At 46.8% G+C, this 72,089-nt stretch overlaps 2 protein-coding genes across 2 annotated transcripts; both read right to left on the bottom strand.

The window, feature by feature from the left end:
• Window positions 1-33,563: 33,563 nt before the first annotated feature.
• On the bottom strand, window positions 33,564-34,424 carry LOC115310988 (elongation of very long chain fatty acids protein AAEL008004-like). The gene has a single exon (XM_029969491.2). The coding sequence runs from the start codon at window positions 34,422-34,424 to the stop codon at window positions 33,564-33,566; it is 861 nt and encodes a 286-aa protein (XP_029825351.2).
• A 29,098-nt stretch (window positions 34,425-63,522) lies between these two features.
• Window positions 63,523-64,386, bottom strand: LOC120851158 (elongation of very long chain fatty acids protein AAEL008004). The gene has a single exon (XM_040223752.3). The coding sequence runs from the start codon at window positions 64,384-64,386 to the stop codon at window positions 63,523-63,525; it is 864 nt and encodes a 287-aa protein (XP_040079686.1).
• Window positions 64,387-72,089: the final 7,703 nt, after the last annotated feature.

Raw genomic sequence — 72,089 nt, 5'->3', positions numbered from 1 at the left:
GACAATACTTTTCTTGCGTGTAGACGCGGCGTTTGGTCCACCACATTCCGCTGCGACCGCAGCTTCCGTGCCTTCCCGCAGCCGCCTTTCTTGATCAGACGTCGGAGTAAAAGTTTCGGACCTTGATATGGAGAGCTGTCAAGCTCTTCGTAAACAGCTTTTAGAGCGCAGCGCTTAGGCGCCCGTTTCCGACTTGAGTGGCGTCGCCGTCACTGTCGGCGTAACCGCGCATTGCATTGTGGGACGTTTACCATAATGACGTCACACGTGACGTCACGAGGGTCACACGTGACGTCACGAGGCTCACGAGTGACGTCACGAGGAGGGGAGGAGGAGGAGGGAGAGAGGAGGAGGAGGAAGGGAGATTCCAGCGTCCCGTTGCGCAGGCAAGTGATATCACCATTCACAAATCACAAGGAGGCACATATGAAAACGTGCACTCGTTATCCAAGGGGCCATCTACAAGTGGCCATCTACAAGTCTGTGCTGTATTCATCGATCTCTGTGGCACGTCAGATGAAGTTGGTAAATTCTGTGCCGCCAAGGTCGACAACGCCTTGCTCGTGGTAGCTCTGTATCTCTCGCCTACAGCACTCACCAAATATTTCGTGCGAGACAAAACATAACTTATTACCAGTCATACAGGAAAACATACCATTGGCCCCCATGGACGTACATTAGCTCGCGGTTCTGCTGTGCCATCTCGGTGGAGCACTCTCAAGAAACGCTGAGCAGTCTTGTACAGAACCGCGAGCAAGTAGGATGACGTCGAGAGTAACACGTGCTTCGTCAAAGTGTTGACTCTAACGCTGTCTCGCTCTCCCGCCTTGCTCCTGCTGTCCTGTTTCCTGGCAACGGCAGAGCTTAGACACAGTGAAGCTTCCAGATGCGAGAACTATTTTTCCTTTCGGCGGACAGATCCACATCCCTGCCCGTTTCGATCTGGATGAACATCGTACCGGCGTGCGGTCGTGTATCACTACTGCGTGGTGCACGTTAAAGACCCCAGGCTAGAGGTTGCACTGCAGTGGCTAAATTGCTCATCTACACGTAGGAGACAAGTCGCCCATTTAGGCAGACTATAAGTTCTAGGCTGTATAAACATACACACAATACAATTTATATCCGGACAAAGGGTGAGCGAAAATACCAAAATATATATATGCAGATTTTCCAGTGTTGTACCGGTCATTTTCTCCCCGGCCAGGTTTACGCTGGGGGCTTATCCTTCGGGCTAGGCCTTAAATGTTCGGCTTTTGTGGCGATGACTGTGTCGAGTCTATCGTGGGGCTCTTGAAAGAGCCAGGTGTTTTGAAATAGCATAATTCATTGACCTCATGTGCCACATGATTTATCCAAGGTGTGTCAATATTTCGTTTCATGTAACCAGTCTTGAAAAGGCCTGTCTCACGCCAAAACATCGACGAACTTTACGAATAATAGGTTATAAAACTCCAAACAACCGTCTGAAGTACGTTTTTCTGCCGTAATATATATATATATATATATATATATATATATATATATATATATATATATATATATATATATATATATATATATATATATAATTTCTTAGATTGGTTAGTACGGCACTTTGCAAAATCGAAATACATCAAGAGAGGAGGAGGAGGATAACGGGAGGAGGGGAGGAGGAAAGTGTACGGATGAGGGTCGACGAAGAGCATACCCTCCTCTCCCTACCCTCCCCTTTTCTCCTCAAGAGCTGCGCTTTAATTCGGCGTTACAGAGAGTCGTAAACGTCTGATTTTTTTACTTCTTTCTTTTATCTCCCCTAAACATTTTGAATAGTTAGATAATAAAGTAAACTATTAATTATATTGGAAAACTACCTACATTCAACCTTCCTCTGTTTAGCAGAAGGGTTTGGATTTGGGCTAGTTGGTTGAACATGTTTAGGGGTTAAAAGCGCTAAAAACGACAGACGAGTAGGAGAGACACACACCACAGAGCGCTACTTGCAACTGGTTTATTATTGGAAAAACCACACGTACCGCGAAACCAACAAGACACACATCCGATTCAGTTCCAACCGTCGCTAATCACATTTCTTACTCTTACACCATGCATGATCGTTTTTACGATCATGCAGGGTTAGCAGGTTAGCAGTCGTACTGCACTGATTCAATTTCTTATCTACAGCTAAGAGACCGGTCACCCGTTGAGGCGTAGCACTATCAGCGTTGTATAAACATACAAGCCACACAGTTTTCTTTTAAAACTGCCCTCTAAGGCGTGCTGCGATGAACGCTAGAGGTTTTCGAACTCACCGCGGCGTAGCCCCATATACTTAACACGTGCCACAAGTCGCTGCTTTGACTGCATTCATGTATGCGGAAAATCGATTTCTCTGCACATGAAGCATCGCTTCCAGCTGAGTGAATGAACCACACAGAGAGCAAGGGATAACCGCAGCACAGAAAAGAAATCATTGACTCCCTAATCTCCTACATCAGGGACTCTGGGGCTCATCACTTAATTTCGATTTATACATAGTCACTTATCCTTTCCAGTAAATCCCCACAGTCCTTTCCCTCTCGCCTCAGCGACAGCAACCCGTAGACGAGTCAATCTTTCATTAAATAAATACATGTTTTTTCTCTCTCTCCCTCTCTTTCTATCTCTCGCTCTCTCGTCTACAAACGCTAATTCAAGGCGAACATTGCAACCGCATGTGAACAGCACAAATACAAAAGCGTATACTACGATAGAAAAATGGCGTCCTTCGCGCCGTTCCACGACGTACCGTGCGGGAAAGCAAACACATGACTTGGAACCGGAGTGGAACGGTTTGTTTTATAGGTTTTGAATAATTACGCCATGAGCGTTTACTTTTTACTAAGAGATTCATCCCCTGAGACGTTCAGATTAATTTCAGGAGTATGACATTACTGAGCAAAAATTAGTATGATGGAAATATTATTTATTGCTTGGGTGATCATCGAGAACACCCTTATCTTCAAAACAATGAGTATAAAACGCGGAAGCGCAGAGGTCGGAAGTTGTAATCTGGGTAGCGTGCTGTTGTATTGATGTCCCTATGTACTGGTCATGTGTATGCGCTCATTTTATATGTTCACCTGATGCTTGTGGTCCGCCTAATGTATGTACATATCTGTATAATAAAGATGTCCGGAACGCAACGGTGGTGCGAGCAAATAGAAATATATTTGTGGCTTATGAATTGGGCAGTACCTTGGAACACCTAGCCTAGCGGCTTCCAATGGATGGATGGATGGATGGATGGATGGATGGATGAATACGGCTGAGCCCTTTGGATCGGGCGGTAGCTTACGCCACCTAGCCATTTTGTTTTACCATTTAAGCTTAGAATATTTAAATGTGAAATCTATATTCACTCCGCAGTGCAAAGAAAGTGAGGCTATGAAACCCCCTTGCCATCAGTGGATAAGAAAATACCTAGTTTTCTCTCGATTTCTGCCACCATTCACTTAATCTTTGCTTGGTAATCTCTACAGTCTTGAAATCCACTCTCCCTTCGCTGTCTCTAAAACCCAATGACTTTATTAAATCTATGTTGTCTTCGGTAGGCATAGGGTGAAGCCCTTTACAGTAGAGTATCAAGTGCTCAGCCGTCTCGTCCTCCTCTCCACAAGCAGTGCACACTGTATCAATTTCCTGGTACTTCACTCTGTATGTTCTGGTTCGCAGAGCACCCGTTCTTGCCTCAAACAGCAATGAGCTTCCCCTAGAATTGTCATAAATGCTTTCTTTGGCAATAACTCTTTTGTTTAATCTATAGCTTTCCAGAGCCGTCTTTGTCTGCATTCCCTCTAGCCACCAATCTCTTTCTGTGGCCTTAACTTTCTTCTTAACTGAGACTTGCTCTTCCGTATCTTCGCTATAGCCCAAAAACTTTCCTCTTAATTTCCTAGTGCGCTGTCTCCACTTTGTGTCTACACTCCTCATGTATAAATAGCTGAAAACCTTTCGTGCCCATTGCTCCCCGTCCATTTGCCTCAACCTATCCTCAAATTCTACCTTGCTCACCGCTTCCCTGCTCTCAAATGATGCCCATCCCATGTCTCCTTGTACTCCCTGGTTTGGCGTTTTGCAATGTGCCCCCAAAGCCAGTCTACCTACTCCGCGCTGTTTTATTTCTAGTCTCGCATGCACTTCGGATTTCATGCATAGCACTGCGTTTCCAAAAGTCAAGCCAGGCACCATGACCCCTTTCCAAATCTCTCTCACCACCTCATACCTGTTGTAATTCCAAAGTGCTCTATTTTTCATTACAGCTGCATTTCTGTTGCCCTTACCTATTATATACTTTTCATGGTCTCTGAGATATTCTGCACCATCACATATCCATACTCCTAGATACTTGTATTTACTAGCTCTCTCAACTGTAATATTCTGTATCTTCAGCCTCTCAACTTCATCCTCGTTAAAAATCATGACTGCCGATTTTTCGCTACTGAATTCTAAACCAAATTCCTCTCCTTCCCTACCACAGATGCTCATTAATTCCTGCAACTCTGTCCTGTTGTTAGCCATTAGTACAATATCATCCGCATACATCAATCCCGGTAAGGATTGCTGAATTTTTTGGCCTAGCTTACTGTAAGAAAAATTGAACCCAAGCCCACTCTTCTCTAGTCTATCCTCCAATCCTCTCAGATACAACATAAACAGCAAAGGCGATAACGGGCACCCCTGCCTAAGGCCTCGTCTTATCTCTATTTTCCCTGTCGCCTTTCCTTCCCATGTTATAATCACCTTGTTATCTTTGTAAATGTTCCTTAATAGTGCTGTTAGTCCTTCATCTAGGTTTAAGTTCTCCATTATGTCCCACAGGTTTCTTTGGTTCACATTGTCATAGGCACCCTTGATATCCAGAAATGCCAGCCAGAGCTGTCTGTTTTCTTTTTGCGCTATTTCTATACACTGTGTTAGAGAAAATAAATTGTCCTCCAACCTTCTTTGTTTTCGAAACCCGTTCTGTAATTCGCCCAGTATGCCCTCGCAATCTACCCATTCCTCCAGTCTGTTCTTTATAATCTGCATTACCAACCTGTAAATAACCGGTGTCACGGTTATAGGACGATAATTTCTAATATCAGACTTATCTCCCTTTCCCTTAAATATCATACTCATCCTACTAAGCCTCCATTCATCTGGAATATTTCCTTTTGTTATCATGGTACTCACTACCTCCCTTAGTTTTGCCTTAGATTTAGGACCCAAATTCTTCACCAGCTTGATAGGGATACCGTCTGTGCCTGTCGACGTGCCACTAGGGACTCTTCGTTCCGCCTTTTCCCATTCTCTTTGTCCAAAATCCGCGATGTCACAAACTGGACTGCTACTTCCTTCGGTTCTCCTATCTTCCACATGTAACCGTTCCCGAAATTTCTCCTCCATCACTGCTCCTATATATTGTATCGCATCATCTCCCTCTAATTGATCTCCCTGATGCGAGAGTATGAACCTCTGTCTAGCTTGCGTTGTTTCACCGAGTGAGTTCAAGTGCTCCCAAAACTTCTTGGCAGCGTTTCTATCTTTCTTACTTACATTACTCATCCATTCCTCACCCTTTCTCTGAATTTTCGCATTGATCGAACTGGATGCCTCTCGGCGACATGTTATAAAATTGTCCCATTTTCTCTTTACTTCCGTTTCGGACTCCCCACTACGCTTGGAATACCTGTGTTCTCTAGAGGCTTCCTGACGTTTTTGTATCGCTTGCTTCACTTCTTTGTCCCACCAGCTTTTTGGTCTATGTCCTTGCTTCCCCTTTCGTTTACTCTTAACTTTGTCTAGTTCTAGAGCAAAAAGCCTAGTTAGGCTGTCATAGGTCCAATCTGTATGCCGTTGCCCTGAAACTGCTGCCTCTATTCTTTCAACAACTATTTCCAACTCTTTGTCGCTGCAGAAAGTTTGCTTTGAATTATGTTGTCTAGTTTCAGCATTTACTTCTCTGGCAAAATTCAGCTTAATACGTTTGTGATCACTACCAAGACTTTTGGAACCTTCTTCATCTATTTTGATTACTTGTAACTTACCATATATTTTGTGTGACATGAGTACGTAATCTATAGTTGAATGCAGATTGCCAGTTTCCCAAGTTATGTGCCCGTCACACTTCTGACTGGTATTACATAAAACTAAGTCATGTTTTTCCACCAGTTCTAGTAATATGCTTTCAGTTGAGTCCGTATACCCATCCAGACCCTCAATATGGGCATTCATGTCTCCCATAATTATTATTTCGGAGCCTTCCCCTAGTTCACTAATGTCTCTTGATATGCAATCAATCATTTTTCTGTTTTCCTCTTTAGCACCTGTCCCTGTCCATAAGTAAACCACTCCAAGGACTGTTGATTCCCCAGCGACTTTTCCTTTCAGCCATAAATGTTCGGCGCACTCCTTTCTGATCCTTTGAAAGTTCATATTCTTCTCAATAAATGCTCCAATTCCACCTCCCTTCCTCGTTCCCTCCATTTTGTTGCATTCTTCCCACACATAGTCAGGGTTGCAAGGTGGCTGCTCCATGTCTCTGAGATGTGTTTCCACAAACCCATACACCATTAAATCCTCCTTTCTTAGTTGCTCCTCTACCTCTTCCTATTTTAACCTAATTCTACCACCCTGCATGTTAATAAATCCAATGTCTGATTGTGTTGTTTTTTTACACCTGTTCTTACGCTTTCTCCTCTTTTTAACCCAATTCCGGTGCTTGAACCTGCCATCTGGTGGAGAGCGATTTAAACTCCTTTCAGGCTTCGCGATGTTTTCTGGTTACCGCACAACGCACAACAGATTGCTTCGAGTTTCCTCTTTTGAGAGCGGCTTTTCGTTTCGCGACTGGTTTAACACTCCTCCATGATGTGCGGTGCTGACGGGGGAATTGTGACTCGAGGAATAGCAAAGGTAAGACGTAAAGTGCGTGAAGTAACATCGCAGTGCTGACAACGAGAAGACTCAGTGACTGCTTTCGAAAGGCAAGTTTTTTTTACCTTCGGGGAAGCTGGCTTCGGAAACAAATACAGTTCGCGGAAAGCTCGTGTCACGCTTTTATTTGCTACTCCTCTCTCCCCGTTCACTAGACGTAACGTCCTCGTTAAGCCTTATTGTGCTCTATTTGCTCAGTTCAGGCCGCCATAATAAGATGCAGACGACGGAGGAACTTTGCTCCCTTGCTTTCAGGGGCGAAAGTTTCCCTATTTCTGAAGGAACATAGCTTACAAGTGCGTTCTTCCCTTTAGGAAGGTCTATATAGACCCTTGTTTCTAAAGGACCGTTCACACTCTTGCGTCCGAGTAAGACCGAGAGAGACCAGACCAGTTTTTAAGCCTCTTGCGATGTCTTAGGACCAGCTCCGCTGCAGCGCATCCGGTCCTAAAACGTCGCAAGAGGCTTAAAACCGGTCTGGTCTCTCTCGGTCTTACTCGGTCGCATGCAGGGTGTAAGATAGACAGGTGGGGAAACGAGAGCCGAATGAGCGACCGCATTGTGTCTCCCCGGGGTTTCTCTTCTTCTGTGGCGCCATCTATGTGGAGCACCACGAACTCTCGCTCCGGGTGGGCGACCGATCGCGACCGGCTAAACTGACGGAGATGGTTTCTCGTGGATTTTTAATGGAGGACTTTCGTGCTCTCGGTTTATTTTGCGCACTCTCCCATAGAGTTTAACGCAAATCCGATTCCGATTTTTTTTCCTCTTGCCGCAGCGCCACCTGTCGCAAATCGGGGGTACCCGCAAGCAGACGAGTACACAATCCGGTCACGGCGCTGCAGTAGGCTTCTATGGGCCGTTTCCCCACCTGTCTATCTTACACCCTGGTCGCATGTATGTGAGCGGCGCTTAAAGGCCCGTTCACGCTCTTGTGGCCTCTTAAGACTGGGTTCCTTAAAACCTTTTACAACGAGAGGACACAATGGCGCCATCTATTGGGTAGACGTGTGAACTTGGCAGGCCGGCATATTTTCTATTTCTCTCGCACAGTATCATTTCTTTCTTGGCTCGAAAAACGTTTGTCAACGTTATAAACGACCATTTCTTATACGTATTACGCACATTTGACCTCGAAAATCACGCAAAACTTTCGCTCTTCTGAAATGCAGTTCCAGAGTCACCGCATAGATGGCGCCATCGTGCCAGTGTGTTCTCTCGCCCTAAGAAATTTTAAGAGGTTTTAACAAGTCTCGTCTCTCTCGGTCATACTCGGTAGCAAGAGTGTGAACGGGCCTTAAAGGCCCGTTCACAGTCTTGCGACCTCTTAAACCAAAGTTCCTTACAACTTCTTAAACCAGAAAGCACACTGGCGCCATCTATTGGCAAGCAGTGTAAACTCGGCGGTCCGGCATATTTTTTTTTTATTTCTCGCGCATTATCCTTTCTTTCTTGGCTCGAAAAACTTTTGTCAATGTTATAAACGAGCCTCTCTATGGGTATTACGCACATTTGACCTCGGAAATCCTACAAAACCTTCGCTCTTGTGAAATGCAGTTCCAGGGTCACCGCATAGATGGCGCCACAATGCCAGTTTGTTCCCTCATTTTAAAAACATTTAACAAGTTTTAAGAGAATTCGTCTCTCTCAGTCGCACTCGGTCGCACTCGGTCGCAAGAGTGTGAACGGGCCTTAAGAGTGCAGGGCGCGAAAGCGTAGTTCTGAAGAATCTTTTATCTCGCACAAGCACTCGCGCAGAGAAAGCGATTTCGCAAAACAGTCGCCCGCGCCCGTGCCTTTGCCGGCACTCAAAGTCAAGTTTCGAGCTGAAGCGTACGTCCGCCAGGTTGGTTGCGGCAAGGAAGCAGCGACCGGTAGGGCGGCGAGCACGTACATGCGCAAGAAGCGCGTAGAACAAAACTAACCCTTAGCTCTAAGGTGTGGGTGAGGATCGATGGTGGTGAGCAGCAGACCTCAGTTGTCACCGACAACGCTGCGAAATCGCCAAACAGCAGAGGAATCCCCTACGCAACAAAGATGGTAGCGCACAGAATGTTGCCAGACATTCGAAGAATTTCGTATATGGTCCATCTCTTGGCAACCTAACAAACAACTGCGTAATAAATTTCTGCGGCCATTTAAACTCATTTTCCGTTTTGTTATCTTGGTGTCAATGGGTTCGTACGTCTTTTGTTGCCTTCTTGGAGATGCTATCTGCACCATTGTGAACATGCCCAAGTGTGTCCTTAACCCTCTTGTTCTCCTAGTTCCCGCCCCGTGCGCGTGCCACTAATGAGCGGTTGAGGGGATTCGCTGGCCAAGTTTCCAGAAAGACACTTCCTGGAAAAAGATACACTTTTTTATACAATGTTATTTACTCCTGCATATTGTTGGGTGGCTGATTACAAAGAGCCGGCCTACTAGGTGCCAGGCGTCTACATGTCCCTGAAAAAAGTGTAACTAAATACCGTTACCCTTTACTGAAAAGAATGAATTGACTTCCACCCGAAATGGAGTGCAACTCGAGCCCTCTAGAGGCGACTGGGAGCCACTGAAAAAATTCGACTGGTCCGGGATTCAATCCCGGTTACTTTCTAAGTCTAGCGAAGCGGTCTTCCAACCAAGCTAACCCAGAGCTGGCCGTCTGTAAAGCAGACGTATGTTAACAGTTGTCACCCTGTCTTGAACGAGTTGTCCTTTGATGTTGAGTTTTGATCGGCGTGCTCCTCCTTGCGTACTTTTAGGAACACTTGCTGGCCGTCTACAGTCATAGTTTTCCCTCTCAAAACCACAGGATATTCTCATGATCATCTAACCAGAGTGGCGACTTTTCTGACAAAGCTTGTCAAATTCCCGCGAGGTTCGTGCAGGAACGTCTTGCTAGAATACATGGGGCACGTTGCTAGAACACCATGCAGCACGTTGCGAATAGGCTATCGCGGGCAAGTGCACTCTAACCGACCAGTTTTACGTTGACACGTAGTTGGTCAAAGTGCTCGGCAATACCAATTTTCTTTTGGTCCTCGTCTAGTGACTGGACATTTTCGTTCGGCCCGTTGTTGGTCATTGGCGTTTGACACTAAATCTGTTTCACACTAAGTCCGACCATAGCCAATTAAACAACGTATACAGTGTATCATCACATGCATAACCAATCATGCACAGCCAATGTGTCGTGCTCCTGCGCTTTATGTTTTTTGCATGATTGGTTCAGCCAGTAATGGCAAACACACAACAACGACGTGCGCCATGACGATGAGCCTTTGGCGCTGCCTGACTGATTCCATTAGATCGTAGCGTTCGATGCGGTCGAACTTATGGTGAATTCCGCTCGCATATTTGGAGATCCAGAAGCGCCCCGAATGCGGTCATCTTCCGCTGGGAGATCCGGCTCAAGTTGCTAATTTTCCGCTCGTAGGTTTGTGCCGACTCCCGCATCGTCGAGCTCCTCCAACTCCACCGACGTTGACCCATGGACCTAGACGGAGCTTGGCGGAAGTCGACAGAAGCGCGCTACGTCATTTCCTTTCCTTTGGTGGTGCGCGTGCGCGGCGAGGTCGCCGGACTGGCCGAACCGCGGCCGGACCTTAAGGTTGGATCTGTTTGGACGTGTCGAGTGTTTGGGAATCGTAATGGCTCGAACGCTCTTACCTCGCGCGGATCAGGGGTGCAAAGGCGGGACTGGAGCGTGGCAAACCGTGAGCGGCGACATCTGTAATCCTGATGGAGGAGCACGAGAAAAGGAAGAACAGAAAATTTGAATGAAACAGACGCAAGGTTAGGCGTGCCCACCTTGCCACGACTGATTGTTTACCTTTTTCACACTGCATGGAGCAGGCGTTCTTTTCGTGCAATATAAAGCAACAACTATCTAGGCAACGACCGCGCAAGTGACAGTTTGCTACTTGTTTGTCTTTCTTAAATTCCTACCAGCAATCTAAGCTCCACCAATTGGTTATCGATCTGTGTGACCCAACGTTCTTTTGCAGCCTAAAGGTACGTGACGGCGGCGAGCGCAGATGTATTTCTCGCTATTTGTGACGGGCATGGCTCCGTGGTACGTATAATGCGTCCGGCCCGTGTCTCGTGTTGTTTCTGCAGCTGAGCAGGAACAGTTGCGACTATACTCCGTTTCACCTTCCGTCCGAGCACAGCGGACGCTAGGAGCCATCCCAGCCAATGCAGCGTTGAGGGAGTGTCATGCGACCTTGAGCTCCCTGCGTCGCCCCGCCTTACCGGCAGGTCACGCGACTTTCTCCCGGCGCTGGATCGGCTGGGATGGCTCGTGGCGTCCACTGCGCTCGGACTGAAGGTGGAACAGAGTATAGTTGTTGGATAACTCAGTCGGCTAAGGCCGTTTGTCGGCTCGTGAAGTTCGAGCAGCGGCCATTTTGAACGTGACGGTCGTCGCTCCAAAACTGCGAGTCCATCTTCTTCTCTTCGATGTGGAGGGAGTCCCACGGAGCGGATATTCGAACCCCCCCTTCCCCCCACCCCCCCTTGCTTATGTTAAAAAGCACTCCGAATCTACAAGCGGGAATTCACCATAAAGGTACGTTTATACTCCGACGTGGACGAACCTAACGTCTGACGATGTGAAACTACGTTCGTCGTCCACTTCGCACGCCGCGCGCTGCGAAAAAAATTGTGAACCGTGTTTATAGTCCGGCCTCGTTTAACGCGCTCCACCGAACTGCTTCACATTGCGCATGCTCGTCACCATGGCGACCGCGAGGTGTGGTTACAGTACAGTGTAGTTTGGTCTCGTTGGTGGCCAATTTTCGCTTCCGTTCGCAACTTGCAGCGCTGCCCGACTGCAGCTGCGACGGTGATGATGAAAGCAGTTAAATGTGCTGGAAGCTGCGATTCGCGGTAGTTGATATCTCCACGCTCTGGTACGTTCGAAAAAGAGCGAACAACGAAGATAGCTTGCGTAGAAAAGCATCTATTTCCTGACGAAAGTCATGTCAGCCGGTCGTCGTGCTGACCAACATCAACATAAAAGAAGCAAATGGTGGCCCGGAGCGACCAGCTTCTAACATATGTTCTATGCACAAACCTCATGACTAAACTTTTGCGTCAAAAACTCACAGATATGACACTGAATCGACAAGCCGATGTCCGTCGAAGTGGTTCAAGCGCGTTCGCGGTGACGTTAGGCCTACACATTCGTTCGGCTCCGAGACAAATCCACGTCGATTCGCCGGCTCACTACATCGAGCGAAGGGTATAAACAGAATGACTATCGGCAAACTGCGCACCAACAGAAGCCCATCCAACTGACCAGCGGCTACACTACATGGCACACGCCCGAATTCGGCAGACAGACGAACACACAACACATGTCCGACCGATTCCCGACTGGGCCAACGACAGGTGCACGGCAAACACGGGAGCTGGCGTGAAGGCTTCAAGCCGACGACCGTCGCCAGCCGAAGCCGAGATTCGAGCAGGGCCTACCTCGACGAAAGGTTCAGCGAAAGCTTCGCCCGACGGTCGCCGAGGCGAGCGCTACGCTACGTTACGTTCGACTTTCGTCAGAGTATAAATGCTCCTTTCGCAGCAATGTAACGCAACGCGTTCGGTCGCGCGCGCCCGTCGACGTTACGTTGGAGATATAAACGCACTCGAAGTGTGAAAGAGTGTGTACAGACTCGTCAAACACAAAGTTGGGGCCGAAGTTTAACGGAGCGCGCCGAATCGACTCCCGCGACGATATGACGCCGCGCTTTTATCGCTTTCGCTTTCGGCAAACTTTGGACACCGACTTTCTGTCTCTCGATCGAGTCTATGGTCACCGACGCCTTAAAAAACGTAGGGCCGTGCTGAGTCCCAAAGGCCTTAATATTATCGCACATACAGTCAATCTGACTGCGGCGTGAGCCGATAAGGACGTCGGAGAACCAACACGAAGCAAGGAGCGCGAAAGTCAGAAGTCACAACCAGCGTTTCTTTAGTTGTCCCCAATTAACAGAGCCCCTGCATTCTTTTGACGAAGGCGAAAATGACTACAGCAGCGTGGCATGCAAACAAACTGTTTGAGTGTCAAAGTGCTGGATGTCATTCCAATGTCACCTCTCCCGCGTGCCGTGACGTTTTGAGGAAGTCGTCGTGTCGAAAACCTCGCGTTTCCTCATGTGACGTGCGTCGGTCTGGACATATACGCCTCCTGGTGCTTCTGCCAGCCATTGTTCTACTGGTCTGGAAATTCCTGACCTTGCGCACGTCGGATATACGTGTGCGTCGTGCCCCGTGATTTTCCTTTTCTTCTGTAATTAGCTTGTGAAGTGGAAAAGAAAATTCGGCTGAGACACTTAGGGCTGCTTATACGTGCGGGAATTCTTACACACAGCACATTCCTATTGATACGAGACCGCGCGCCACGTGTTCCTTTCGCACGTGGCGCTCCGGCGGTCACATCACGGCCCCCCTCTGCGCAGGAGCAGCGAACCTTGCCGGCTTCACGACGGGTTCCGTGACGAAGCATTCCGTAGCTGTGCTTTTTTTTCTGTTTTATTTCGGACGCGCGTCCGCTTCTGGTCCCCTTTGACCTTGAGCGCGCCCGCCGGCTTCCGCGACGAGGCATCTGCATTGCTGTGCTTTTCTTTGTTTTTTGTTGGGAATGGGGGGTGCCGTTATTCTGCTGCAGACGGTTGCGACAACGGTTACGGACAACGACGGCTTCGCTCCATAGGACAGTTGATGCTTTCGCATTGTAAAAGCGGATGTGCGCGGTGTCACGTCGTTTGGAAATGCCTCGACGAATTCCTACAGCATTACTTTGGAGAGGCCTAACGCAGCCTACGGCTCATCTGTAGATGCGTTCGCAACCTACGGTCCCTTTAGAGGCCGGTTCACGCTTGCATCTCTGCGCTGCATCAGAGCTATTTTCAGTGCTGGCAGTCGCGTTGACAGTAACTCACGGCTGATTTTTTCCAGCGCATGGGGGATTATGATGTTATTATCGTTTTTAGTGTAAAAGAGGTTACCGACGACCTCGGCCCGAATTGTTGTGTACGCTAGTCTGGTAAGCGTACATTTCTTAGAAACGACAACCGCTATGCTTGTCTGTCGGATGCTACACACAATAAGCAGTCAGGCAAAATGAATCTGCTAGGAATCGCACCGCGACGCATACCCTAGTTGCACGGTCGAAATACAGCAAAGTCAGTGCGTTGTCTGTAGCGCTAAGTTACCATTATGATGCATGTGTGAACGGACTTTAAAGTAACACTGAAATTAGAAAAAAAAAAGTTTTTTAAGGCATAAGTGGGACACGTATTATAAAAAAAAAAAAAGAAAATTTCCAAAAAAAAAAGTTCGTGCAATTTTTACGCCGTTAGACGCAATTTAGGTGCAGGTGATGGCATGCTCTAAGCCCCACCGTCAGATCAGTGACCCTGTCCGTTACTACTGGATTGGCTTGGCTGCTGGGCGGCTCGCCTGAACACGCTAACAAGTCCAGTGCCTCCCTTTCGCTACATCTGGCGCGTCAAGTCCAGCCTCTGACACCGCTTCCCATGCGGAGGGCAAGTTCGTCTGCTTCTTGCGCAGCGGGTAGCGGTGAGGTCAGAACGCCGAGCCCTGATTGGATGACCGCGACCCGTCGTCTGCTCCTCTGCAACGTCGTCTGCTCGCAACGTCGTCTGCGTCTGTCTTACCTTTCCTGCGACTTTCGGAAGTGCAGGTCTTTACGAGCGAGCTCGACGTCGCCTTTCAGAGAAGGCAGACGAAATAACTCTAGTGGTACGTTGTTTTTGTCTACCAACTAGCAGACGCGCATCAAGGAGAGAAGTCAAAGAACTCACTGGCAAGGTGTCTCGAGACGCCGAGGTTCGTTTGCTAAGAACCGAGAGTGACCGCTCATTTACACAAGAAGAGGATACGTGTTCGCAATGCGGTTGCGAACGCGGTTGTATAAAGATCCAGTACAATTGCACGCGCACTCGATGACATCGAGTGCGCTTGCAATTGCACTGGATCTTTATACAACGCGAACGCGGATCCTCTCCAGTGTGAATGAGCGGTAAGAGTGGTTAGTGTCCGCAAGTTCCCTCCCAAATACTTTTTCCCTTCTTTCGTGCTCGGCGAGACTCCTCACTCTTTAGCGGCGTCGGTGGTTTGGCGCGGTTGGCGCAGTTAACGTCGTCTGCTTTACGTCTGCTAGTCAAAGCGGTGGCTGCTTTACCTTTCCTGCGTCTGTCGGAGATTCACCGCTTTTTCACCGACGAGAACGCGGCCTTTGAAAAAGGCGAAAGGAAATACCTTGAAGTATACATCCTTTCTTTTGATGTGAAGGATTTCACTCTACTTGTGAATGTCCAGGCGTCGTTTGAGAATTGTGGCTACGCGGTAAAGATGACGCACTCCGACAAAGGTGACGTTTTAGAGAGTCACTCTGACTGCCCTCGCGGAGCCGCAAAGTGCAGCCACTTGGTGTCTATCGCACTTTATGCGGCTCTAAATGGACTGTCCAAAACGGACCTTCCACAGCAGTGGATGCAACGCTCCAAAAGCAGCATGTCGCGGCAGGTCGCTCGCTCAGGTAAGAAGTAAACACCATGTTTATCGCTATGTTAAAACGTCTAGTTGCACGAGTTTCGTGAATGCTACCTCGCGTTTAATGAGTTGTTCAAAGATACAACCCATCCCTTGTGTAATGCCCTGTAACGGGGCCTTCAAGGTATTATGAAATAAATAAATAAATAATCAGCTAAAGACAGATGACAGCCGATGTAGTTAGTGGCTGTAAATAAACAAATGCGGCTGTGCGATCGGTACTGTGAGCACATCATAGCTCAAAAGTGCTCGATCGCTGCTTGTTGTCACAACTTTCTCGCTCGACTAAAATGCTGCTGTCAGTTAGCGTATTAGGGTATGTATGTGTGGCGTAAACCCAAGTGGCAAAAGTATGAAAACCTGTGCTAATCTGTGCAAGAGAATCCGAGCAAGATCGATCGAGCTACCCGAGAGCCGTCGAACGTATCGCTGAAGTTATGTCGTAGACTCGTTGACACCAATAAGTAGTTATTGTTATAATGCAATAAAATGCAAAGGTGCAAGCAAGCTGGACAAGAATGACGAAAATAATCCCTGGAGAAGGGGAACAAGAGGGACAAAGGACAAACACAAATCTTTTTCGAAGGCCGCGTTCTCGCCGGTGAAAAAGCGGTGAATCTCCGACAGACGCAGGAAAGGTAAAGCAGCCATCGCTTTGACTAGCAGACGTAAAGCAGACGACGTTAAGTGCGCCAAGCCGCCGACGCCGTTAAAGAGTGAGGAGTCTCGCCGCACACGAAAGGAGGGAAAAAAGTATTTGGGAGGGAACTTGTGGGACACTAACCACCCTCACTCGCGGTCCTTAGCAAACAAACCTCGGCGCCTCGGGACACCTCGCCAGTGAGTCCTTTGACTTCTCTCCTTGATGCGCGTCTGCTAGTTGTTAGACAAAAAAAAAAAAAACGTAGCGCTTGAGTTATTTCGTCCGCCCTCTCTGAAAGGCGAAGCCAAGCTCGCTCGTAAACACTTGCACTTCCGAAAGTCGCAGGAAAGGTAAGACAGACGCAGACGACGTTGCGACCAGACGACGTTGCAAAGGAGCAGACGACGCTCAGATAGGGGTCGCGATCAGCCAATCAGGGCTCGGTGTTCTGACGTCACCGCTACCCCCTGCGCAGGAAGCAGACGAACTTGCCCTCCGCATACTCCGTTTCATACTTAATATACAACGCTGTCGAAAGCTACTGGCGCGAGCGCGTAGCTTCATCTAAGGTTTTGCTTGCGCGAGAACGCGTGAAAATTATGAACGAGATCAAGTCCCACGCTCGCGCCAGTGGCTTTGGCAGGGTTGTATAGTAAGTATGAAACAGAGTATAGTCGCGCGAGCAGCCGCGCGGCAGACTCCAGCATCGTCTGCCATTTAACCACCGTCTATCGTCGTGTGTAATGCCCGTAGGACGCGGGCATGAACGACGCGCCCCGGCGTTCGTTTTCGCCTTCGTTCGTCTGCTAATCCGCCCCCCCCCCCCCCCCATCTAAAAACTTTTACAACGCTCGGAAAACTCGATCATGAAAGCGGCGTTTTAGCTTTTCATCATGCACGAGCCACAGTTCAATACGAGCGCGTCTGTCGATGTGCGATAAAGACTAAGAAGAAAAAAAAGAATAAAACGTTTTGCGTTCTCTGAAGTGTTTAGTGGAACACCTCAACCGACGAGGTTTGCAACAAAACAACCATCCCAAGTACGCGCCTTCGGAAGTGCTATGGGGGCTTCTTCTTTTCGTAGAGGGACTGGCCTAACCGTATAGCGTCCCACGTCAACTATATGTTGTGCGATCTGGCTTGATTCGTTCGTTTGCGAGTGTTCATGTCGAATGAAAATGCTGGTTCCTATAAAAGCGGCCCCGCTGCTCTGTGAATTGTGCACCTGTCGGTATTGGAACTATGGTTTCGATACCAAGAAGATCATCTGCACAGGTGAAAATTCGAGAGCCTCTTGGCTGGAGGCAATCAGGCGTTCGGCTCGCATTAAGTTTGTCCGGGTATGTTTCTGTCATTTTGCTTCGAAAGGCGAGCAGCTTTTAAGCTTTGCAGTACACCTGGCCTGTCAGAACGAATATTTTTAGGCCACGTTTTAATGGTGTGTCTTGACGCTCACTTACCTTGCTTGCGGATCCTGCATAAAGAAATATAGTACTACGTAATGAGCGGACACTTCCATAGGCCCCAGTGGCCCAATTCAGCGTCAGCGAGCGCACCCAGTGGCCAGTATAGTCCCTAGTTCAGTGTTGAATGGGTGGATACACGCAGTAACCGCTGGCCAGACTAATGAATGAATTCAAGGCGAATTCTGGCGATATTTTTGTATCGGGCAGTAGAATGCGCCCTCTAGTTTAACGAGTCAGTGTTATTGTAACTAGCATGGTTTTCGTTTAAAGTTGAATTGTTTTATAAGCATACCTTAATTGCACTGCAGAAGAAAAGTTATCCAGCGCTTCATGTAATTCAAACTGACCGCACGCCGAAAAGGATATTTTCACATATGTGCTAACTCGCTTGAAGGGACGACATGGGACGACACCAGGGATTGACACACAAAAGTATTTATTTTTGTAACTTTGACAAGCAAAATAAACATCAACTCTGAAGACAAGGAGTGATGTATTTTATTCACACATTACAAAAATAAGATTACACATTCAAAATGTATGAATAACGCGTCAACAGTTGTACACTGGAAAAAAGTACTGTATTACAGTGAGACTTACAGCGACAAATGCAATATGATGGAGAGCATTTAAAAAAATTACCGTCCAAGTTCCATGAAAGGCGCTTGCACATATGACCATGTGACTAATACAGCAACAATAGAAGGACAATCTGGCCTAGAGGATTCTAAATTCAGTGACCGAATGCAAATGTATATCACCAAAGAAACTACAGTCAATACTTCTTACGTATACAGTATACCATGACCGCAACAGAAGAACGACTAGAAACCCACACGAGAAAACAAGCCGCGGAACCAACTCAACCCACACAACGAGGCAAGAGACACAGAACAAGCAGCCGTAGCATCCGCCCTCCGTCGAGTCCACGACTTCGAAGCCAACCGTCGCGCCGCAGCCATAGCCACAGCCGTTGAAGTCGTTTTTAAAAGTTTTCAAAGTTCGTAATAGTTTTAAAAGTGTACTCTATACAACGAAGTTATTTATTAATATTATATGTCTGACAGATGTTCAGAATAAGTGGCACTGTTGCGCCTACTAACGGCCAGTAGAGTCCCTAATTCCTGGGCCGCGAAACGGCTTGAGTGGCCAGTCTTTACGTTGTACTATATATTTCTCTATGGATCCTATGCAAAAGAAAATAACAGCAAAAAGGTAAAAGCTGAAATGGCTGCCTGTTTATTTCTTTTTTTTTTTGCTTTTACATCGAAGCTGCATATTACTCACAGATCGGATTTCTGGAATTACTTCGTGTCGTCATCCTCACGAGAAAAAAAAAAAAAAAAAAAAAACCTTCTAGGATTGAAGCAAAATTTGCATATCACGCGTACAACATACACCGCAGCATTCGTTTCAATAAAGAACAAGCATCCGAACCGCACAATTGATGATAAGGCGCTCCTGATAACAATGCGAAGCACGTTGCACTCACCGCCTACGTTTCTTAGTAAAATGACTGTTGCGAGAGCTGCCGCAGCGGCGCCAGCTTGCGACATGGAGAGTGACGTCACTAGCCTTTCATATATAAAAGAAGAACCCGCCTAAGCAACTGATTTCATTGTTGTTGCAGCACCGCTGTGGGTAGACCGCATACTAAGGACTTTCGAGGAGTGAGCCTGCCTAAGGTATCTGAGCCTTCCTAAAGTATGGGACACGTGTCGTAGTAGAGTGATAGTCGTAGCGACCGTCGCTGACCCCGTGATCTCGGAACATGGCATTCGGTCAAGTCGTAGCGTCAGCGGCTGTTACTATACGGTTACTTCTTTTTGCGGCTCAATGCGACGCGAGGTTTGCTTACATGTGCTTCTCACTTTAGAAAGGCAACGAACCGAGCTTGACAAAAATAATCCCTGGGGAAGGGGAACAAGGGGAACGAAGAACAAACACAAATCTCCAAACAGTGATTGGTGCGCGACCGAAAAAATCCGTCTGGTCCGGGTATCAAACCCGGGACCTCTCGATTTGCAGTGGAGCGCTCCACCAACCGAGCTTGTACGATTTTGTTTAAACCGTGATTCGGCAAGGCTTCTGCGTGTCTAAGATGATCCCGTTGAAGCTTGTAATATCGAACATAAATAGGGTAAGTGTCAACGCAACCTTATGTTAATTTATTTTTACGCTAAGCGGTGGTGTCCCTAATCCGTTTTTAGTGGCAGGGTGCAAAAGTGCTGAAAACAAAACGAAGCAGAACGTCTTAGCACCTTACCAAGACTCAAACATAATTATTACACTTTTATAAATAACAGTGGTCGTGTTCATTCTTCTCTATTCTGCATATTTATTTATTCAAACTTTACGAACATTTTTTTTTTATTTTGCCAGTAACGCGTAATAATTCCGATGATTCTGACAAGACACGATTAGCACACTTGGAATCTATCGGCAAACTGCCTGCCCACTACGTAGTAAATTCTGCGGCCTTAGCAGATTAGTTTAGTCTTTGTTATCATGGTGTCAATCGGGTTCGTACGTCTTTTGTTGCGTTCCTGGAGATTCTATCTGCACCATTGTGACCGTGCCCCGGTATGCCCTTGGCCCTCTTATTCTCCTAGTCCCTGCCCCGCGCACGTGCCACTAATTCGCGGTTGAGGAGATTCGCTGGCCAAGTTCCCCACATTAGTCAAAAGACCTCCTGTTAAAAAAAAAAAAAGAAAAAAAAAAGAGCTGCTGCTTTTACTTAAAATTATTGACCCCTGCATTTTTTAATTTAAAAGCCGGCCTAGCGGGTGCCAGACATCTACACGTTACTAAAGAAAAAAAAGTGTAACTGAATTTCGTTACCCGTTACTCGAAAGAATATATTGATTTCCACCTGAAATGGACTATAACTCGCGCCCTCCAGGCGACTAGTGGCCGCTGACAAAACTTCGACTGGTCCGGGGTTCAATCCCGGGTCCTCTCCCAGACTAGGAAAGAGCTCTACGAACCAAGCTAACCTGAAGCCGGTCGTCTGTAGTGCGAACGGATGTTAGCAGTTGCCACCAATCTTGATCGTAATCACCGCAAGGGTGGAGAAATTATTACGTTTAATCGTTACCAACGTTACTAAAACACTCAGTTGGGAAACTGCCATAGCGACTGCTCTGAAAATGTGGCCCCGATCTGTCCTCGAGCACCGAGCTAATGGCGAACACAACGCCGCCATTTCTCCCGCAGCGGCCACTCGAGGAACTGCACGTGACGTCTATTTTGGCTTTAATCGGCCATTTTGAGCCGAAACAGATACAGCGGAAGAGGTTACAGGGGTGCCACCCCCGTCTCCACAGCGGACGCGCCGCGTCGTACTGCCGAAGTTAAAATGCACCTAGGTCGGGACGCGCTACCTGAAAGCATCCCTGAGGCATGGTTGTATAAAAACAATATTAATTGTGCCGCAAAGCCTTGCAAACTAAAGATATTAAAAACATCACGCGTCCCTCATTTTGTATTAAACTCCAATAAATTTCATACAAAAAGAGTCTTTTCTGTTTGTTTTTACGCAAAAAAACATGCTTTCTAAAAGCTCAAGGTGACCACAGTACAGACAAATGATAAAGAGTGGTGCTGTTGTCGAATTTAGCTCGGTCTCGGTGGACGCCAGCGGCCCAGGTTTCGACGGCGAGTTTCCCATCTGAGTGTTCTAGTAACGTTGATCGTTACTCATTCAAAAGGTGTCTGATTACGTTACTCAATACTGAGATTGACATAGTACTCCTTGCTTTTTTGTTACTTTATAGGTGTCGTTTTTCCGAGGTGGCAGCCACATATCAGGGTTTTGCGTCGTCAATAATTCCTCGCTTTTTAGTCATTTCATTGAACAAAAAAAAAACGCAGTAGCTGATTAATATTTTCGTCTACGTGACTGAGAAAGGTTTCAAGCTATCTAGTACGTACGAATTACTTGTCTTATAATCAAACGCAAAAAAATGCACTCACTTTTGTTTAATAGAAATGCATTTTTGCAAGTCAATTGCAGACTGGCTGCCGTCTTCTTGGATTTGAAGCCGCACACTAGCGCCAGTTCCACGCCTACCGTGCATTGTCATAACTCTCTGGGGCTGTCACTTACGTTGCTGCCCATCAGATGGCGGCACCGCCTCTCGCACTTCTCGCCGTCAACCTTTCTGGGCGCCGTCGTCAAGGCTATCGTGGAACCTGAAGCCTTTTGCATTGTTCGGCGTCTTCCTTGGGCGAGAGCGTTACCGAATGAAACGCAAGAGGAGTCCCGGTGCTCATGGAGCAGTGCAGGGCCGCAGCACTCGGTGGCGAAACAAATGCATTGGAACTTAGAATAACATCGTTCAAAAACAAGATCGCGGATATAAACTTGAGTGTACAGAAACTTTCACAGTCTGTTAGTGCCTCTAACATATTTCATCACGTTTTTTACGTTATAAAAAAAAAAATCACATTTATTTGGGCGGAATTTTGAATTTCATGTGACTAACACGACGGCGTGATTGAACGACTCGGCATTTTTATTTTGTAATCTTTAATAGGCGCGATAAAGAACTGCGCAAAACCACAAGGTCAAAGGGAATAATGCGCAAGACGAGCGCTTTTCTGTGCATTCCTCCCTTTGTCCTTGTGTTTTTGCGCGCTCCTACCAGTTGTTATCATGAACCAACTGGTCTGCATCGCCACATTGAAAAAGAAGCCTCCGGAAAATTTGCGAAGTGTGAATACACGTAACCCTGTACTCTCTAGAGTGCGATTACAACAGTCTACAAAACGGTGTCGAAATAAAGTTTATTTTCGTGTCTTGTACGTCACAGCCATTTTGCGCAGCCCGTAATGCGTTTCGTTTGTGACTCCCTTTATCTATGACATAAAATTTGCGAATTTATAAACCAAGGGTTGAAGCGAACCGCAGCGCAATTTCAAGTTTAATTAGTGGTGCAGTAAAAGACTCAATCTCCAATTCCCGGAAAACGGCCTAATACATACACTTCCAGAAACAGGGGTGTGGTACTTACAGTCTTTAAGAGCTTATATAACACCCCCCCCCCAAAAAAAAAAAAAAAAATCTACAATTCGATGTTCGGTTCACCAATGTCGAACCGACAGTACAAACTTTGACGAGCGTCTCGAGAGTCGAGTAATACAACTTATTCTAATGGTTAATGGACGCATTAAACACTACAGGAAAACCACTCAAGCTTTTGTTGACCCTGCTGTCAAACGTCTTTCTATTTAAGTTATATCACACAGCAATCAAGCCGCTCGTAAAAGTTGGTATCATCAGCTCGACGTCAGTGGACTGAACGTCGAAATGTTTAGTTCTAGGGTGTTATATATGGGGCAAGGTGTGTAAGTGTTACACTCCCTATTTCAGAGTGTATGTTTGCACAGCCCATATGTGCCGACGAGTTTTGAGTAGAAACGATCACTTATATAGTTCGTTAAATTATCACTGCCTCCGGTTATCTTTTGTAAAAAAATGTCTTCCTTCTGCCACGTGCCAATTAATCCAAAACTTTGCTTTCTAAAAGGCTAAAAGTTCAGGTTGCAGGTTGGCTATACACATTGAGGCATTCAGGTCACCTCATTAATGTCTCGTTAAAATCACAATTTTTTCGCACGCTTAACTTGCCTGAATGGAAATGATTAAGTTATGGAGCACAGTAAAATGCGTACAGTTTTAAAGCATGGGAACCGTTTTATCAGAACCCCCTATCCACAGAAATGCTTCCGTGCGTTCATCGACCTTCCGTTGGTCCGTGCATTTCTCCGTTAACGTTAGCGGGGAAATCGACGCCAAGTGACAACATGCTAACCCCGTGACACCCCGACATGACATCGTGTCATTACGCCACGTGGCCACAACGGGTGACGTCAATTTCCTACATTACCGCTACATTGCCGGTAAAACTGACGTCTTGTGACCTGATATCGGGTGACGGGACGGCGTCAGGCCGTGGTGTCCCGTCATATTATGACGTCCTCTCACGTGACGTCAATTTTCCCGCTAAATTTAGTGGAAAAATTAATTAACAATAGCTTATTTTTCCCTCACCAGAACAATTGTACAGTATAAAGTTTTCTAAATAAATTAAAACGATCATTTCTGAAATGCTGCATTCCATGCATTTTGTGTATTATTGAACTTTGACAATAAAGGTCTCTGGGAGCTTATTCGGTTGATTTTTACTTATGTCGGATGGAGACAACGGAAGTGTTAAAGACCAACTGATAAGCATTCCGAATGGATCATGTAATAGGCTAGTTACACTAGCGCTCTTAACTGCCATTAAGCTAACGATCGCTGGTATCTCCCAACTGTCATCGATCTCAACTGAGTTGTCCGGTGTTACACGGTACATAGGCCTAACAACCCGAGTTGAGATGCGCGTCAAGGGACGCACTTGAAACCGAAACCAAATCATAAATGATATCACATCACCTTTTTTTTTTTTTAAGTGATGCAAATGAATTACGTGCACACTTTTAATTAATTATAGACGTTTTTAACAAAACAAAATTAATTTTTTTTTTATGATGAAAGTTTTAACGGCACCGATATCCCGATGACCACTCTCTACGAGCTTTGGATTCCGCGACGTGCCGTGATTCGCTGCTACGACACCTTCTAGATACCTTCCCCCAAAGTTCCGCAATAGTAAGTGCTTCGCTGGCGCTGGGCCATGGGCGGCGATGCGGCAGACGTCGCCATCTTTAGCTCTGTTGGGGCGAGCCCCCATCAGTTAACTGAGGTAGGCCAGCTCAGTTGAACTCAATGATTGTTAACGGCTAATGACAGTTAGGGCCGCCGTGTAACTCCTGTCGATCGCGATTGAGTCAACTGTCGTTAGCTTAATGAGACAGGAGGTAAGGGAAATCGGGCGCAAGTTTTCCAAGGAGAGGGGTTTGCCAGGCTTGGGAATCAGAACCACTGTTGCTTCCTTCCACTCCTTGGGAAGTGCACCCGACTCCCACACCTCGTTCAAGTAGGTAGTAAGCTGCGTGGTGTCCGAATCAGACAGGTTGTAGAGAAGCGAGTAGCGGATCTGGTAAGGACCAGGGGATGTGTTGCGGCGTATTTCGGTAAGTGCAGCGCGAATCTCAATGGATGCGATCGGCGCATCTCCACGTGGTGAATGATGTTGATTGGGGCGAAGCTCAGGTGGTGCTGATGATACTGATTTTATTGTCCATAGGTGGTGCTGATGGTGCTGATGAGCACTGACCACGGCTTCGCCGCCACCGTGCTCCGATCCGAAGGGCCCGGGCCCAGGCGGGCACGGCGAGACACCACGTGGAAAATGAACGCCAGCGTCTTAGAGGAGGAGGAGTTTGTGAGGGAAACGAGGCACGCTCTGGAAAGGCATGCCGAGTGTGGCGTGGATGCGGTTTCTGGGAACAGTTTAAAGAGCAGCTCCGAGAGTTCGCCTCTGCATTCGGTCGTCGGAATGCTGCCGAGGCACGCCAGGTACGAGACCACCTCACAAGGACCCTGAAGATTCTTCTAGAAGAAGAAGAACAACAAGACCCCGGGCCTTTCGGAAGTATATAAAAAACTAAGGATCAGCTGCTCGGACTTCTGGCGGCACGCTATAAAGGGGCGCAGGTGAGGAGCAGGGTGGAAGCACTCGAGGTAGAGATACAGCCATCCAATATTTTCCGCACGCACGAGAGACGGAGAGTGAGGGAAAACGCCCTGAGGGAGGTGCGCGGCGAGGGGGGCATCGCGACCTCGCAAGAAGAGATCGCCGCCATGTTTGAGGAAACCTACGGGAAGCTTTTTCGGGAGGAGGAGCTGGACGAGGACGCCTTCGGGTCTGTCCCACGTGGATCGCCCACCCTACCTGACGAGACCACCGACGTTATGAACTGCCCCATTAGGCCATCCGAAGTGCAGCAGGACATTAAAAAGCTCTCCCGTAACAAGGGGCTGGCCCGGACGGCATTGGAGCAGAGTTTTATAAAATGTATTCGGACGCGCTTAGCCCCATCCTCGCTGAGGTATTTAATGACATAGAGTCACGAAAGCTACTACCTCCGTCAATGAGGGAAAGCTTTACGGTTTTGATTCCCAAGAAAACCAAGAGGGTCCCCATCGCTGAGATGACTGACTTCCGACCATTTAGCTTACTCTGTTGCGATTACAAAATTCTGGCGAAAACCCTGGCGAGACGACCGGACATCGGGCTCAGAAAGATCATAGGGCCCCATCAGAGTTACGGGATCCGCGGCCGCTCGATCGCGCGGATCCTTCACGTCATGCGCACCGTCTGCGAAGCGACCGCGAAGGGACATCAGCCCATCGCTGTGATGCAGCTCGACCTCCGCAGGCGTTCGACAGGGTCTCCCACAAGTTTCTCCTGGCGGCGCTGGATCACTTCGGCGTGGGAGAGAAGCTGCGAGAGCGGATAGCCTTGTGCTATCGCGAAATCAACACACAGCTGCGCATCAACGAAGTCAAGGGTGCGCGCATCCCTATAGGAAGATCGGTCCGGCAGGAGTGCGCCCTTTTCGCCAATCCTTTTCGCATTGCAACTTGAACCACTATGCCGCGCCATCAGTGAAGACCAGAGCATCAGGGGACTGCAACTGGGAGACGGGAAGGACGTCAGCGTCTTGGCAGTCGCAGACGACGTGGCCATCATCTGCTCGTCAAAGAAACAAGTGGAGGCCGTCCTGCAGCACGTGGAGGTCTACACCGCCGCATCGGGCGCGGAGATTAACCCAGAGAAGACGATGGGCGCTTGGCTTGGGTGTTGAGCCACAACTCCCCCAATATTCGCAGGGATAGGCTGGAGCACCTCGATCGGAAACTACCTTTTTACTAAATAGTCTTAGCACTGATAATATTGACTTTGATAGTTTAACTTTCAAAGACCTGCGCTTATATTTTGTACGTGATTTTTTTTTTCATTCTATGTTTTGTACTTGGGTGAACCTTGGTTTGTAGAAATGTCAGCCGTAGATGTGCAACGGTTTCACTATATACTTTGCCTTTTTTGTATTTTTTCCGCCTGCTTGCTGCTGACCAATGTAAGGGGCCCGAGGATCAGTCAAGCTGCCTACTGCAGCTTTTTTCCTTTGGGCCCCCCATCATTTGATGGAAATAAAGTTATTCTTATTCTTCTTCTTATTATTATTATTACCTTCGCGCCCCTATCGACCTGGGGCAATTGGCGACGGCAGTGTGGAAAAAGGCCGCCAACTCCACGGTTGCGAAGCTATCGCCGTGGCAGCATAGATATAAATCCGGCCTCAACCGCGTCCAAGTCTGCAACACCGTGACTTACCCGGCCGTGTTCTACAAGGCTCAGGCCGTCTGCTGCCCGGGGTGACGGCCAAGAAGATCTACAGGAGCTGGGCCACTTTCGTTTGGAGGTCGCCATGGGAGCGGACGTGACGCGACAACCTCTTCCTACACCAGGAAAGCGGAGGCCTCGGCCTAGCTGACATCGTCATCAAGCTTAACTTGCAGCGGTTTCTTCTATTCTGGGACGCAAAGAAGCCCACGCTCCTGAGCGCGCTGCACCACCTCGGTTTCCCTTACCTGGGGAGCTGGATGGTGAGCACGAGTAATCGTACGGCGAAAGCGGCGGCACTGCGCTTTTACAGCGAAATGGCAGAGGCCATACAGTTCTTTTCGGCCCTGTTCTCTTGGGATTACTTAACAACCGTCACCAAGAGGGAACTATACTGGGACACGGTTTCAGCGACGTTTCCGCCACCTCTGTACAGGCCGCCACCAGTTCCCGACGGAGCGGCGCGTCTCTTCAGGTTCGTGCGGCGCCTCCCCGCTCCCACGGCGACAAAAGACTTCTTCGCCCGTATGCACATGGAGGTGCTCTCCGTCAAGTTGTGGCTGCATGGGAAGGGAGTCTTCGTGCCCTGGTCTCTCAACTGCGACCTCTGCGGGAACACCGAGACCATCCAGCACATCATTGTCGAGTGCTCGATCGCATACTTGTCCTGGGACGAGATGAGGACGTACTTCCGCCTTAGGTCGACCTTTGACGTTGAGTGGGGTACTTTCAAGTACCTCCTTCTCAGTGACGGAGAAAGAAGGGAGGTGACGAGCGTGTTGGTGTTGCTGGCACTACAAGCCACCCGGCAGTCGCGCACAGCAATGGCGCAGTGCCACTTGGATGCCCGTCCAACCTGGGACTACTTCCTGGCTAAATTGGACTGGGTGGTCTCGGTGACCGGCAGGGGGGCAGCGGGAGGGGCGGACGAGTGGCAGGGCCTGAGGAGACAGCTTGAGTCCGGAGGCCATAGCCCGGGGCGCCGGCTTCTGCGTGGCCGGGGCTGTCGGCTGCCCTCTGACGGGCAGGGTTCGGTTGTCGTGTGGGGGGGGGGGGGGGGGGGGGGGGAGGGGGGGGGGCGGTGCGCGTGGAAGGCCCCTTTTCTTCTTTTCTTTTCCTTTTTCCCCTTCCTTTTGTATTTTTTTTTCTTTTTTTTCATCTTTACTATTTGCCACGCGCATGGTGTGTGCGGGAGCACGTATGAGCACGCGCGAAGAGCGGCGTGAGCAGCCGGAGGTGCTGTGAGGAGTTCCCATGGTACCAGAAAAGAGACCACGGGTGTCCTTCGTCAGGTACCGCCTGAGCAGGCGTTCAAACGGATGGAACTTTTCAGCCGGCGTTCCGCCTCAGACATCGGTGAACAGTGTGCAAAAGGGCTGAGTGTAAAATTGCTTCGCATATTTATAGTAAATAAAATTATTGTTAAAAAAAAAAAAAAGTTGGAGTGTAGCGTAGTGGTAAAGACGTCTGCCTCGTAAGCAAGCGGTCCTGAGTTCAAACCCCCGTGCGGGCGTACGTTTTTTTTTTTTTTGTTTTGTTTTTTAAGTGGGTTGGTCCCGGAGGATGTGCAATCGATGTGAGCACGGACGCCAGGCGAGGCTAAACCCTAAGGAGCATCGCCCCTAAAAGTGTGTTGGTGGGACCCGTGTAGGGGGGTCCGCGTAACGTGGAGCGTCAGGAAGAAGAAGGTAATGTTGTCGTAGCTGTGCGAGGCATTGGGTGTCTGTTAGGTCAGTGGCGCGTAGAAGTTTATGAACGCCCTTGGCCCTATGCGATTTGGCTTGACCACGCCGTATGAGATGACGGCAGTGGCGGTCCTAAAGGGGGGGGGGGGGGGTGGCGAAGGAAGCGACCGCCCTCCCCCCCCCCCCCAAATCGATCGTTTTTTATAACTTTTTTATTTTACAGCCAAGCAAAAAGAGAGCACAGTCGGTCTTGATTGGAGGATCTGTGAGCTCGGACGATGTCTTCACATAGGGACGTAGGGAAGGAGACCCCTTTAAAAAGAGCAGACTCACTGAAGCGTGTGTGCTCTCTGAAATCTAAGTTCGCCAAAATGAATATGGTGTAAATAGACCCTTGGCCGTTAGCTAAGGCCCTTTGATCGTGCGTGGTCTTTCCAACTGTCGATATTTTGCTTGACAAGTTTCTCCGTTTGCATTATTCTGAATCGTTCACTGACTTGGTTTCTTCTCATGACGTGTACAGTTTGCCAAGTGTGAATGAGGTTTTGAAAATTACTTTATTACTTCAATTATTGCTCATTTTCATTAAAAACCTTTCACTGCACTTTTTATATTTTTTATAAAACCCCAGTCCTACGACACTTTTCAATGGAAGGTAGTAACATTTGTGAATAAATAAAAAAAAGTATATGTAATGTTGTACGATTGTGCACGTGTCGAATGTATTCAGCGCTAAAGCTATATTGCGAACGCAGGTTTACATGTTGCGCATTTCCGACTTGCAAACAGTGGGACTAATAAAAAAAAATCTTTATTCACAAAAAAGTGTGATGCCTCTGTTTTTGTTATTTAAGCAGCAATTTCGCCCCCCCCCCTAAAACCAATGTCTGGGACCGCCACTGGATGACGGAGTAGGGACCACGTTCGTGCGGCACCGAGCGTGCCATTGAGCTTGTCACATAGCGCGTGCCAGTTTTCACCAGTGAGGTTGCCAGCATAGACTGCAGCATCAACAGTAAGTTGGGCAATGCGTAGTTTTAGCTTCTTGTTGTGGCGTTGACGTCGCCACCGTTGTGTTAGGCTACGACATGCTTCCCACAGATAGAGTGCGCGGGTGTCTATATCCGGTGCATCTGGAGTGGTAGTAAGGGTGCGCGTGTGTCGGTTTAGCCGGGTTTGCAGTGTCTGCACCCAATCGGTGAGTCTGTCGAAGAAGGTATAATAGGAGGACGATGCGCGGAAGGCAGGCCAGTGTGATACGGATATGACGTGCTTCCCCTGTGACAGCCATAAGACTCTGGAGGTATTTGATGAAATACTGGTTCTTCGCTCTTTTCAATTCGGTATATACTAGCTCGGCTTCACCGCCTTTCCCGATGCAGAAGGAGACAACGATGATATGGCTATTTTATATAGTATCTGTAAACAAAAAAATGGCGGAGACTCGCCATTTGACGCTGCTCCTATCGCACGGTGACTCTCATGTGCATTTCGGTGGAGATCGGAAGTCTACACATACTTCGTTTCATGCTTAGGTCAAAACGTAGACGAAACTGCTGGCACCAGCACGAGCCTCGACAGAGCGCTTTATTTGCATATGTTATTGTACAAATAGACACAATATGAAACCACGCGCTAGTGCCAGTTACTTTGACAACGTTGCAAAGTCTGAAACGATATCACTCCATCTCCTGACCAGTGCCATTTTCAGCATTAGAGCGCATGACACGTACCTTGCTCGCTTTCCGAAGCGACAAAGATGAAAGTGCTGGGCTGTCAAGATTTCAACCTAGGCTGTGATCTTGTAAAAATTAAATTAGCGTTAACAAAAGAAAATCAAAAAGAGAGGAGGAGATGGAAGCGCTCAACGACGTCACAGAGCCCAGCTTTAATTGAAAGAATAGTAGGTTGGCGCAAAAAATAGCAGCCTTTGCCTCTCTACTCAATTGTCATCCACTATTCGGAGCGAACGCAGGATTCTCGTCTTCTATTCGCGCAGGGTCTGGCATTCGAATTCGGGACACTGCGCGATAAGCGGACGACGCCTCTGTTTGCTTCTTTTGGAGGGAGACAGCGGCTAGAGACAGATGTGGCTAGCCTTTGAACCGACCCACTCCTTCCAATCAGAGCTTGCGGCTCTGACGTCGCCGCATGCTATCGTCTTCTCTCCTTCAGGTTATCTTCGTATAAGAATGCTTCGATGAAATGAAACAAGACTTGCATGGCGGCCTGAACTGAGCTGTTCCAACAGAGAAGGAAGGACCTATCCGATTTGAAGGGTGGTTTACGATTTATGCCATCGGTTCGCGCATTAAAATTACACGTTTTGATCCCCTGCACTCTAAAACAAAAAGGGTGTCATGGGGTACACCCAGAGGGGGTGTAAGTGCTTGTCACATATACTCCACCCTTTTGGGGGAATGCTTGTACACCTCAAATGTGGGAGTATGTGTACATCCGTTTGTTTGGTGCACATGTACACCTTTTTCTACAGAAATGTCACTCGAAGGGAACACAGGTGCACCCCATTCAGTGGTGTGCGGCTACACTTTTTTCTACACCCAATGAAATAAAAGGGAACACAGAGGCACCCCATTCGAAGGTGTACCATTGCACCGCTTCATACGCCCACCTCATTCAAAGGGAACACAGGTGCACCCCGCACCATCACTCCCCTTACTACACCTACTGCTCTCAAAGGGAACACAGGAGCACCCCGTTCAATCGTGTACTGCTACACCGCTTTCTACACGCACTGAATTCGAAAAGAGCAGAGATGCACTCGATCCAAATGTGCATGGTCACACCACTTTATACACCCGCTTTAAAAACTAACTTCATAAACCTATTTAAGACATTAAGCTTAAAAAAATGTATGCGCCCCGGTGATTGCAAAAAGGCAGGTAAACGGACACACGGGACTGTTTTCAAATCTCATAGAAGTTTATTAGGCAGCCAATTCCGTAAAGAAGTACAACTTGCAAGCAATCCATGATATGCGAAGAGGTACGAAAAAGCTGTTACACAACTGAGAATATTACTAAGCAAACAAGAACCGGGGATGAGTCATAGGTACTGTTTATTCTCCCAGCAGCCGGCAGAATTATTTCCACAAAATTCCACCGGCAGTCGCCATTGATTCATCGAACGACGTATCATCGACAGCTCAGACTAGCTTTCCTATATTACCTTATTTTTTTCCCTTGTAATGAGCCGCCCCAGAGTGTACCCGTGAAGTGACGTGTAGGGGTGGGACCGGTGGGTTAATATTTTTGCAATGAGCCGCCGCAGACTGTCGCAACGAAGCTGCGTGAACGGATGGGCTGGGTCGTTGAGCACGCGCCTGAGAGATACACGCGCGACAAAATGTCCCTACAGCGTTCATTTCGCGTAACGAGTGACGATACAACGTTAGTGTCGATGAAACTTGTCTACAAAACATGTATCAACGAAAACGTGATTTCACAAAACACCGGGAGAATAGGTCAGTATTCTACCTGCAGTAGTCACATGATTGTAGACAGCTAATGGCAGGCGACTGCCGACAGAATTTCGGGGAAATTATTCCCTCGGCTGGTAGAAAATAGTCACTGCCTAATTCTAGAGGTAATCCGAAGCGGAACGGTCAATTGTTGCAAAGGAGTAGGTTGCAGTGCACTTATGATGAAAATACCGGACTTGAAATATGTAATCCGATATATATGTCGACACGGGCACTGAAGAACCACACAAAAACGAAAAGAAAGGGGTCCTTGGGTTTTTTTGAAAAAATCGCTTGTTGCCGACATGCGCGTAGGATATTCAAACACTGCAAATCTTGGTCCACTCGAATACGTTGTCGCGGACGAAATCTACGGCAGCCCCGCTGGTCGCAGCACAGCACACAAGAAACTAGGCTGGGAAGCAGACATTCTGAGTTCGGAAAAAATACCACGTCATTCGTGAAACCTTTACCACATGATCACGCTCTTGCCATTACCCGCGCCCAGACAGCGGAGTCGAGGGATGAAAAAGCCTCCGGTTCATTGGTCCGGCGATTGTGCACCTTCATCCACGCTTTCAACTTAGGGAGAGAAAGAAAAAGAGCGGAGTAGAAAAATAGCAGCCCCTTCAAGGCCAAAAGGGGGGCGCCCATTTCTTCTTCTTGAAAGTTTGACCCAAAGTTAATAGTGCAGTGAATGCAATCCGTGGCCTTGGCCTTCAGGTGGGTGCCGTGCTCTGCCTTATCTCTAACTTGGAGACTGTAGTCACGTTGTCCTACCCGGAGACCCGATTGGCCTAAAACAAGCATAGCGTCCACTTTACTCTCAATACCGAGTGAACAGGATAGCTCCATACTTCTCAAGAGAGTGCCCAACCCAAACTGTGACCCGCAAGGGGGAATCCAAGCACAAGCTGATCGGGGCGCGTGGCTAGCACGGCGGTGCACTGATACACCTAGAGGTTTTCAAGGGGGAGGAGGATGCTTATTGTCGGTGTACGAGTACACTGGCTGGATAACGGAGGGTGCATCTCTCAGGAAAAGGGTGCATGTGCGCCTGATGCACCCGACTACACCCTGTTTTTCTTAGAGTGTGCGAGTAAGCCGCACGCACGCTCACATTGCATTCCTCGTGCAAGGAATTGTCGCCCGTCATTCCTATCTGCATCTCTGTGAGCCCGCTCACCAAGGCGAGCGCAAACCTCCCGTTATTTCAAAATACTCATATGAAGTTGTTGGGACACGACAGCACCGAGCGGCAACATTGTCTTCTGTGATCATTGATATTCCAGTGCTTATGTGCATGTGACCTGCGACATGTGGTGACTCAGCACTCACCCTTTTTCGGTCCTTAAATTAAGCTGTTGATTTTTTTCTAAGTGCACAATTTCTGAGCAGAAATAACACAACTGCCGGAGGTAATCAGCCCAAAGGCTAGCAATGTCTTTCCTTCGTACTCGCTCAAATTGTTCATTTTTAATTTTTATCAAAATGCTAAGCGTTCTTTTTGTTTGCACCATTCTGCTGAAGATTTTCCGCGGTGCTACTTTTAACGCGTTTTGAAGGACTCTTTCGATTGTACGCGTGTATATAAAAGTTAACAAATAAACACAATATCAGGAACGTCTGCGCGTTTCCAAGGAGGATAAGGTGTCTGGGGAACCCACAGTTAACGAACAAAGGGATAGACATGTGGAGTATGGTAAGAACAAATTGAGTGATCTGCAACGTGGTGAGGTACTTCTTCCACCAGAGGTACTTCTGCACTCCGGGACCCAAGGTAGCGAGGAAGTAGTAAGAGTACATGATGATATGCACAAACACGTTAATGGCCAGTGCAAAAGCGGGGTGTCCTTCTGGAACGAACAAGGCAAAGAACCAGACGTTTGCCGCCACGATGGTGTGGTGGATGACGTGCAAGTGCGTGATTTGTCTGAACTTCTTGCGGAGGACGAAGAAAACGGTATCCAGGAAGTCAACGTACCGGACCGCGACGAAAAACCATCCGTTTTTGTAGTACTTTGTTAACTCTTCGTCCATATATCCTGTTATTCCCTGACACCAGAGGCTGTACCGTCCTCCTGGAAGGTAGGTCATTTTCAGAAGGACGTAGAGAAACCTGGCGTTGACAGCGACCATGCAGAGGTTGTAAAAGCGGACGATGTTTGTGATCTCGAAGGGTTCCCTGTTCTTCATCCATCGTGGACCGGCCACCTTGACGAAGTACAGGTAGCCTAGAATCAGGGGGAAGACGAAGAAGGGGTTGACGACCAGAGGGTAGTCCCTTGTCCTTGGATCCCCTCTTTTGTGTATCTCGTTCAGAAATGTGATTGGATTCATGTTGACGTTAATCATGAAGCTCTAACTTGGTTGTCACACAGAATGGGTTGTGTCACCTGCAGGAAGAAAGAAAAGGTTATTGTCCTGCAGCAGTGTTTCTGCTCTGCTTTAGCAGCGAAAGAAAGAAAAAAATGGATGGCATTGAAAGAGCGAAAACTTTTTCTTACGGAAACAAATACATGTCTCGTCTCTGAAAAATATATCTGTTATCTCCGTCTTCCTTGTAGAGGAATTAAAGATTATAAAGCAAAAAGTAATTGATTAATTCTTTTATTATTTATGTTTTATGTGTCAAAAACAGCAAAGCCGTTCTTTTGGTAGACGTTTATATAAATAGTTAACAGTCGGAGTAAAGCTGTATCTGTTAGATACATCAAGACCGACAGAAGAATATTATATATATATATATATATATATATATATATATATATATATATATATTGCACAGATAAGACTTATGACTTATTAAATAGTATCAAATTAACATTGGAAACGCCGCTTGCTGTTAGTAGCACACAATAAGCTTGTGATAAGATATATTACGTAAATATATTATAATCAAGTACGAATGCGATTGTTCACAAAAATAAAAAAAATAAAAACAAAGATGTACATCGAAATGCTTGGAGCAGATGAAAGTGTTTATGGTAAAAACGATTACCCAAATACCAATCATGGTATGTGCTGATCAAAGGGTTTTGAAGATTTTCAATTTCCTCTTAATTAGCAGATTATAAAACGTACACATCGCGACACTGTTAGCGCGAACACGAGATCGGCGCATTTTCGCATTTTACTTCTAAACAGTATTAGCGAGCACGAAATTTTATCGCTTACATTACAGAACTAAATTAGCTCTTTCCTTAGAAAAAATAACTTGGATGACACCCCTTGGTTTCAAAAAGAAAAACTGGAAAAACCGGCGATCGCTTGTTCGCGCTAACAGTGTCGCGCTCTGTACAACAAAAAAAAGCAAAACAAAAAGAAGAAAAAAAAAAAAAACCGGCAGGCGCGTGGGTTGGAAGGCTGCCGCCCTACCTATTAGAAGGAATCTAAACAATTATAGAAATTTCAGCGGTTGTTCACTACTGGTCATCACAGTCCGTTTGACAAGGTGTTGCTCATTTAATGCTGATTTCAGCGCAGAATGTAGAATCGATTCGCAACAGAAGGCAAAATCATGCGTGGCTGAAAACATATCGTTATTATAATCTACGCTAGAGGTTCAACTGGCGCAGGTGTGCTGTTGCAAATTGAAGCAGACAGCAAACAGTCCGAAATTGACTTCAGGTAATGCATTTCTACGGAAAAAAAGCGAGTGCATTTCCTCTCTGCGCTCGATTATAAGAGCAAATATCACGAATAAATCGTACATTCTAGACACATTGGAACATTTCCCAGACACGAAAATGAAACAATTGGTCAGTTACGGCGTTTTTATTTTTAAAATCGTGGCATGAAAAACGGTGCTAAAACCGCTTCGTACATGTATTTATGTGCACTGTCGGACACTGTTAGCGCTAACACGGCGTCGGCGCTTTCTAGCATGGGGGATATACGGGCCAAACGAACGAAGGACATATGGAAAACGAAGAGAGACGGCAAGTACTACGCGTTAACACTGGATAAGTAACTGTGCTTGCAGACAATCACAATAAATTAAAAGTCACGTAATATAGTCCGATTTGCAATAAATAAGTACGGATTTATTCTTTCTGCTCGTGAATACGTGCAAAGATGCTTGTTCTGTGTTCAAATTGTCACCCGCACGCTCCAAATCTTTGCAAAAAGAGGGAAGGCAAAGAACAGGTGCGCGATAAAAATTGCCCAACATAGGAAATAATAACAAAACACACCTTTCGTAGCCCACGTACTTTATTCTTTACGTTTCGAACGTTTTTTTAACCACTCGTAAAGATGCACGACGGAGTTATTTTCATATAGTGAGAGGACAGGCATATAAGCAATATATATGCACCAACGGAATGCTGGCGAACTTTGAACACACTCTACATTTCTTTCGATCATTATTTTGCTTAGAACCGTCGCTCGTTTTTACACACCTGCCCTGGAACAGAGGTTTGGGCCTGAAATATAGCTAAGTTTAACATCGTTCAGTGGTAAAGAAAAAATGCTGTAACTAAAGCACTTACACTTTCACAATATTACTAAAGGTACATACTATCCGATACAAGCGAAATAACAAAAGTTATTCATGTCATTTTCCGGCGACGAGACGAAATTCACGCGCGTTTTCCCATAGGAGTGCACAGGAAGACTGGCAAAGTAGACTGCAAGCTGTCTGCTTCAATTTACAACCGGAAGTCCCGTAGACACTAGCGCCAGCTGAGCCTCTAGCGTTTATTATAATAACTCTATGGCTGAAACCACCGGGCAGGCAGTTTGAGCGACGAATTTTCGGGTGTTTGATAATGAATTTAAAGAATAACTGGTCACACGCGTTTCTTTTTTCTTTTTTTACCTCGAATTTTTGCTGTCGGTGGTGAATCGTGAATAGTTTGCCGATCAAGTGGAGGTAACAAGAAAAATCGAAAAGCAGGTTAAATGCCGCTTGTTCACACAGTAGCCTCAGCATTCTCAGCATTCTTCCATTAGATAGAAGCGGAGTTCTTCAGAGCCATATGCTCGCCTGGGCTTCTTCATATTGTTCACGAGCGTAACGTGGTACAAAAAAAAAAAAAAGCCATTGCGTAGCGAGAAACAAGAATGCGTATTTTGTATCATGTGAGCATCGAGGTCTAATCTCAGTCGGTATGGAGTGAATGAACAAAAAAGACGTGTTGCACAGCCCCTTTACGTGAGCTACTTCAAAAAGCCGCTTCCAATTACCGTCACAGAAGGGTTTGAAAGCTCCTACTCTGCCGCTGATTGGGGGACGATTTTTTACCTAAAGCTCTCGACGTTTAGAACAAATCTAGTTAGCATAGTGCTTATCTTGATCAACTTACTTGCTTATTCTGCAGAACGCTGCACCAATCAAAACGTATCGCTATTTTGTTTTTATTTACAAACGCGGATAGTCGACTGCTGAAACCATTAGTCATTAGTGACTCCATGAGTAGACATCACGTTCCTAATAAAAGAGCCACCGAATAGCTGATAATTTTGGCAGTCAATCTAGTGCGAAAGAGCGGCGAAAAGCGTTAATCCCCCGACAGGCAAAGTTGATGCGGGGTCCCCCGATCCAGCCGATACTCCGTCGTTGAGCAAGCGGCTTCTCCTGCATGGTCGTCGCTATTGACCGCAACGTGATGTTGCAGTTCTTCGGCTGCCAGCAGGATAGCGTTTACGCGAGATACGACGCATTTCGCGCTTTACGTACAAGATCGGAGAACGCTCTACCTTCACGCTTATCTGATGTGGTTAGTTCTACAATCATGCACTACGTCTGTATTTTTATCAGCGAATAATAAAAAAAAAACAAGGGTCCGAAAGCTCACTTACCGTGAAGAAGCTGCTGCAGCTGTGGTCGCGTTCACGTCAACAGACTGCTCGAACGACTGCGCACCGCACCCCAGTGTCTTCCATTCGACTGTTGTGCGAGACGTATGCGCTAACATTTGGAATATTTCACGCTGGTATTCTTTCTCCTCTACCCCTCGCGAGCCGGTCTGTGAGAGTTAGCACGTGGCTGTTTCTATCTGATGCAGAAAAGAAAGAGCTAATGTGACGCGGAAGAGCTATCACTGCCCATGATAAAAACGATTAAAAAACAACTTACGCTCAGTTTTTTTTTCTTCCTCTTTAACCTCAAAGTTAATGTCGTCATATTTCGAGATAAGTAATGTTAATGATGTCCTCTTAGTAATCATCGTAGTTTTAATGTTCCCTTCTAGGAAGGGGAAATGTCATTGTCCCTTGTTTCGTGCGTCGTTGGACTTTTCTTTCCCAGGCGAAAAGGGGCCAGACGTGCAACTCGCTGCTGCCTAGATAATCGGACCCCCCCCCCCCCCCCCCCCCCCCCAACTCTTTTGTACACTTTTTGTATGAGGTTGTTTGTCCTGAAGTGCCTTCTCAGATTGATCGTCCTTCGCACTCTATGGCTGTTCTCGCTCAGATTACGTCACTTCAGTCAACCCAGGCACACCGAATATTGCCACGCGCGTCGGCGCTCGACCGCGTGCGTGGCCGAGTGGTTACCGCGCTTCACTGTCGCGCGGAAAATCTAGGTTGGATTCCAGTCAGTGGAATGTCCTTGTATTTATATTTTGAGCATTACGTTCTCGTGAGTTCGAGAGCATTCCCGACTGTTCGAGTTCCGAATGTTCTAGTCGCCGAACGTTCTAGGCCGATCGTTCCAGAAGCCAACGCGCGTACATAAGGGGCTCCCAGTAGCGATCTGCAGTCGGTCTCGCCCAGCGTTCGACTCTGCTTTCACGTCAACTTCGACACGCGCGACGCTTTGCTGTTATCTTCTGTTTGCTTTTTATTGTGGGCGAAAGTTCGCCCCATTAAACGTTTCAGTTTCTTCAGTTATTCCTTGTTTGTCACATCGCCAGTCGTGACATTTTGGTGGAGGTTCTATGCCCGGGGAGCGTACCTCTCCAAAGACATCCCGGCCTAGCTACGTGCTCAGCCCCGGAAGGCTACATCCGGGAGCTGAGCCCCGTATTAGAGGCCAGTCTCTTGAATTGGGTTCGCTGCCGGACAAGCCCAAGCCGAAGAAGACGGCGATGGCCAACCAGCCACAGACCCCCGCCGCTTCTGCCGTCGTCTACCTGCCCGTCGCTCCTCGGACACCGGCTCCCTTCCACGGCGAAAGCCACGAAGACATCGACGACTGGGTCCAACAGTACGAACGAGTGGCCCGTCATAACGGGTGGACACCGGAACAATGTCTCCAGAATGCTTACTTCGCCTTGGAAACAACAGCCAGGAACTGGGTCGAGAACCACGAAGCATCGATCACCTCCTGGGAGCAACTCAAGGCTGTGTTGCGAAGAAAATTCACGAACCAACATCGAGGAGAACGCGCGGAAGAGCTTCTTCAAGCGAGGATCCAAGGCCCTAACGAGGGCGTCCTTAGCTTCGTGGAAGATGTCCTGCGACTCAGCAACCGCGCCGATCCTCAAGCCTCCGAAACAAAGAAGCTGAGAATCCTGATGCGCGGCGTGAAGGAAAACATCTTCGGAGGCCTTGTTCGGAGCCCGCCTACAACCGTCGAAGGCTTCATCACGGAGGCCACCAACATCGAACGTGCCCTTCAAGCACACGCCGCCCACTATCACCGAGTTCCCGGCTTCGCTGCCTTTTCGTCTTCCGGCTGCAACACCACGGATATCCGCGAGATAATCCGGGACGTCGTCCGGGAGGAGATCGAGAAGCTTCTACCTGCCGCCGCAAGCCCAGCTTTGCCCTCAATCGCCGAGATTGTCAGGGAAGGAGTCTATCAAGCGCTGCAGCCAGAGGTTCTCGTGAGCACCATTCTGGAACCACCGACGTTGAGTTGCGCCGCAGTGGCCCGACAGCAACCGCCTCCTCCTCGCACCTATGTCGCGCCGCCCAAGCCCAAGCCGAAGAAGACGGTGATGGCCAACCAGCCACAGACCCCCGCCGCTTCTGCACCTATGTCGCGCCGCCCCGACGTCAGTATCCTGCGTCGCAGCACGACAGACGCCACGACGACCCGGTGCAGTACGCCTGCCTGGAGCCTCGCGCACCGCAGAAGACCGACGTGTGGCCAATGCTCGAGCGACGCCCTCTGTGCTTGCATTGCGTGGAAGCAGACCACACCTACCGCCGATGCCCATACTGACGACTCGGGCTTCGCGGGTTCCACCCGAGCAACCCGCGCCCCCGTCATGGTGAAGGTCCCAGCGATATCGACGAGTACCTGCGACGACCCCAGTCTTCCGAGCCTGCGTCCCGCAGAGAGTTCCGGTCGCCATCGCCGCGACGTCCAGCTTCGCCGATGCAACGACTCCGACATGAATGCCTGTAGCCCCTCGCTCCTCGCCGGGGAAACTAGGCGCGCCAACCCCTGGAGGTGGAGTTGCCGAAGACGACCGACGTAAAGAGCCTCCATGAACAACGGAGCGCTCCCACTCTTCCGACGCTCCTGCTTCGGTGCCCAACAACCTAAACGTTGTTATCGAAGGCCTCAACGCATCGGCACTCGTGGACACCGGAGCAGGCTACTCAGTCTTGAGTGGGAGGCTCCCTCGCCGCCTTTGAAAAGTCATGACGCCGTGGGATGGACCACAAATAGGAACCGGCGGAGGACACCTGATTTCACCAGTCGGGAGATGCACTGCTCGCGTAGAGATCCACGGTGAGACGTGTCCTGTCAAGTTTGTCGTTCTACAAGACTGTTCAAGGGACGTTATCCTCGAATGGACTTTCTCTGCAAGTATTGTGCCGTCATCGACCTCGGGTCAAACAAGTTGACGCTGCGAAAGCCTGTTCTGCCGCCGGTGGAGACCAACACGACGTGAACCGTGATCCGAGTTATTTGCCGACCATGTGAACCTGCCGACGCGGTCGAGCGTTTTCGTCACCGTCAAAACCGACGCAGCCATGCACGGCGAAGCTCCTCTGGAAGGCAGCATCCAACTGCTCCTTGAAAAAGGCAATGGCGTCGCACGAGGCGTAACGGATCTCCAAGAAGGACGTACAACTGTTTTCGTAACAAGCTTACGAGAGGAGCCGCAGCACCTAACAAAGGGCACCACCATGGGCCACATCGAGGAGCTTCAAGCGCCAGCTGTGGTCACCGCAATCTCCGAGGAAACCTCGTCGTCACAGCAGAAGAGTACGTCGCCGCCGCCGCTCGACATCGACCCCGAGCTCCCAGCTCCTAAGCGACGGCAACTGGTTGATCTCCTCGCCGAATACAGTGACTGTTTTGCCACATCATCGAAAGTTCGCCGAACACCAATGGCGAAACATCGCATTATTACCGACGGCAACGCGCTCCCTGTCCACCAGTCGCCGTATCGAGTCTCCTTAAAGGAAAGGAAGGTGATTCAAGATCAAGTTTAGGAAAAGCTCGACGACGACATCATTCAACCCTAAGAGGTCCACGGGCGTCCCCAGTCGTCCTTCTAAAGAAGAAGGACGGAACCCTACGGTTCTGCGTGGACTATCGTTGGCTGAACGCTGTGACGAAGAAGGACGTCTATCCACTCCCCCGCATCGACGATACGTTAGATAGACTGCACCACTCCCGATCCTTTTCGTCGATGGACCTGAAATGTGGTTACTGGCAGATTGAAGTCGACGAACGCGACCGGGAGAAAACCGGCTTCGTCACTCCCGACGGACTGTACGAATTCAAAATTCAAAGTTCGGACTTTGCACGGCACCAGCCACCTTCCAGCGTATCATGGACACCGTTTTGGCAGGTCTGAAATGGCAAAGCTGCCTTGTCTACCTGGACGATGTCGTGGTATTTTCACGTAATTTCGACGAACACTTGAGACGACTTCGAGCTGTGCTTCAAGCCATCAAGACCGCCGGCCTGTCACTCAAACCAACGAAGTGTCGATTCGCCTATGGTGAACTTAAGTTCCTTGGCCACGTCGTGAACAACAAAGGTGTTCTCCCTAACCCCGAGAAGACTCGCGCCGTGGCTGCTTTTACGCCGCCGTCTGACAAGAAGGCCGTGAGAAGATTCCTCGGATTCTGTGCCTACTACAGACGATTTGCGGAACGCTGCACCACTGTCTGCACCACTGTCTGCACCATTGATGAACCTCACGAAGGACGCGTGAAGTTTGAATGGACAGAAGAGCACCAGAGGACATTCAATGAGCTCAAACGAAGACTTCAGACGTCCCCAATTCTTGGCCGTTTCGACCAGTTCGCTGAAACAGAGATCCACACGGACGCTAGTAACACTGGACTTGGCGCGGTACTGATCCAAATGCAAGACTGGCAGAGCGAGTCATTGCATACGCGAGTCGGACACTGCCTAAGGCGGAGACGAACTACTCAACAACTGAAAATGAGTGCCTTGCTGTCGTCTGGGCAATACCGAAGTTCCGCCCATATTTGTATGGAAGTCCTTTTCGCGTCGTCACGGACCACCACTCACTCTGCTGGCTCGCGAATCTGAAGGACCCCTCCGGACGCCTAGCCCGGTGGAGCCTACGACGGCAAGAATTCGACATGACCGTGGTGTACAAGTCCGGCCGGCAGCACAATGACGCCGACTGCCTGTCAAGGACCCCAGTCGAGGCCGGTCCTGCCTCCATCGAAGACGACGACGATGAGTGTTTCCTTGGCGATCTGGATGTCAGCGACATGGCAGCACTCCAGCGTGACGACCCTGAACTGCGAGCGCTCATCGAGCACCTAGATGTTCAAGCGAGTGTGGTTCCCCGTGCTTTTTTTACGAATCCTGCCTACCTTCTCCATACGGCAAGGGCAAAAAGAACTTCGTCAATAATCACACAGCATGGCTGTTGGTTATTCCTTCCAGTCTTGGGGAAAAAATTTTCCAAGGATGCCATGACGACCCAACGGCTGGACACGTTGGCTACAGCGGGACGCTCGCCAGGATTCGAGAAAAGTACTACTGGCCGAGGCTGCCGAAGTCCGTTCACCTCTACACTCGATCATGCCACCAATTTGATTATTTAGACCACAACATTCTTCTTAAAAAATTAGAATACCACGGTATTCGAGGAACTTCTTTAAAACTAGTAGAATTATACTTGAAACATCGTAAACAGTACGCAAATATAGCTGGTTATAGTTCTCAAATCAAGCATATTACCGCCGGAGTCCCACAAGGCAGCCATACTTGGACCTTTCCTTTTCAACATTTACATAAATGACATTATCAATATCAACTCCGTGACAAAATTCATCATCTATGCAGATTATACTAGTGTTTTTTTTAGGTACAAACAAAAATGAGTTGATAGACAGGGCTAACATGGCTTATACTCAGCTTGAGGCTTGGGCACAGTGTAACTGCTTGAAGATCAATACTAATAAAACAAAAGCAGTGCTTTTTCGGCCACAAAATAAAATAATAGAATTAAACAAACACATTTTTTTTAATTCATGCCCAATAGAAATGCTTAGTTCCTTTAAGACTTTGGGAGTTCTCTTTTCAGAAAATATGTTATGGGACACGGATGTGCATAGTTTTATTTCAAGATTATCACGTGTTATTGGTCTAACACATCGTCATCAGTTTATACCCCCAACTAGCGTTAAATTATTAATTTACAACTCATTGTTTTATTCCAGTCTAAGTTATTGCCACCTTGTTTGGGGCACTACCACGTTTACAAACCTCGAGAGACTATATTTGTTGCAGAAAAAATGTTGAGAATTATTTCAAATGTTTCCTATTACTCTCACACTTAACAATTATTTGAAACCTTCCGAGTACTTGATATAAAACAACTATATAATTATAGGCTGACTTCCTCTTTTAAGTTGGAACAAAGCAGACACTCAAGCTTCTTTTCTGAGTTATCCTCCCTGCAGTGCCGTATACCTACCTACACTACTCGACACGTCGAATGCTGGAAAGTTTCCAAATGTATAATAATAACTATGGGTATCAAATATTAAAATACACGCTCCCTAAAATACTAAATTGGCTAGATGAAAAAAAATTTAACATTGCAGAAATGTCTTTCTCTGAACTTCGCGGTGTGTTTTTAGATCTGAAACCATAATAAAACCACTATTTTTGCTTTCAGACAGTGCTTGTATTATGATTGTATAATTTCTACATGTTTGCTTTTGTCACATTTTTTGCACCACCAAGTTGTATTTCATTGACAATAATTGAGCCATGGGCTCGTCAAGCTGTCTCGACACAGCTTTTTTCCATGGTCTCCTCCATTGATGTACCATTGATGGAAATAAAATGCATTAATATTATTATTATTATTATTATTATTATTATTGTCAGTGACACAACAAACCGCCGACAAAGCCGTCAGGACTTCTGCATCCGATCTCGATCGCCCCCGTCCACGCCGTTCCAGCAGACAGGAATGGATTCACTTTGCCCTTTACCGCCGTCAACGTCAGGAAACCGCTGGATAATTGTCGCCACAGATTATCTCACATGGTACGCCGAGACGAAAGCCCTTTTATCAGGAACGGCTGTTGAAGTCGCCAAGTTTTTTCATCAAGTCCATTGTCCTCCGGCACGGCACATCCGAAGTCCTCATTACAGACCGTGGATCATCGTTCATGGCCCAGCTGACGCAAGAGATCCTTCGTCTCAGTGGCACCGGTCACCGTCGAACCACTGCGTACCGTTTGCAGAGAAATGGGCTAACAGAACGGCTAAACAAAACTATCGCCGACATGATCGCCATGTATGTCGACGTAGAACACAAGACTTAGGACTAGGTGTTACCCTACGTCATGTTTGCTTACAACACGGCGGTGCAAGAGACCACAGGAATAACCCCGTTTCAGCTGGTGCATGGCAGCAAAGCAACGATCATACTCGACGCGATGTTACCCCACGAACCATGCAGCTGACGATGGGATCCTTAACGCCCAGATGATTGCTGAACTACCCGAAGAAGTTCGCCAGCTCGCCCGACTCCGAATTCAAGATCAACTACGTGTCGACGCTATTGATCCGGCAATTCGCCGGATCGACGTTCGCTTCAAGCCTGGGGACCGTGTGCAGGTTTGGACCCCAATACGACGACGCGGTCTAAGCGAGTACTTCGTCGATTCGGTGATCTGAACTATGAGGTGATGCCCGACGGAACACGGACTTCATCACGCCGCCCTCCACGACCAGAAGTCGTCCACGTCGTGCGCCTCAAGCCGTACTACGCGCGATAAGACTGCGAACGGTGATATTGTGAAACACTCGATAGGATTGTGTTTTGCTAGCATCCGTATTTTCCCATTCTTCCGTTTGTCTTGCTCTGCTTTGTTGCCTTGCACTTGGCACCGAGACGATGCCTTTTTAAAGGGGGGAGTAATGCCACGCACGCGTCGGCGAGCGACCGCGTGCGTGGCCGAGTGGAGATAGCGCTCGGCAGTCGAAGAATCCGGACGCGCGATGGCTCGCTCTGATAGCGAGGTAATAACGGCCGACGCCAACCGTGGTGCCTCTTGGCACCACGGATAGTCGGCAGGAATGCCTTTTGGCATTCCTGCCAACTATCGGATCGTGCTGCCGACGTTGCCGGCTGGAGACAAGGGAGAAAACCAAGTCTACCTTCACTGCGATGTAAACGCCAAGCCTATAAGGATCGTCGACTTCAAGGAGCCTCTTGAAAAAGCGGACCTTCATAAGGATGTAGGAGGCTAGTTGTGTGCCAAATGAGACACGTGTGGCTCTGTAGCCTAAAAGGTGTGGCAGCGAAAGAACGACTGCCACAGGAATATTCACACGAGGGAGAAATCCCGGGGATTTCTCCCCGGCACGCGCATCCCACGACGAAAACGTCAGGCTTTGCGATGTGCAAAAGCCTCGCGTTTTCATCTCTTGATGCGCGCGTGCCGGGGAGAAATCCACGGGATTTCTCCCTCATGTAAATACCCCTTACAGCTCGGCCGACTCACGGTGAAGGGAAAGCTGTGCGTCCCCGTAGACCCCAACCGGCAGGAAGTTCGGGCCAAGTTACATTGGTTCCCGTTCGACGTATCCAACGACACTCTCCGGAAGGCACTGGAAGAGTACGGCACAGTTCACTAGGTGACCAAAGAGAAGTGGCGAGTGGAAGGCTTCGAAGACATCGAGTCGACCACCAGGATCGCTAAACTGACACTCAAGGAAGGCAAGACGCCGGAGAACCTACCTCATCAGCTAAGGCTTCAGGGGGGCACGATCCTCATTGTCGTTCCCGGGCGGGCACCGCTATGCCTGCGGTGCCGAAGGCAAGGACATATACGACGCGATTGCCGTGTAACTCGGTGCGGGCAATGCCGTGGCTTCGGCCATTTGAAGCCAAAGACTGTGCACGCACGTACGCGAGTGCTGTAGTCAGCCGAGCGAGCGAAGAGGGATGCGACCTCATCATGGATGAGGCGGAAGCAGAGGAGGCTGCAACATCGTCGACGCCGTTTGAAAGGGCACAGCAGGACAAGGCGACAGTCGAAAGACATGACAAAAAGAGGGCGGAGGCGACAGTTCAGGACGAGAAGCGCACGGAGGCGGCTCCTGAAGCCAGCGCAAAAGAGGGCCGGCGACAACGCCTGGAAAACCTTCACCGGAGGCAGTGGCGGTGATGGCGAAGGGAAGCACCGGCACCGAGGCAGCAGCCATCGAGTGTGAGCCAGCCATGGAATTGGATCCCTCAATGGTGAAACGACGACTGGCCGACGAGTCTCCGAAAAACGTCGCACCGGTAGTACAGCAGTGGTCTAAGTGGGAGTTTCAGCTGATTGAAAAAAAAAGGTCGCTACGTCAGCAAACTGCGGTCTTCGTCGCTGACCCGCAACGGGGGTCTGTCGCAGTGAGTAGCGACCCTGGTAAGATATGACATAAAGGGTAATCGCCGGAAGCTGGGTCTGACGCTGTAAAAAAACGGCACAACTAACGTCTGGTCTGCGCATAGGGACCCTTAACGTCAAAGGACTTGCGGCACGCCGCCGACAGTGTCAGCTGAGTCGCCTACTCCTAGAGAGTGACCTAGACGTTTTGGGCGGTTCAGGAGACGAAGGTCGAGAGTGAATGTCAGACCGAGTTCCTGGTGAAACCGTTTACGTCGAGGTACAAGGTCTGCGCCAGCCATGGTGTAGGTAGATCTGGGGAATGTTGTCTGTTCTTGAGGAAAGCTGCTGGGCTCATCGAAGCGAACGTTGTATCGTGTGAATCGGGAAGGCTTGTTTTCTGTGATATTGTTTTCCTAAATCAAAAGTGGAGGGTTATGTGCATTTATGCGCCAAAGTGGAGAGTGAGCGACGCGCCTTTTTTAAATATATTGAGATTTGTAATCAGTGACCGATTTACGATATTGCTGGGAGACTTTAATTGTGTCTGTATGCCAGAAGACGGTACAAATCAAAGACGAAATAGTGATAGTTCTAGTGAAGCTTTAAATCGGTTGATTCAAGATAAAGGGCTCGAAGACCTGGCACCCTGCATAACACCGGGACATCGGGTCCTTTACACGCACCACCAAGGCAGAGGTCATGCCAGGCTTGACAGGGTATATGTTTCAGCGGATTTAGTACCCCAGTGTAACGACTTCGCGGTCAGTCATGTCTCGTTCAGCATCACAGTTTGGTGGTGCCAGCTTCTCTAAATGTTCTAGATTTCGTTTTGCTCTTCTGCCGGTTCCACACCATGTTGTATTTGCTAACGTTAGATCACGCGGCTTGACCTGCCGATTTTGGAGAAGTTTTGTGTTGTTGCACAATTACGCTTTCTATTTCTTATTGCTACTGCTGTGCGGTGACGTTGAATTAAATCCCGGCCCTCTTTCTGCCGCGCAAGCAAATCAGCTAGTTGAAGCAATGCAAATAATTCCTGGTATGCACGAAGGACAAAAGACTGTAATAAACAAACTGAAAGCCATCAAAGATTTGCAAACGACATTCGAAAGAAAACTGGAGGGCTTATTTTCTCGTATAGTCATAACTGAGAGCGATGTGGCTACAATTAAACCACTGAGGGGAGAACTTGAAGAACTTAAAGCGTCAAATCGGGAACTCGATACGCAGCTTAAAACAACAGCTTTACGTCAAGAAGAACTGGAAAATCAATCTCGGAGAAACAACCTGCTCATCTACGGTTTGCCCGACGTGGCGGCTGAAACATGGGAAGCTTCAGAGGCTAAGGCTTTATCTTTTTTCGCCGATAAGCTCGATATACACCTTGAAGCTACTAGCATTGAACGAGCACACAGGATTGGCCTCTTTGCTGCTGATAAAAACCGCCCTCTGATTTCGAAGTTCCTGTCATTTAAAGACAAGCAAAGGGTTCCTTCTAAGGCCTTCAAACTAAAACGAAGTAGTTTTTCTATAAGCGACGATTTTTCACCTGCAGTACAGTTTGCAAGACGCAGACTTCTAGACTACGCCAGTGAGCACAACGCGCAATTTAAACTGCGATACAACAAGTTAACTATAGGCAACAAAACGTATATGTACGATCCAGATAATGACACTGTTAGAAAGTGCCCGCTAACCACCACAGCATACAAGCGGAAATAGAGAACTTAGCTTTCAAAATCTAGTCTTCAAACTGTCAACTGCAGAAGTGTTAAAAACAAAAAAAGACGAACTTGCCTTTCTTCTGAATTCAACACAGGCTGATGTGGTTATTGGTACGGAGTCGTGGCTTGATGGTTCTATAGACAGCTCTGAAATATTTCCAGCTAACTATGAGGTCTACCGCAAAGATAGAAATCTAAGGGGCGGGGGTTTGTTCTTACTTGTGTCTACAGACCTACCAAGCACAGCCCTTGAATTTCACGACTGTATTTGCGAATCTGTTTGGTGTAAAATCAAACTGCGAGGCTCGAAATTTCTCACAGTCGGCTCATTTTATAGACCACCGGGTAATAATGCACTGGATCCCCTTTTGTCTTTATCTAATACTTTGTCAGCAATAACCCCCTGATGACGTCATACTTAGTGGAGACTTTAATCTTCCCGATATAGATTGAGTGGAAAATATACCTAATTTGCGTAATTCACTCTCTCTTTATATCACGTTTGATGAACTGATAAACACTCATGAGTTGCAACAGTTTGTGTCCCTTCCAACAAGATATAGTGCACGAGAATCTATTCTAGATCTTTTTTTTACAAATCGTCCTTCTAGTGTGTCCTCAGTGATGACGACACCGGGCCTCAGTGACCATGAAGTTTTAGTTACACAAATAACGTGTAAGCGCGATGTCATCATCAAGTCACGCCCCAAATAAAGTGTATGTTTTCGATCGGGGTGATTATGATAACTTGTCTTTTTACCTGTTGGCTTTCCTCCCCGAGTTTGAATGCTCATGTACGGCACTTGACATTGAAGATTTGTGGTTGTTGTTTAAAAGTGTACTTATGGCTCTTATCGATAAATATGTTCCCTGTAAAATGTTATCAGGAAGGCGTAGACACGATAAACCATGGACAAACAGAAGCTTGCGTTGCCTCCTAAATAAAAAACGACGTCTGTTTCTTAAGTATAAAAAAACAAAAAACCCGGCAACGAAAAGTGAACTCAGACGCCTCGATTACCCCTTTAAAAAAGAGGTTAAGGAAGCTAAACTGCATTTCTTCTCTGCCCTGGGTCCCAGGTTGCTTAACAACCCGAAAGAATTATGAAAAATTGTGAAAAGAACGGGTAATAACGAAAGCATAGGTATACCCCCATACTTTAAAGCAATGAATTGACTTCGGACGACCTAGAGAGGGCGGTTTGCATCAATGATTTTTTTCAGTCTGTTTTTTGTAGTCCAGCAGAGACAGACGAATTGGCCCCATCTATGTCAGAACTTAATGGGATGCCAGAATTTGTAATATAGGACAATGGTGTACTTAAACTTCTTTGTAATTTAAAACCTCATTCAGCCACCGGACCCGATGGAATTCCTAACCACGTGGTAAAATCGTGTGCTACCGCGATTACGTCATTCCTAGTTATATTGTTTAACAAATCGCTTTTCTCGAGCAAGCTGCCGTCGGATTGGAAGACTGCTTATATTGCACCCGTCCATAAGGCAGGTCTTAAACGCGAGGTATCTAATTACAGACCAATATCTCTGACTAGTGTTTGTTCCAAACTGCTAGAACACATCATATACTCAAATATTGTATCTCATCTAGAGTTAAATAATTATTTTACCCCGCAGCAGCATGGTTTTCGCTCGGGTCTGTCGTGCACTACGCAGTTGATTGAATTTGTTCATGATATTTTTCTCTCATTAGATAAAAATATACAAACTGACTGCTTGCTTTTAGACTTCCAAAAAGCTTTTGACAAAGTGACCCGCTCCCTTCTTATGCACATATTGTCATCCTTGGGGTTACCTGGTTATCTTATCAAGTGGCTGAAAGATTATTTAACTGATCGTACTCAGTGTGTAGTTGTCAATGGTGTTAAATCCACGTATGCAGCGGTTACGTCAGGAGTTCCCCAGGGGAGCGTACTTGGACCTCTTCTCTTTTTAATTTATATTAATGACGTTCCTCAAAACTTAACATCTAGAATTCGTTTATACGCGGATGATTGCGTTATCTACCGTCAAGTTTGCAACGACGATCATTCCTACTTACTCCAGACTGACCTTGAAACTGTGGCGGCGTGGTGTAACAGGTGGGGAATGTGCCTAAACATTAATGAATGCAATTATATTCGGTTTACCAAAAAACGCAACCCTTTTCTATCAAGGTATAATCTAAACGGCATTGATCTTAAAGAGGTTACGGAGGTAGAGTATTTAGGGGTCTATTTTAGCAGCACTCTTTCCTGGGCCAAGCACGTGGACACAGTAACACTTAAGGCGAACCGTGTCCCAAACTTTATAAAAATGAATTTTAAAATGGCTCCTGAGGATATAAAAGCTTTGCTATACACTACTAACGTTAGGCCTATCTTAGAGTACGTGTGCTCAGTGTGGGACCCTCATTTCCTCAACTTGTCCTCAACAATTGAACGCGCACAAAATAGAGCTTCGCGCTTTTTTACAAATACCTACGCCTTCCGGTCAAGCGTCACCAAACTTAAAGAGCAACTTGACTGGCACTTGCTGGCTTCACGACGAAAGTGTTTGCGATTAAGACTTTTTAGAAGTATTTTCCTACAAAACACACGCATTAACAAGGATAAGTATCTTCATAGTCCTGAATACATTTCCTCAAGGATAGATCATTCGCTTAAAATAAAATAAATTAGATGTAGAACAGAACTGTTTAAACATTCCTTTTTTCCAAAGAGCATTCATAAGTGGAATGCCCTTCCTGAACTTTTGGTGACAGAAACCTCAGATGCCAGCTTTTCTTCTCTCCTATCGGACCTATAAAACTCCCTCAGTGTGCAATATCCTGTATTGTGTTTATTAGTTATACTTGTATCGTGTTTTCTGTTAGGTTATTGATTTGTAATGTGCTTGCTGATTGTAATCCTTTTCTATTGCAAGAGATCTTTGATGTTTTTTGCATTTTTTTTTGTATACTGGTGCTTTCAAGCACTATGTTTTGCTTGCGTTTAACAAGTGTGATGCAACCATCTTTTATGTATTTTAACCCCCGTACTGTAATGCCCTCTGGGCGATGTAAATACTGTATAAATAAATAAATAAATAAATAAATAAATAGATAAATAAATTTACAACAACTACTCACCATATACCAGCATATCAGGATTACGCCAATCAGCTAACCTTCATTCACTTTCCCTTCGCCGCCGAGTATCACGCCTTCCTCTCCTCCATCGAATTTTTTATCACAATAGCCACCTCAAAGAATCACTGCTTTCACCTCCCCATCGTATTTTCTCGCGTCTAGATCACCTATGTAAATTATGTCCAATTCGATCATCAACTGTTTCTCACCAGACTTCCACATCCATTGGCCACCGAGGATTGGAATTCACTACCTCATAACATCGTTTCTATTAATGATACTGCTAAATTTGTTGAAGCCATTACCCTCTCTTTATCTAACCTACCTACCTAGCTAGCTTACAATGTTATAATTGTGTTTACTGTTCTATTTCTTTTTGTTCTATCGCCACCCCCTTGTATAATGCCCCATGGGCCCTCAAGGAAAATAAATGATGAATGATGATGATGATAAAGTTTTGCATATTATTAAATACGAAGAGCGCCTGTATGCCTATAAATTGCCCCTTCTCTTGATGCGTACGTCGTCGTTGCTTTCTCTCCGAGGCGGAAAGTCTCGGGATATGGGCTGCTGCCTAACGAATGAAATCCTTATTTTCCATTATTATTTACTTGTATTACTTTGTTTTTACGGGAGGGTGTTTGTTGTGAGGTACCCCTTCACAATAAACAATAATTCTCGGCCTCTCGAGAACCGCCATCTCACTCAGATTGCGTCAACCCAAGCCAACACATCCGCTCAAAATATCACGGCCGTTCGGGCGGGAGAGCGCTCAGCTGTCTCTTTCGCTCGCTGAAACAATGGAAATTGCTCACTTTCCTCAATAACTTCGAAGGATGCGGGGTCGAGGACGGTTGTCTACGACGGTTCGCGTTAACGCCGAGTGACATTTCACCCTGGTGTCCTTCTTGCTGCGCCATATGTGTGTCATTCTGCTCAAGGAAGGAGAAAACGCTACATTCATCCGTCATGAAACCACATCGGCTGACCTGTTTTTACGCACGACATCCTGGAGCATGCAGCTTGGCGGTTCAAGCCAGTGCCACCAGAGGCCGACAGTGCCGCATTTCTCCGCGGGCGGGCAATTCAGCCTGGATCTTTAGAGGAGTGAATGCCCCGCATCCACCGCAACGCACTGGAAGGCTCCGTGTGACGCTGTAGTCGCGGCTGAGGCGGTGGCCGCGCAAAGAACTCTGGGGTGCAGGGGTCTGTGGCGTCTTACTTACTCGTACGCTCCTAACGGTCTTCGTGCGGCGCCCACATTCTTTCAGCTGCCAGTTAAAACTATTGAGGAGTTTCAGCGAGGGTGTCACCGCCCTGGCGGCCGGTCGCCGAAAGAGAACGAGGGGGATAGGTTCGCTGGGCGTTGGCTCTGTGTAAATGCGTTGGCCGCGAACGTAGGCTTATAAACTTCGGCAGCAGGAGTATTACGCGTCTCTAGTGTTCTAATACGAGCAAAAGAGGTGACACGATCTGCTACGAGTAGCTACGATCACCCGCCGCAGCGATGCAGGCGTCGAAGGAGCGCAACTTGTGTACTACGCAGTCGGTCGCCGTCGCCCGACGCAGGTCGTTTGGCATTCAGGGCTCTCCGCCCCGGGTTCTTCACTTGTACTTGGAACCGAGTAATATTTCCTGTGCTTGTGTATGTGCTCAGTGGCATAGAACAGTTCTTGAGACTCAACAGCGACTCAAAGTTGACGGCGGAAGGGCTTGCAGCAACGCTTTCGGTTGGTGCACGGGTGCGACAACTACACGGATAAAGTTTAATATTGCTGCTAGCAAGGTGGGCCATAGTCGCTTTATGTTGACACGATTTTGAGTGTAAGTACTCCGTGCAAAGGCGAATCTATCGCGTTTCTAAGCCACCTTTGTTTTTAGCACGCACGACCGACTGCTAAGCAAATGCTTCTGTACCGATCACGGAGTGAATGTCTTCGGCCTTACATTGCGGAACGCCCAATAAAAAGTCATATTCGTTCAGCGAGAAAACTTCCCTTTCGAGTGACTTTCTTTGATTGATAATTTCTCCCGTACTTAAGTGCTTTAATCAACACGATCGATTAAGTTTGCTTCCCTAGTTAGGACATTTTTGTGTCACATGCGGCACTAAAGCTTGGCACGGTCTATGCCACTGATTGTGAATTGGTTTACTTCCGAAGCTAACAGTGTTTCAGGTGGGACCATTCAATTCGCTAAAAATGTGATATGGGGATTTCGTTGCATAACTAGCGTTTTACTTTTAAGATTGATAAGAAACATGCTCATGTGATGATGCATGTTTACAGCATAAGCTTTGCAGATCCAGAGTGGATGTGCTATAGGCTACAGCCTCAAGATTTGAATGGACCAAATTGGTGATTACAGGGCAATAAATATTGTGGTGGAAAACTGCCCATTGACTCGGTGAGTTTTGATCGTGACCATTGGTGTGCTGTTGGCAAATTAGGTAATGGCACACCTTTTCCCTGACCATCTGGCTATAAGGGACATTTGCATCTAGATGTGCTTAAATATCTTTATTTCAAGGTTCAGTGGACCCCTCTGCATCATTACAGGAAGGCAGTCTGAAGCCACAACAAACAGCAGTGAATATACAATGCATAATAACAGGCGCCAGTGTCCAGGCGTATAGTCCGCAGAAGCCAATTTCAGCCTAAAAATGTTTTTGTTTTGTTTAGATAGTTTGCATTTGGTGTATAATCCGCAGGGCCCGATTTCCGTGCCCATGTGCATAGACCGCCAAGCTGGTGCGTTGCGTCTTCGTTCTTTTTTTCCTGGGTGGCATTTTCTTCAGAAGTTCTTCGGCGAACGCTATTGAACCTGAAGAACTGCTTTTGAGGCCCATATCCAGCCACTGAGCACACACAAGCACAGAAAATAACACTCGGTGCCATGTACAAACGAAGCACCTGGGCGGAAAGCTGTGAATGCCAAACGAGCAGCGTCGGGTGACGGCGACTGCCTGCGTTGCGCCCCTTCGACGCCTGCATCGCTGCGGTGGGTGGTCGTAGCTAGTCGTAGCGAGATGATCTTCACTTCAAGCAAGAAATCTTGCCATACCATAGTCACGATACGTGTGCAAGTGTTCGACTACGTGGGCTCCCTCATGTTGGTGGAGTTGTCACCAAGAAAGGTACATATCAACAATGTTGCGTGTTTGAGGCTGAAACTATGACATATACTTGCCTAAACCTAAATTTATCGGTCTGCGGCTACAAACATTTTTGTTGACGCTGCTTAGATGATCTAACCGTTCAGGTTTCACATTAAATGGTGTTCCGAACTCTTTGGTTGTGTGTGAAAACCTATTTTTGCCCTAATAAAAGACATTTTCAAAAGGACACGTGTCTTCTGCTGATACATATCTTCCAATTTACAATGCAGAGGCAAACAGAAAATCAACTGCGTACATCTACCACTTAGCATAAGCACCTTTTGCCATTCATTTTTGGGCGCACTCAAATATCAGCTTAGGTTGCTCTTGTTTTACAAGCTTTGCCCTATTCTGTAAAAAGAAAACAGTTAAAAAAGCTTTACTTCTGTTCTCCTTCTCGCGTTTAATACAGACTTGTTTGTGAGCAGATCACACACAGCAGATATCACCGTGGCACATACAACTCGAATGACCGATGAGACTATTGCTATTACAATAAAGCTTTCCATAAGAGCCATAACGAGGCTTGTAGGGGTGCACAAGCACATCGAAATGAGATTGGCGCTTCGGGGGCTTGTTTACATTATGCGTAAAAACAGGACGATCGGCGACCAGCTGATCGTAATATAACACCAAGGATACCGATGTTTCGATACATAGAACACAGGATAAAGACCTCAATCGTCCCTTGTATGCTGTAGTTGGCATCCTTTTCATCCAACCGCTTTTTAGCCCAATTAACTAGAAAAACCGAAGAGTTCGCAACACCTTTTAATGCGAGGCACGATGTAGTGTGATGCGAGGCCTGAATGGTTACATCATCTAAGCAACGTCAGCAAAAATGTTTGTAGCGGCAGACCGATAAGTTTAATTTTAGATACAGTACGCGTCATGGTTTCAACGAGCGAACATTGTTGATATGTACCTTTCTTTGGACCCGCATACATTCGGTTCAACTTGATGACAGCTGCACCAGCGTGAGAGCTCACGTCGAACACTTGCACACATATCTTGACTATGGCAAGATTTCTTGCCTTCGACTGGCTTGAACACTTCATCTGTAGCATCACGGTAGGTCTTGGCTGAAACGATGATCGTCTCGCACACGGCAACAAACAGAGAACGACACGCATGGTTTTATTTATACGCTACTGATCTACGGGCGTCGCAAATCTATCCCCCTCTTTTCCGCAATGTTGGATCAATCGGAGCGCCCCTATATTCGCTGAAACTCCTCAATAGGGTCGAATAATGCTTCCGGAAACGTAACTGAGCTTTCTAAAGTTTTGTGTAGATACTGTGCTGCAAATTAGAGCGTCAATTCCGGTTTAAAGTTCGAAAGTTTTGTTGCTTCGTTTCCCAACGGTAAGTTCCGATCGGCAAGTTCGTTTCTCTTTCCGCGGTTGCTAACGAAGGATGATTCCTCGTATGCATATGCATGTTTACGTTTCTCGGAGTCATCAGTGGGCCTCGAAGCATACTATGATTAATTCAAGACTCGAAAAAAAAAAAGAAAAAAAGAAACGATTCGCAGAAAGGGGATTTTTGTGGCTCATTTCAAGCCGGCCATCTTCACGACCTGAAAGAGAAACCGTCTCAAAAAGATCGCGCGTACCTCTGTTACGATTCTTTTTGATGTCTTGATAGCCGTTGAAGGCCGTCGTATTTGCTAACTTGCTGAACGTTGCTTACCTCCGGCTGTGCTTCTGCCGAAACATTCTTTTTGTAACTGATATTTGATCTTCGAAACCTTGCGTTCGTAAATGTGTGTAGTTTGCCAGTCGTTTGGTTTCCCTCAATTTTCGTTCCAAACTTGTTCGTGAATTCATAGCAGTGAAATTCACCTTTTTTTCTTTCTTTTTCTTTTTTTTTTTTTTTTTTTTGGTGGGGGGGGGGGGGGGGGGGGGCACGTGAGCAAGGCCTTTAGAACGCACTCCTGTGAAGAATCGGCAAAAAGGCAGGTGATCTCTGTTCTTGTTTACCGAACCTTTAGAGCCAAGTGTTCTTTTTGAAGGACTTTAACGCGCCCTAAAATGGTGCACATATTTTTCCTTGTACATTAAGTACCAATAAAGACAAGAAGGTGCTTTTTTGAAACATGTTTGATGTGCTTATACTTATTGCGGCTCTTTCCCTTCGAAATGGGCAGGCTCGAACTGAGTTCATGCCCAAGCCCGGGACTCTGTGGGTCTTAATGGCCCTTGATGTACACCTAGATGACGCTAATGGCCCCTATTGTACACCTAGGTGGCGCTAGCTGTATGGGGGACATCTGGCGCCATCTACCGAAGTTTCCAGGCGGAATACGATCTCTACGGGAGATACTGGGGATACGTCAAAAACACGTGCCTGGTACGTTTCGCTTAAAGGCAAAGGCTGCGCAGTCCTGATATAGCTACGAAAGCGGTAAATGGTTATCCCGCGTACTATGGCAGGTATCAGAAGTGAGCCCTATGCGGAGTGCAAGTTCGTCTGCATCTTTCACAGGACAGGGGTGATGTCAGAACGGCGAGCTCTTATTGGCTGATTGAAAGAAAGATAGTGGGTAGACCTGGAGGCATCTATAACATTGAGGTCTACCCACTATATCCTTCCAATTACCGAAACTCCTGCGATAGAAGCAGACGACTTTCTCTCCGCGATTCGATGGAGTAAATCGAGCAAAGCCAAAAAAGGCATCGTCAAGGGCTTTCGTCGCCCTTCTTATGACTGCTGTCATGGGCTGAACCAATCACGTACAAAAACAAAGCGCATGATCACGACGCGGTCATTGTGCGTGATGCGTTAATTTAGCCGCCGATAGCGGAGCTGTCGACTCGACGAGTCCAGAGCCGTTTATCGAGAGAGTTTGGCCATACATTGGTTTGAATAGGCGAGCATCTCGGGGCCAACCACAGGCCGCGAAACAGCCCCTAGCGGTGGTCGTGAGCTCTAAATTTGTGACACGACTAATTCAAGCCGTTTTAGCGTCGCTAGAGTTAAAAGGTGTAACTCTCAGTGACTGAAAACTTTGTGCGTGCGAGGTTTTCGTCACGCCAATATTCAAGTGTAGAATAAACGAACGTGCGCTCCAAACCAGGGCCAACTTGCTAGAAACAGCGTCTCAGCTGAGACGGTGAAAGAAAGCACTGCCAAGCCAGCGCACGAGCCGAGCGGGACACCGCGTCTCCAGGACGCTGTTCTAACAAGCCAACATGAGCAGTGCAGAGAAAGGCATGGGCACGAGCGCGTGGCTTTGGAAAGTGGCTCTATACGCACGAGTTCACTTACAAACAAAAGCGTTTTGCTGAGCTAGGTTCACGCGCCTGTACCTTTGTCTTCAATGCCGACATTTGTGAGATGGAGCAGAGAGGCCGAGATTGAACGCTTCTATTTCACGCTTTAAATGTCGTTTGCAATATTCTGACGTCCCGGTCTCCTGATTGGTCGACGCCGTGTCACAAATCTAGTTTACGCTCTAAGCGTGGGGGGAATATTCGGCGCTGGCGGCGGCCTTTGCTCCGCCTGTTGGCCAAACTCTCCCAATACACGGCTCTGGACGAGTCGACAGCTCCGCTTCTCGATTGGCTGGGTCATACCGTGGCACGGGCTACGATCTATCGGACGCAATGGGAGGGGTGCGGCCCTAAGGAACAGCCCATTTGGCACGCTTCTCGAAATTCCCAATTATAATCGTACGTACAGGTCCCCTCAAAGTGAAACGGAGCGCCGGAGCGGCGACCGAACTGCATCGCCGCGCTATATAGCAGCCCCGACCGCAACTGATAGGTGCCGTCTGCGGATGCGGGCGTGCCGTTCGCGGTGTCCTCCGTCTTTCTTGTTTGATCCTCGCATTATCGGCGCCTCGAGCTGCCAAACGCTGTTCCGATAAACACCGCTAGGTGTTCAAATTGCACGGGGAGATAACGCTGAAGCCAGGCGGGACAGAGGGGCGAGTGTTGTCGATAGGCACCGCCCCTTGTGCTATCACGCGCGTTTTTAGGAAGAGTGTTGCGCCGCTCGAGCCACCGACACCGTGGCCACCGATAACGTGTGGACTGGAAGAGGAAAACGGAGGCCCCCGCGGAAGGCGTTCGCATGTGCAGATGTTTCCAGCCGGCGCTGCTGGATTGCGCGGCGATGCAGTTCGGTCGCCGCTCCGGCGCACCGTTTTACTTTGAGGGGACCTGTACCTGAAACTGGGCACACGAAAGTTGTTTCACAAAAAAATATTTATGTCCACTTATGTTTCTTTAGATCTCACATCTGGTTAAATATTAAAAATGGTGCCAGAACGACGATTTTATTGCATGTTTAATGTCGTATAGACCTCTTTTTCACCTACTCTCGTCCGCAGCCACCTGGTGGCTACACACTCGGTATGGGCGACGAAAAAAGAATAAGCACACTAAACTTTTCTCTCTGCAAATAGTAAAAGAACAGTGGGGAGCAAAACGAGAATATATAAAGTTACGCGTACCTCCTAAATGTTTCTTTTGATTATTATTATAATTATTATTATTATTATTATTATTATTGTCGTGGCGACAGCAAAACTATGTTTTCACCCTCACCTAAAATGGAGACATTTGAGATGTGCGCGCCCCTGTGGAGAAAGTCTATGGCCGATTTTATTTTTTAGCCTCGCTAGCAGACGCGAGAGTCACTCTACTCTCGACACGGGACGGCGCTTGGCGGGGCGTTGGACTGCGAAAGTCGCGGTGGTACGCCGCAGGACGCACAGCCTACACGATTTCTTTGGGCATGCCGTTTGTAATTTCGTCGTGTGCGGTTTGAGCAGTGGGTGCGGTTTCAGCACCGGTTTTAACGCGGGCGAAAACGGCAAAAATGTCCGCTAAGGATCAGTCCCCGCGAAATGACCGCCGGGTGGCGCTTTCGAAATTCAGTGCCATCTGGTGGTTCCTAAAGCAGTTTAGGTTTTGCCATATCAATGGCGGAAATGAACTTGTATCGGCACCGTCACTTTCGCAAGTCAACGGCACGCGAGTAATTGTTCAGTGTGAGTTTTTTTTCGATCACTTTCTGTTCGATGGTGACCAAGAACCTGCATTCAGAACAAAGCTCCAACCAACTCAGATGCCTCGAGAAAATTCTATACACCAAAGTGCCTTAAAGCCGATTGTGCGCCGCCCACAGATTGACTGAATCTGAGGTATTAGAAATAAACGCTTACGTAGCTCTTGTGTGCCATTCGTGCGTCGCGTCGTACTGACCCCCCAAATGTACAAGCCTTGCATCATCCGCTTATGAGCATTATCAGCGTCTTCCTCTATCAGTCACTGGAAGGCCGCCATTGGTATGGCCACAGATGCCGTTCCACAGATGATGATATTGATGAAAGTGGCCAGACTGAATTTCGGAAAAGGTTTATTGCTTCATTCTTAATATTCCACCACCTCTTAGTTGAGCTCTAAAAAAATAGTTCCCTTCCCTTCTACTAGGTTGATTGATACAAATGTCTGTGAGACAGAAAAAAAAACAAAAAAAAAAAAAAACGCCGGATTAGAGCGCAGTTCTTGAGGAGGAGGAGGAGGGGAAGGATACTGAGGGGAAGGTATATCCTTTCTCCCTCCTCCTCACCTCCTCATCCTGTCTGCTACTCCTCCCTCGGAGCGCCGTCGCGGTCGTCTCACGAGGGTCACTTGACCTCACGGGGGTCACGTGACGCCTATGAAGTCACGTGACGATGACGATAACGTCATTTGTGACGTCACTGATGACGTCATCGGTAACGATGCCGATGCCGATGACGTTATCAGTGACGTCACTGATGACGTCATCATGGACGATGACGATGCGGATGCCGATAACGTCATCAGTGACGATGGCGATGTCGATGACGTCATCAGTGACGATGGTGATGACGATGCGGATGCCGATGACGTCATCAGTGACGTCATTAATGACGTCATCAGCGACGATGACGATGACGATGAGGTCACGCGTCCCTTAATGCCCCGCGCGGTTACGCCGACGGCGACGGCGACGGCGACGCCGACACCGCTCAAGCCGAAAACGGGCGCCGGAAAGCGTTCCATGCTTTAAACCTTGAGCATAGTTGTAACCCGAGACTGGGGATACGGACAAGGGACAAAACACAGAACGACAGGGACGAAGTCTCAATGTCCCTTGTCCGTATCCCCAGTCTCGGGTTACAACTATGCTCAATTTACACCAGCTAGCCTGCACCCTCACCATTGCTTCATTAGAGAGTTTTAGTAGATCGTTCCGATACCTCCGATAGCCCCGATAACGATACTATGCATGCGCAAGGGAGGCGGTGGCGGAGTATCGGGATATCGTTATCGGAGTCATGGGAACGATCTACTAAAACTCTCTATTACTTTAAACCTCATTTGGGTGGAAGCCCCTAATATGCATTAGGTACACTATACCTTCCACTTTCTTCTCTGACATTCATAACAATTTAACAAAAAAGCATGCCTGGACAGAAGGAGGTCCCTCCAGCCTCCTCACCCCGAAGGATAGGATGAAATACAGTATTTCAGGGAATACAAATACCAGTAAGCATGGCAATGCGAGCTAAAACACTTCCGCTGAAATTAATTCATAAGAAAGTATCGTCGGTACGTACCGCAAATACTTTCATATGTGTGGAAAATTATGTTAAGGTAAAAATACAGGAATACATTGTACCCCCCATAAATACAAAGTACTGATTAACATTTTTTCTATAGTACTTTAAAAGTATATAAAAGATATCGTTTAAAACCAACCAACGGGTTCTCACCATTTGATGCCGCTTGCACTTGGATGCTGTTACCGAGCCAGAAGGAAGTGTATCTCTAATGGGTTGAAAAAAAGCTTTCCGTCAAGAATAGGGTGAGGTTTTTTTTAACGCATCTTTTACACTTATATGGCAAGTTTATGTGATCCTCTTAATTATGTCACTAAATTACACCAGACTGGAGTAAATACAATGCTAACAATTAAAGTAGTAGAGGAAGAACGCTGAAAGAGAAACCTCGAGAACTCACGTCTCTCTTTTCCATTCTAGGTCTTTCTTCCAACAGTGATCTCATGACGTCCCAGTGTTATTTTTTCCTTCATCTTTTGCTTGGATCTTAACCGAAAATACCCCCCCCCCGCACACACACACACACACGCACACCTTTCCCGTGTATAGGGAACGACTTCCCGACATTTCATGAAACGCTGTTTTGTCGAATGCCGTTTTATTTAGGAGGTGGTCGAATTAACGAAGCTCACCAAACGGCCGACAGGTCATTTTCATCAGTTGGCCGCCGCACTCAGATTCCGTTCGCTTAAGTTTTGCGACACGGAAAAAGCATGAGGAATTTGTGAGAGCCTTAAATCCTGTAGAAATAATGGCGGGCACACTGGACCCGCGCAATTCTTCACGGTTGCTTTCCGACGAGTAGGCGGCCACAACCGCTGGATGGCAGCGAACAATTAGAGAGCCTGTATTGCAGAAAGGTTTCAACTGCTCGATTATGGTCACATGGTTTATGGTCCGTGTTTGCAATACGAGCTACGGGTGACGAACGCATTGGTCGTCCATTAGCGTGTCCGCCTGTCCGCCTGCTTTCCTCCTAGCCACGCGATCACGCAGCGCATGCGCACCTGTGACCAATCTCCGATGGAGGCGTCCGCCATTAAATTGCAAAATCTCTCCATGGTTTGAGGTGCACCCTCTCTGCAATCTAGGGTCCCTACAAACAACAAGGAACAGAGGCGACGCCGCCGGCGTGCTCCCCAGACCACCAAGACCTCAAGGTTGCCGGTCTTAGCCACATTTGAGCTCGTTCTAAGCACGCGTTCTCAACACCACCCACAAATATGGCGTCAGTGAATACTCTCGATTTGCGGCGAGATGTTTTGGTGGCACCCTCTTAGGATGACATCCCTTTAGTGATGTCAATAACTTGCAAACAACAAGTTCTGGTCCTGGTTGACGACCATGACCAAGGCAGGTGTCCGAACAGTAATATCGGAGACCAGAATGTAACGTGCTTTTTATTTACAGGATATGCAATATCGCGCCCACAATCAGAGAGCAGATCCATGAAGCATCCTCGTTGTCCCTTTTGAGGGCTCTTTTTTTACAATGTCCCCAGGTAGGTAGTCCATGCAGAAATCCTCACAGCCAATGGCGGCGACACGCCAGTTCCAGACTTTCGAGCTGCCTTGAGCACACGAGTGCAGGTAGCAAAACTTCGATGCAGGCGTTCTTTGTCCTGGTGGCGTTGAGTCACTTGAGAGCAGCCAGCTTCGCCGTCAATACCAGGACTGCTGAATAGAGAGACTCTGGATCCGAGACCTCATTCCCTTACATGCAGATGTTACGACTTCCTCGCAGATCCTTAGCTCATCCAACAGATTCACTCGACTGGGTATCAACTGACCATTATCTCCTTTGTCCTGGCGGGGTACAGCTACAACACGGCGCCGAGAGGCGCTGCCAGACAATACTCCTTTTGGCTCTTGTAATCCGGAAGATATTAATTTAGGGGATCCTTCTATGGTTCACGCCAGCCATCTTTGAGAACTAAGACGAATACTCCGTAGCTTTGATAGGCTAATGCATAGGCAAGAGGTAACAGTGCTCAGTGAAACTGGGTGATTCATTGGAAATATGTCTTTATTTGGGGAACACTGATCACGACAGCTCCTGGCTCATGAGTCTTTACCGAAAGGAATCGGCTATAAGGGTCCATAAAGCTACTAATCAGGCTTTACGTTCCCAACGTTCTGGTGGAGGTCTCCCACGGCGCTACTCTTTTCGCTTTTAATAGAGGGACCCTCTCTCTTGTACGTGTGCACAAAAAAGTTAACAAAGAGACACAATATCAGGAATGTCTGTAAGTTGCCGAGTACGATCAGATACTTGGGAAAGCCGCAGTCAACGAATAAAGGAATGGAAAGGTGAAGTATCGACACCCCAAACTGAATGATCTGCAACGTGGTGAGATACTTCTTCCACCAGAGGTACTTTTGCACTCCGGGTCCGAGGGTAGCGAGAAAGTAGTAAGAGTACATGATGACATGCACAAACACGTTGATGGCCAGTCCAAGAGCGACCTGTCCTTCTGGAGCGAACAGGGTCCAGAACCAGACGTTTGTCGCTACGATGACGTGATGAATGACGTGCAAGTGCGTGATTTGTCTGAACTTTTTGCGGAGGACGCAGAAAACGGTGTCCAAGAGGTCGACGTACCGAACCGCGACGAAGAACCAACCGCCCTTGTAGTATTCGGTGAGCTCTTCGTCCATGTACCCGGTTATTCCCTGACACCAGAGGCTGTACCGACCTCCGGGAAGATAAGTATTTTTCAGAACGATGTAGAGAAACCTGGCGTTGACAGCGACCATGCAGAGGTTGTAAAAGCGGACGATGTTTGTGATCTCGAAGGGTTCCCTGTTCTTCATCCATCGTGGACCGGCCACCTTCACGAAGTACAGGTAGCCTAGAATCAGGGGGAAGACGAAAAAGGGGTTGACGACCAGGGGGTAGTCTCTCGTCCTTGGATCCCCCCTTTTGTGTATCTCGTTCAGAAATGTGATTGGATTCATGCTGACGTTAATCATGAAGCTCCAACTTGGTTGTCGAACAGAATGGCTTGTGTCACCTGCAGGAAGAAAGAAAAGGTTATTGTCCTGCAGCTGTGTTTCTGCTCTGCTTTTGTACTGAAAGAAAGAAGAAAAAAAAAAGAATGGGATTGAGGAAGCGAAAACTTTTTCTTCCAAAAAAATACATCTCTCGTCTCTACGAAATACATCTGTTATCTCTCTCTTCCTTGAAGAGGAATAAAAGAGTAGAAAGCAAAAAGTAATCGATTAATTCTTTAATTATTTACATTTTATGTGCCAAAAACAGCAGTCTTTCTTTTGGTAGATGTTTATATAAATAGTTCACAGTCGGAGTAAAGCCGTATCTGTTAGATACATCAAGACCGGCAGAAGAATATTATATATATATATATATATATATATATATATATACCGGGTGTTTTTGCGAAGACTTTCAAAAATCCTAAACTGTAGGCCATTTGAAAAATAAATCTGTCTTCAAGAACAAACTACCAGCCACGGCGGCCATCAGGAATTGCCAAAAACATACTAATTAGCCAGCTAATTAATTAAAATTCGTTAAATAACTTTTTAATTAGTGGAAATAGACATGCTTCCAATTAGAAAGTTGCTGAGCGTTATCGAAAACCACTAAATCAGTCATTTTCAGAAAGACTTTGAGCGCGTGAAAAGAGTAGTGGCGCACTAAAGTTACCACTCGTGGAGCAGGTACAAGGCTGGGGCTAGATAAGAGGCAGAAAAATCACGCGGGCGCCTTATCGCAACCGCTAGGCTCGTACCTGCTCCAGGAGTGGTAAATTTAGTGCACTACTGCTCTTCTCACGCGCTCAAAGTCTTTCTGAAAATGACTGCTTTAGTGGTTTTCGATAACGCTCAGCAACTTTCTAATTGGAATCATAAGTCGATTTCCACTAATTAAAAAAGTTAATTAACAAATTTTAATTAATAAGCTGACTAATTAGTATGTTTTTGGCAATTCCTGACGTCCGCCGTGGCTGGTAGTTTGTTCCCGAAGACAGTTTCTTTGTTTTTCAAAAGCCCTAATGTTTAGGATTTTCGAAATTCTTCGCAAAAACACCCGGTATATATATATATATATATATGGGTGGTTTCATCTCAAATCGTGCAGGCAAAAAGGGTCGAATTTTTAATTTTGATGAAAAAAATATATGTTATGGCGCCGTTTCTAAAACCGCAGTCGACACAAGCCGCAAGTTCGTCGGATTTTTCGTTCTCGACTTATGAATTTTTAAAGAGGCCGCGGCGAAAAGCAGTGTTTTTCACACCCGTCGTGGGTCGGATGTTTCGCTTGATCTCCCGCCATGGATTTTCAGTCCACATTATATTATCTTTTTTGAAGCACTCTTTGGACATATATAAAAGGCTCCAATACCATGAAATAATTTTAGGCATTTCGCTTTTTTTCTGTACAAATGTCAAAAACGCCTCCTCGGTCAATTGTTGGCGAACTTTGACAATTAATTACTGGAGATCTACTTGGGTTACACCAATATTTATTATGTCCACGGAGAGACCAAAACACGCTATTTTTATTTATTATAAAATTCCTTGGCTGTATAAAATATCCTTTTCGGGTACGTGTACGTTAATATTATGCAAAAACCAAAAAGTAACATATTTGAAATTGATTTTCTCAAAAAGCCCATTTTTTATTTTCTTTATTTCTTGTTCAAATGTAGATATGATAGTTGTCTACACGAAAATGAAGCCTAGAGAGTGTATATTTTGTTTGCATGTTTTATATTGAGGCCTCAATATCGGAAAAAGACGTCTTTGTTTTGCAAGACCTAAGTCAGACATAGCGACCCATGCGTCCCTATGAATTGTGAAAAAGTTTTCTTGAATTTTCTTCTGCATTTTGTAATCAATTATAAACAGATTTAGTGGTATTGAATATTTATGTATGTTTTGATAAGAGCGGGAACCATGAGATACATATCTAACCAAATCAGCAGGCCTAGTAGACTTTCAATAACCAAATGGGACAGACGTTGTATTGTTTCGATTTATAAACCTTTCAAAGTAAACTAGCACGACTAGCTATTAGCTGTCATATTACTAAGACAAAGAAAGCCACCACATTGTCGATATATACAATTCTTTACGAAACCAAACACTGGGGCTTGTTCACAGCACATCGCACAGGTCACCAGGGAATGTCCTTTCACTTCCGTAATACACAAAAGTGGTGACACAGAAACGGTCCGAAACACACAGAGAGTGTTTCATGGAGAGGGGTAGGAAATAAAAATAAATAAATAGGAATTAAATTGCCCAACTCCCATCTTAACGAAAATTGCGTTAAAAAAAATAAAGTATTTAGGTTCGAGTGGTGGCAAGGCGATAGGTCCACGCCTGGTGGAGAGTCAGACAAAGAAGTCGACGGCACGTAAAGGTAAAACAAAAAAAAAATCAATAATTTAATAAAGACGGGAAAACTCAGCCGCACATGGCAAGAACAAAAACCAACTCCCCCGGGCATTCCCTAAACTGGACGCAACCAAATGCGTGCGAACACGCTCTCTACATCACCGCCTGGCCGCTACGCCATGACGAAATAAACCCAACAACCGAACAGTGCTAACAAAAAGTTAGTAAGAAAACATTGAAAAAAAAAAAAAAAAACGTTAAGAAAAAACCGCACCCGAGAAACAAAGTTCAGCGGGGCGAAGAAACACGCACGAGTCGGTCCCACGACATTGAAGTCTGACAGGATGACGGCGTCCAGATGATGCTCTAATCTGTTCCTCCCTCTATTGCGCACATCCACGACGGCTATGCGGAACAGTGGCTGTACGAAAGAAAGTGAAGAATAGATTCGAGCAGGCGATGCGCAAGAAGGTAACCGAGACTACGCTTCAAGCTTCATATCGGGAGAGGAGCTTTCGAGGTAGTTTCTGCAGTTACTCAAACTTTCTCTGTCCCCTTCCCTTTTTTAAAAGAACACGTCAGCCGGCGCTAACGTTTTATCTCGGGAGAAGCCCACTCTTCACAAACGGCTATAGTTGACAAGGAGGCTGACTTCGACCCAACTAGTCTCCGGGCAGAATACAAAGACAAGTATATTTACCAACACGCTCGTTTTAATGTCAGTCTTCGGGCTTTGCTGTTTCCAAAAGAGATAACCCTTTATAAGGACAGAACGAGCGGGTTGGTGGGGATAATGAAACTTAAACACTCCCTTCTCGTTTTCTTCCTCAAGTTTAATAGATAACCCTTCGGTGCTATTGGATCTCCCCGGAGAGAGAGAGAGAGCACGGCCGTTTCAAGGTAAGGATAGGGCGCTCGAAGCTAGGGCAAACAGGCGGTATCGTTTCACGCATGCACGGATGGCTGGTTTCAAATTCCCCCACATCCCTAACGAAACCGGCCCATCTTCGTGTGTGCGTCTGCGGGATTTCTGTCCCGCGCCGCCGGTTTTAGCGCGCACGCGGCGTTGTTTTGGCTGGCAGAACAGTTGTTGACCGTCGACATTGTAAGGCCCTGGTGTCCTCATCCTTTCAGGCAACGATTCCTTTGCTTTCCCTTGTGCAATACTCTGACAGACTCCTCCTGGGTGATTGTCACTGTTCGCCGCGTCAACGACAGAATCGTACCATTTCACTCCTCGTGACACAGGGTGCGCTGCTCGCTTTACTGTCACGGGCCGTCCCATCTAACACAACGAGCGCGAAAGGTCGTGGTCATCTGCTGGCTCCGAAAGGGTGGGACGTTCATGCAGGCCAATGAGGGCCCCGAATCAATAAGACGTCTGCCGACTCCTACACGTTAAAAATTTACGACACCTGCTGCTCTGTTAATAAGTGTTGCTTTCTCTTTTTGGAACTCCTCCGATGTAGCTTGCCGCCTATAATAAAATTTAAATAATCAATAAATATATCTGGGTGGAAATACTGTATTTCATTTTTATGTGGGAACGTTGAAAAAAAGAAAAAACTATTTCCAAGCTTGTGAAGACGCGCAATTCGCAAGTCCATTTCGAGCCGTAAAAACACGTTTTTGTACTATATTGATGCTTAAATGTAGAACATACAAACAAAATATACACTTTCTAGGCTTGATTTTCGTGTAGACAACTATCATATCTACATTTGAACAAAAAATGAAAAAAAAAATAAAAAATGGGTTTTCTGAGAAAATCAATTTCAAAAATGGTACTTTTTGGTTTTTGCATAATACTAACGTAAACGTACCGCAAAGGATATTTTATACAACCAAGGCATTTTATAATAAATATAAAGAGCGTGTTTTGGGCTCTCCGTGGACATAAGAAATATCGGTGTAACCCAAGTAGATCTCCAGTAATTAATTGTCAAAGTTCGTCAACAATTGACCGAGGAGGCGTTTTTGACATTTTTACAGAAAAAAAGCAAAAGGCCTAAAATTATTTCATGCTATTGGAGCCTTTTAAATGTGTCCAAAGAGTGCTTCAAAAAAGATAATATAATGTGGACTGAAAATCCATGGCGGGAGATCAAGCGAAACATCCGACCCACGACGGGTGTGAAAAACACTGCTTTTCGCCGCGGCCTCTTTAAAAATTCATAAGTCGAGAACAAAAAATCTGACGAACTTGCGGTTTGTGTCGACCAAGGTTTTAGAAACGGCGCCATAACATATATTTTTTTCATCGAAATTAAAAATTCGACCCTTTTTGCCTACACGATTTGAGATGAAACCACCCATATATATATATATATATATATATATATATATATATATATATATATATATATATATATATATATATATGTGATACAATTTTTATATCTGTAGCACAGTTCGAAGAAAAGTTACCCACGTAAAACCGAAATATCATATCTTTTTGTTCACTACTGTGTGTATATATATATATATATATATACACAGTAGTGAACAAAAAGATATGATATTTCGGTTTTAGGTGGGTAACTTTTCTTCGAACTGTGATACAGATATAAAAATTGTAATGGAACAGTGCATTGACGTATTGATAGAGTTGAAACTGAAGCTTATAGAACACTGCATTAACGTACTTATAGAGTAGAAACTGATATAAATCAATCAACTAGACGTTGAGCAATACTTCTGTAAAAGAAACAAAATATCATATCTTTTTGTTAACTACTGTATATATATATATATATATATATATATATATTGCACAGATAACACTTATGACTTATTAAATAGTAACAAATTAACATTGGGAACGCCGCTTGCTGTTAGTAGCACGCAATAGGTTTGTGATGAAATATATTACGTAAATGTATCACAGTCAAGTACGCATGCGATTGTTTACAAAACTAAATCAAATAAAAAAAGATGTACGTCAAAAAGATTGGAGCAGATGAAAGTGTTTATGGTGAAGACAATTACCCAAATACCAATCATGGTATGTGCTGATCAAAGGTTTTTGAAGAGTTTCAATTTCCTCTTAATTAGCAGATCCTAAAACGTTCAACCAAAAAAAAGCAAAAAAAAAAAAAAAACAAAAAAAAAAAAAACCAGGCAGGCGCGTGGCTTAGAAGGCTGCCGCCCTACCTATTAGAAGGAATCTAAACCACTATAGAAATTTCAGCGGTTGTTCACTACTGGTCGTCACACCCCGCTTGACCAGGTGTTGCTCAGTTCATGCTGATTTCAGCGCGGAATGTAGAATCGATTCGCAACAGAAGGCAAAATCGAGCGTGGCTGAAACCACTGGATAGGCAGTTTGCGCCATGAGTTTTCGGGTGTTTGATAATGTGTTTAAAGAATAACTGGCCACAAGCGTTTTTTTGTTTTTATTTTGCCATGAATTTTTACTGTCGGTGTTGAATCGTGAATAGTTTGCCGATCAAGTGGGGGGTAACAAGAAATATCGAACAGCAGGTTAAATGCCGGTCGTTCACACAGTAGTCTCAATGATATGTTAGCATTCTTCCGTTAGATAAAACCGAAGTTCTTCAGAGCCATATGCTCGCCTGGGCTTCTTCAAATTGTTCACGAGCGTAACATGATACAAAAAAAAAAATGCCATCGCATAACGAGAAACAAGAATGCGTATTTTGTATCTTTGGAACATCGAGGACTAATCTCAATCGGTATTGAGTGAATGAAAAAAAAAAAAAAAAAAACGTGTTGCACAGCCTCTTTACGTGCGCTGTTTCAAAACGCCGCTTCTAATTACCGTCATAGAAGAGTTTGAACGCTCCTACTCTGCCGCTGATTGGGGGACGATTCTTTACCTAAAGCTCTCGACGTTTAGAACAATCTAGTTAACATAGTGCTTATCTCGATCAACTTGCTTGCTTATTCTGCGAAACGCTGCACCAATATACATGTATCGCTATTTTTTTTATTATTTACAAACGTGCATGGTGGACTACTGAAATCGTTAGTGATTAGCTGACTCCATGAGTAGGCCTCACGTTCGTGATGAGTGAGCCACCAAATAACTGATGATTTTGGAAGTCACCTCTGCAATCTAGTGCGAAAGAGTGGCGAAAAGCGTAAATCACCCGACAGGCAAAGTTGATGCGGAGTCCCCCAATCCAGCCGAGATTCCGGCGTTGAGCAAGCGGCTTCTCCTGCATGGTCGTCTTTATTGACCGCATCGTCATGTTGCAGTTCTTCGGCTGCCAGCAGGATAGCGTTTACGCGAGATACGACGCATTTCGCTTTTTACGTACAAGATTGGAGAACGCTCTACCTTCACGCTTACCTGATGTGGTTAGTTCTAGAATCACGCACTACGTTTGTATTTTTATCAACGAATAATGTAAAAAAAAAAACAAAAAAAAAACAAGCAAAAAAGGTTCCGAAAGCTCACTCACCGTGAAGAAGCTGCTGCAGCTCTGATCCCGTTCACGGCAACAGGCTGCTCGCACGACTGCGCACCGCACCCCAGTGTCTTCCATTCGACTGTTGTACGAGATATATGCGCTAACATTTGGAATATATCACGCTGGTATCCTTTCTCCTCTACCCCTCGCGCCCCGGTCTATGAGAGTAAGCACGTGACAGTCTTTATCTGATGCAGAAAAGAAAGAGCTAATGTGACGCGGAAGAGCTATTACTGCTCCATGGTAAAAACGATTAAAAAACAACTTACGCTTAGTTCTTTTTTTCTTCCTCTTTAACCTCAAAGTTAATGTCGTCATATTTCGAGATAAGTAACGTTAATAATGTCCTCTTAGTATTCAGCGTAGTTTTAATGTTCGCTCCTAGGAAGGACGACTGCCTGGTAAATGTCATTGTCTCTTGTTTCGTGCGTCAGTGTAGTTTTCTTTCCCAGGCGAAAAGGGGACAGACGTGCAACTCACTCCTGCCTGGATAATCGGACCCCCCCCCCCCACACACACACACACACACACGCACACTCTTTTGTACACTTTTGTAGGAGATTGTTTATCCTGAAGTACCTTTTCAGATTGATCGTCCTTGTCACTCTATGGCTGTTCTCTCGCTAAGATTACGTCACTTGAGTCAACCCAGGCCCACCGAATATGACAGCTCATTGAGGTTGAGAGCGGTCTGTTGGTCCCCGCACACTGAACAATGGTGTTCGCTTACTTCCTTGCATACGTTTTGCCGACACAGTCGATTGTTTGTGGCGTTGCTCATTAACGCTGCGTTATGATGGCCATTAGTGGTGTCCTTGGCGGCGGTGCCATCCGGGTTGTTCTAACCAAGGCGGGAAAAAGAGCGCCATTCAT

The sequence above is a fragment of the Ixodes scapularis genome, unplaced genomic scaffold (genome assembly GCF_016920785.2).
Source record: "Ixodes scapularis isolate PalLabHiFi unplaced genomic scaffold, ASM1692078v2 PGA_scaffold7__128_contigs__length_106722199, whole genome shotgun sequence".
NCBI classification, from domain to species: Eukaryota; Metazoa; Arthropoda; class Arachnida; order Ixodida; family Ixodidae; genus Ixodes; species Ixodes scapularis.
This window is presented reverse-complemented; position numbering and strand designations above follow the sequence as displayed.

What these genes read in the sequence shown, in the direction of transcription:
- LOC120851158 (XM_040223752.3), bottom strand. Translation starts at nt 64,386, where the DNA reads ATGATTAACGTCAGCATGAATCCAATCACATTTCTGAACGAGATACAC.
- LOC115310988 (XM_029969491.2), bottom strand. Translation starts at nt 34,424, where the DNA reads ATGATTAACGTCAACATGAATCCAATCACATTTCTGAACGAGATACAC.